This window comes from Budorcas taxicolor, chromosome 7 (assembly GCF_023091745.1).
Source record: "Budorcas taxicolor isolate Tak-1 chromosome 7, Takin1.1, whole genome shotgun sequence".
NCBI lineage: Eukaryota > Metazoa > Chordata > Mammalia > Artiodactyla > Bovidae > Budorcas > Budorcas taxicolor.
In genome coordinates this window covers 68,649,357-68,721,445 of record NC_068916.1, presented here as the reverse complement: position 1 = coordinate 68,721,445, position 72,089 = coordinate 68,649,357, and the positions used below count along the sequence as shown (strand labels likewise).

The 72,089-nt window shown below is 38.9% G+C and overlaps 1 protein-coding gene across 1 annotated transcript; it reads left to right on the top strand.

Moving 5' to 3' along the window:
* Window positions 1-19,973: 19,973 nt before the first annotated feature.
* Window positions 19,974-64,538, top strand: SOX30 (SRY-box transcription factor 30). Its single transcript, XM_052644179.1, has 5 exons — window positions 19,974-20,982; window positions 22,555-22,794; window positions 24,052-24,231; window positions 33,895-34,387; window positions 64,157-64,538. The coding sequence occupies exons 1-5, from the start codon at window positions 19,974-19,976 to the stop codon at window positions 64,536-64,538; spliced, it is 2,304 nt and encodes a 767-aa protein (XP_052500139.1).
* The last annotated feature ends 7,551 nt before the right edge of the window (window positions 64,539-72,089 follow it).

Here is a 72,089-nt window from a genome sequence, read left to right as displayed (position 1 = left end):
CTTTGTGTAGTGGGAGTGGCCCCAATCCTGGCCGGCTCTCAGGTCCTGCTTTATGAGGTGGCTACTGATTTTTTGGTGGGCAGGGTCTGGCCCCAAAGTGGTCAGCTGCGGGACCCTGGGGCACCGAGCTGGTGCTGGCCTGCTTGTGGGCAGGTAATTCCTGGTGCTAACAGACTAGCATGATGTTCCAAAATGGTGCTTTCAAGCACCAGTGTCCTTGCTGCTGCTGCTGCTGCTGCTAAGTCGCTTCAGTCGTGTCTGACTCTGTGCGACCCCAAAGACAGCAGCCCACCAGGCTCCTCTGTCCCCAGGATTCTCCAGTCAAGAACACTGGAGTGGGTTGCCATTTCCTTCTCCAATTCATGAAAGTGAAAAGTGAAAGTGAAGTCACTCAGTCGTGCCCGACTCTTAGCAACCCCATGGACTGCAGCCTACCAGGCTCCTCCGTCCATGGGATTTTCCAGGCAAGAGTACTGGAGTGGGGTGTCACTGCCTTCTCCGACCAGTGTCCTTATGGCAGAACAAATTCCCAAAATTGGTTGCCACCAGTAACTATGTCTGCAGGGGGAGTTCTAGCTGCCTCTTGTCCCTTTGCGAGATTTGCAGAGATCAGCAAGTGGGTCTGACCAAGGCTCCTTTTAAAACTGCTGTCTCTGTAATGGGATTCTGAGCATGAGAAATTTTGTGTGCACTCTTTAAGAGCTGAATATCTGTTTCCTACAGCCTCCTGGCTCTCCTGTATGCAAGCCCTTCAGTTCAGTTCAGTTCAATCACTCAGTTGTGTTCGACTCTTTGTGATCCCATGGCCGGCAGCATGCCAGGCCTCCCTGTCCATCACCAACTCCCAGAGTTTACTCAAACTTGTGTCCATTGAGCCAGTGATTCCATCCAACCATCTCATCCTCTGTCATCCCCTTCTTCTCCAGCCTTCAAACTTTCCTAGCATCAGGGTCTTTTCATTAACTCAGGTTAATGAGTCAGTTTTTTGCATCAGGTGGCCAAAATATTGGAGTTTCAGCTTCAGTATCAGTCCTTCCAATGAATATTCAGGACTGATTTCCTTTAGGATGGATTGGTTGGATCTCCTAACTGTCCAAGGGACTCTCAAGAGTCTTCTCCAACATCAGAAGCATCAATTCTTCAGCTCTCAGCTTTCTTTAGAGTCCAACTCTCACATTTTTACATGACTACTGAAAAAAACCATAGCTTTGACTAGATGGACTTTTGTTGGCAAAGTAATGTCTCTGCTTTTTAACATGCTTTAATATGCAAGCCCTACAGGCCTTCAAAGTGAGACACTCTGGCTTCTTATCTTCCTGGTGCAAAACTTCTGTGTTGGAGAGAGTGATGTGGGCCTCAGATTCCTTGCTCCTTGGGGAGAATCCTGTAATCATTGTTTCCTCCCATTTGTGGATTGCCCATCCCACGGTTATGGGTTTTCACTGTACTGTGACTCCATCCCTTCTACCCATCTCACTGTGGTTCCTTCTTCATATTTTTAGTTGTGGCAAACATTTTCTGCTAGCCTTCATGTCCTTCTCACAGATATTTGCTCTCATAGATAGCTGTAACTTTAGTGTGCCCATAGCAGAAGGCGAGCTCAGGGTCTTCCTACTTTGATATTAGCCATACACCACCCCCATGCTTAACTTTCATTACTGGTTCTGACTAGTTGGGGAACAAAAGTGGTTGAACACTAATACACATAATTTTCCCTCTAAATATTTCCAGCATAGTTTTCTTCTGGTTCTGTGAAGAAATCAACTTGGGAAGAGGATTCAAGGGATTTTAGAGACTGAACCACATCACATACTGACAATGCATGAATTTACACCATTTGAGGAAATCTTTTCTCTCTGTAATATTTTATTTTTGAAGATAATACTTGAGAACACATTTTCAGGCAGAATCTCAGAAACTACTACCTCCTTAGATTTGACTCATCATAGATGCAATCTGGTAGATATCCTCTTTAAAATACTATATACAATTCTGTGATTATAGAATTTCAGGATGAGTAACTGCAATTAAATCAGAGTCTAAACAGAGTAACTCTCTCTATATCCAACATACCTTTACTCTCTAACTATATTTAGGCTTTGTTTTACCCATGTCTGAAGATGAGCATCATCTTTTCCATTTTCACAGTGAATTTTGGCTCAACTTACCTTTATTTTCCCAGTTAACCAGGCTTAAAAATTTGGAATCATTGCTGGCTTTTTCCTATTTTTCTCTAATAATAATGGTTAACATCTTAGTATTTGTTAGCTGTGAAATTATATATTGAGCTCTTTTTTTACAGAATATTTAACATCCCCACAACAATTCTTTTAGGTATATACTGTTATTATACACATCTCATAGCTGAGGAAACAGCCTTAAAGAGATTAAGGGACTTGACCAAGGTCACATAGCTAATAAGTGGTACAGCTAGGATTGGAAGCCAGAAATGTAATACCTGACATTATGCTCTTAACCATTTTCTACACTGTCTCCTAATAACATCATCACATTGATTTACAGATTTATCCATTCATTTATTTATTATTTCTTCATTGCATACTTCTTAAGCAACCATTCTAAATCAGAAAGTATAGAAGGTGCTAGGAACTGATTAAGACAAAGTCCCTACGCTAACAGTTTAGGGTTAGCGTGTCTATCATACAGTGCCCTGCAGTTTCTGTTTCATTGCTATCAGAAGAATCAAAGTAAGTGATGGATTTTCAGTTTTGATGTTCCTAAAATAAAAAAGGAAAGGAAAAAGAAATTTTGGTGTTCCTTTAACAAAAAAGTAAAACATATTGCAAGTGTTTAATAAACATTATTTTTACTTCCATTTCTGTCAACAAGTGCATTTCCTTCACAGTATTTTCCAAATCTGCTTCATTCCTTCTTGTGACCTACGGCTTCAGCCAAATCAAAGGCAACAGTGTTCTGGTCTCCTCATTTTGGCCAACAGCAAGTATATGTGGTAGGAGGTTGAAGATAATATAAATGTAACAACCACATTTTTGCCAGCTGACTAAATGCTCTTTTGATTAAAGCAAGATAATAAAGGACATAGTAGGCACTGTAAGGGGTCTTAAATATTTGTTCCTTCCTCAGCTTCTTTCTTTTTCCATCTTTTCCATTTATTAACTATCTTACATTTTTATTTTAGGAACATTGAAACTGAAAAGCCATCACTTACTTTGATTCTGCTGATAGCAATGAAACAAAAACTGCAGGGCACTGATGATAGGGACCAAAGAGCTCTACTTACTCTTTATTCAGTATTAAAACTGTATTAGTTATTCTTTTGGAGAAGGAAATGGCAACCCACTCCAGTATTCTTGCCTAGAGACTCCTGTGGACAGAGGAGCCTGGTGGGCTGCTGTCCATAGGGTCGCATGGAGTCAGACACGACTGAAGTGACTTAGCATGCACGCATACATTGGAGAAGGAAATGGCAACCCACTCCAGTATTCTTGCCTGGAGAATCCCAGGGACAGAGGAGCCTGGTGGGCTGCCATCTATGGGGTCGCAGAGTCGGACACGACTGAAGCGACTTAGCAGCAGCAGCAGCAGTTATTCTTTGCTGTGTTACAAACTATCCAAAAACTTAATGGCCTAAAACTATAATATATATTTATTATCTCAAATAGTTTCTGTAAGTCAGGAATTCAGTAGATTTGCTGGGTTCTTTCAGCTCAGTCTTTCATGAGGTTGTAATTAAGATGTGAGCAGGATGTATAGTCATCTGAAGGATTGTTTGGGGCTAGAGGATCTACTTCAAGTATGATTTACTTACATGACTGTTGGCAAGAAGCTTTAGACCTCTCATGTCATCTCTTCATAGGGCTACTTGATACAGGGTAAAGTAGCAGAGAAAACATGAACCAATAAATGGTATCAGTATAACTAGATTACTATATGAAATTAACTTGGATACCTATTTTTATATCACATAAAATGCCATAAACATTATAGACTTAAATATAAAAGGTAAAATTATATAACTACTGGAAGAAAATATACGAGAATTTCTTTGAGAAATCTGAGCTGGAAAAGTATTTCTTAAACAAGACCTAATAGCATAAAATATAAGGTAAAAAATAATGGATGCAACTGTGTTAAGGATTTCTGTTCAACAGAGGATGTCAGAGACAAATGAACACGTGAGATGAGTCACAGATAAGAAGAAGGTATTTGCAATGTTTGAATATCTGTAATAAATAAGGGACTCCTGCAGATCAACAAGGAAAAAGTAGAAAACACAATAATAAAGTGGCAGAGGGTTTTAACTGCACATCTGTAATGGGGAAGTTGAAAGACTAAAAAGTTTATGAAGAGATGATCAACCTATCTAAAGATCAGAGAAGTGCAAATTAAAAGAACAGTTGGATGTTTCTATACACCGATAAGATGGGCAAATTTTATTGAACAAAACCAAGTGTTGGTAAGGAAGTTGTAAAAAGGAAATCCTTATGTACTGCTGTCAGGAGTCTGAAGTGGAATGAAATAGCCACCTTGGAAAGCAATAGTTAGTGAAGAGTTGTATGTGCATACCTAGAATACAGCAATGCCACTTCTGGGTATATCTGCAGAGACTCTGCTGTACAGGTTTATGGGGGCATATCCACAATGCTGCTTGTGGAGGGAGCTCAGTGGAGGCACCCTAGGAGTCCATCATTAGAGGAATGGAGAAGTAAAAAAGTGCTTGATTCACAGTATACAGAACTCAGGAGTTCAGAACCAGACCAGACTTACCTATAATGACAAGGGTAAGATCTCTTTAAAATTGTACTTCATAGGGTCAGAAAGTAGATCAGTGGTTTTTAGGGCCTGGGAAAAAGGGAATGGGGAGTAACTACTAATGGGTGTGAGGTTTACTTTTGAGATGATGAAAATATTCTGGAGTAAGACAATGGTGATTGATTTGCTGCAACAGCAATAGGAAACTAATACAAGGTCTTGCACAAACCAAAAATAATCTGCTGGATCTGTGGAAAATAATTAACTCAATTTTCTGCGTTGAATGAAAGCCTCCACCCCCAAAAGTCTATCTTCCCCCATAAACAGCACTTGGTTCATTCTCTTTGTTCTAAGAATTAGCATGTAGTGGCACCTATAATTTAAAATTTCTAAAAGATAAGTTAATCAAACTCATTTCATAATTTTTTAAGGACAAAAATACCTTGTTCCACTAATTACCATGGATATTTGATTCCTGTTTGTATTAATCTGCTTGGGCTGCGGCTAACAAAATACCACAAGCTGGGTTGCTTAAACAACAGACATTTATTTTCTCACAGTTATGGAGGCTGAAAGTCCCAGATCGAGGTCCACTAGAGTTGGTTCCTGGTGAGAGCTTTCTTCCTACCTTGCAGATGGTCATCCCACTATGTCCACATAAGATCTTTTCTCAGTGTGTTCTTGAGGTGAGTCATATAGATACTGATCCTATCAGTTTAGGACCCCACCATTATGACCTCATTAAACCTTAATTACTTCCTTAGAGATCCAACCTTAAACACAGGCACACTGTAGGGTAGGGCTTCACTAGAGAATGTAGCACATACTAGGGGGTTCAGCAAATATTTGTTCAATGAATAAATCAATTAGTGAACCGAATTTCTCCTCTAGGCCTTAATCAATGGATGTTAGCAGTAAAGAAAAGAAATAATCCCAGAACTCCCTGTTACAAATCCTCTACTAAGAAAAGAGAATATGTTAGTTTCCAAAGACTGTTGTAACAAAATATCATAAACTAAGTGGCTTAAAAACAAGATATTTATTCTTTCACAGTTGTGGAGACTAGCACTTTGAAATCAGGACTGACTCCTTCTGGAAGCTCTGAAGGAAAATCTGTTCAATACCTCTTCCTAGCTACTGATGGCTCTCAACAATCCTTGGCATTTCTTGGCTCGTAAATGCATCCCTCCAATCTCTGCCTCCATCTTTACATCATCTTCTCTGTATCCTCTCCTCTTCTTATGACACTAGTCATTGGATTTAAGGTTCACACAAATTCAGTATGATTTCGTCTCATTTCTTATGTAATTACATCTCCAAAGACAGATTGTGAAGTTCTGCACACTATAAGGAATCTGATGGAAATTACTACTGGCAGATAGATTTACATCATTAAGTAAATAAGTAAACAACACTTTCTACTATGCCTTATATAAACTGTCAAGGAACAAACTACTGAAATTAATATCTTATGTTATTTGACAATTATTGCATGAGAGATGAGAGAAGAGAACAAGAGTCTATTGGACCAATTAGCAAATCAAAAGACAATTTTCTGTGAGTAGAAACTTACTGTAAATGGGTTCAGATACTGGATTTAGCAGGAAAAACTGCAAAGAAGCTATTAAGAATATGTTCAAAGAATTAAAGAAAAATGATAACAAACAAGTAAGAAATCTTAATAAACAGAGGTTATTAAAATGTGAAATTCTAGAGTTAAAATGTATTTCAATTAAAATTAAAATTTCACTAGATAGCTCAATAGTGGAACTGAGATGTCAAAGAAAGAATCTGTGAGTTTGAAGATTAGACTGGATCAACAGAAATGATCCAATCCAAAGAATACAGATAAAACGTACTGAAGAAAAACGAACAGAGTATCAGAGACTTACAGGATAACGATAAGGGTCCCAACACGCGTTAATGGGAGTCCCCAAAGGAGACGACAAAGTGAATGGGTAGAAAAATATACATGAAGAAATAACGGCTAAAACTTTTCCAAATATGATTTAAGAGAAAACAAAACAGATGATCCAAGAATCTCAACAAATTCCAAGGAGGATAAAAATAAAGAGAAGTACATCTATGTTTATTATAGTCAAACTCCTGAAATCCAAAAACAAAGGGAAAATTGTGACAGCTACAAAAGAAAAATGACTCATTATGTAAAGAGAAAACAAAAATTTAATTACTGGCTGACTTCTCAGAAACAAAAGGGTAGTGGAATGACATACTCAAAGTGATGAAATAAAAAAGAAAAGTCAGCCATGAGTTCTACATCCAATTAAACTAGTCTTCAAAGATAAAGGTGAAATATATTTGCAGATAAACAGAAATGATAGAAGATGTTGTGAGCAGATATGTCTTCCAAAAAATACTAAAGAAGAGGATGCTTGACAATAACTTGTACCTGTGGGAAGGAAAGAAGAACATGGGAAATAGTAAATGTGTGGGTAAATATAAAATACTACATAATTTTTCTCTTCTCTTATTTTCTTTGAAAAATACAAGCTTGTTTAAGGCAATAAATATATTACTCTATCATTTGGTTTATAACATATATAGCCTTAATATATATATAGTAGTAATATCATAAAGGAAGGAGGAGATGGAGCTCTACTAGTGAAATGTGATATTTTTATCAGAATTAGGTCAGTATAGGAAGACTCTAGAAGACTGTGATAGGTTAAAGGTGAATACTGTAATCCAAAGAGCATGCATGTGTGTATGCACATATATACTCTTATAGAACACACTAAACCTCAGAGTTGTTAAAATGGTAAACTAAAAAATATTTGTATAACCAAAGAAAAGTAGTATAGGAGAAGCCAAATAACAAAAGCACATAAAAAACAAATTCCAAAATGACAAACACAACTCTAAGAATATCAATAATTAAATTGTACTGGACTAAAAACTCTAACTAATAGGCAGAACAATCAGATGGGATTAAAAAGCATATTCTGTTTAAAGGAGAAATACTTGGCTTAAAATACTTCAAATGTAATAGGATGGCAAAAGGTATACCAAGCAAACAGAAAGCTGGAGAGTTTATACTAAAATGAATTTTAATTCCAAAAATATCACTAGAGACAGAGAGGGACATTTCATAATGACAAAAGTGCCAGTTCATCAAAAAGATACAATTACAAATATACTGGAAACTAACAAGAGAGCCCCAAAATATGTGAAGCAAAATTTGACAAAATTAAAGGAGAAAAAGACTATTCAGTAACTAAAGTTGAATATTTTCAGTATTTCTCTCTCAATAATTGATAATACTAATAGGTATGACAAGAAGCAAACCAGAAAGCATATAGAATACATGAATACTATTAAACAGCTAGAATGCTCCACTTAACAACAGTAGAATATACATTCTTCTCAAGCACACATGAAACATTCTATATAATAGATCATATACAAGGTGATAGAACAAGTCACAAAATAAAGATTGAAATCATAATTTAAGGATTGAAACCATATAAAGAATGTTCTTTGACCACAGTAGAATTAATTAGAAATAAAGAGCAGAAGGAAATCTGGAACATATCCATATATTTGGAAATTAAACATTATGCTTCTAAATCAATCATAGGGAAAAGAAGAAATCATATTAGAAAATATCTTTAACTGGAAATCAGGTAGAGCAGTGCATAGAGGGAAACTTATAGCTTTAAATGCTTCTATTAAAAAGGAAGTAAGATTTTAAATAAACTACTTAAATCAATTAGCTAAGCTTTCACCTTAAGAAATTAGAAAAATAAAAGCAAATCAAACACAAAGTCAGTTGAGTGAAGTAATAGAGACTATAGCAGAAATTAAAAGAAAAAAAAACTCAGCAAAATAGAGAAAAATCAGTGAAACAGATGGTTAGTTCTTCAAAAAAATCTATAGAATTGACAAAATTTTAGTAAAATGACCAATAAAAAAGAGGAAAGATATATAGGTTATCAAAATTAGGAATGAAAAAGAAAACAACCTGAACCCTACAGAAATTTAAAATATTATAAAGAAATATTATGTCAGTGATTTGACAACTGAGCTGAAATGGACAAATTCACAGGCAGAAATTATCAAATTGACTCAAGAAAAAATATAAAATCTGAAAAGACCTAAGTCAAGAAAAGACATTAAATTATTTAATTGGGTTACTAAAATATCTTCCTACAAAGAAAAAATCCAGGCCCAAATGGCTTCACTGATGAATTCTATCAACACTTAAGGAAACGATAATACCAACCCAACACAACCTCTTTCAAAACTAGAAGTGAATGGAACACTTTCCAGCTCATTTTAATCAGATACCAAAACTTCAAAATTATCAGAAGAAAATTATGAACCAATACATTATGAATATAAATGCTAAAATTCTTAGTTCAGTTCAGTCACTCAAGTCGTGTCTGACTCTGTGCAACCCTATGGACTGTAGCATGCCAGGCCTCCCTGTCCATCACCAACTCCTGCAGTTCACTCAGACTCACATCCATCAAGTCAGTGATGCCATCCAGCCATCTCATCCTCTGTCATCCCCTTCTCCTCCCGCCTTCAATCTTTCCCAGTATCAGGGTCTTTTCAAATAAGTCAGCTCTTCGCATCAGGTGGTCAAAGTATTGGAGTTTCAGCTTCAACATCAGTCCTTCCAATGAACATCCAGGACTGATCTCCTTTAGGATGGACTGGTTGGATCTCCTTGCAGTCCAAAGGACTCTCAAGAGTCTTCTCCAACATCACAGTTTAAAAGCATCAATTGTGAAAGTGAAGTGAAGTCGCTCAGTCACGTCTGACTCTTTGCAACCTTGTGGACTGTAGCCTACCAGGCGCCTCCGTCCATGGGATTCTCCAGGCAAAAATACTGGAGTGGGTTGCCATTTCCTTCTCCAAGGGATCTTCCCGACCCAGGGATCGAACCTGGGTCTCCCACATTGCAGGCAGATGCTTTAACCTCTGAGCATCAATTCTTTGGCACTCAGCTCCCTTATGATTATACAGTAGAAGTGAGAAATAGATTTAAGGGCCTAGATCTGATAGAGTGCCTGATGAACTATGGAATGAGGTTCGTGACATTGTACAGGAGACAGGGATCAAGACAATCCCCATGGAAAAGAAATGCAAAAAAGCACAATGGCTGTCTGGGGAGGCCTTACAAATAGCTGTGAAAAGAAGAGAGGTGAAAAGCAAAGGAGAAAAGGAAAGATATAAGCATCTGAATGCAGAGTTCCAGAGACTAGCAAGAAGAGATAAGAAAGCCTTCTTCAGTGATCAATGCAAAGATATAGAGGAAAAGAACAGAATGGGAAAGACTAGAGATCTCTTCAAGAAAATTAGAGATACCAAGGGAACATTTCATGCAAAGATGGGCTCGATAAAGGACAGAAATGGCCTGGACCTAACAGAAGCAGAAGATATTAAGCAGAGGTGGTAAGAATACACAGAAGAACTGTACAAAAAAGATCTTCACGACCCAGATAATCATGATGGTATGATCACTCATCTAGAGCCAGACATACTGGAATGTGAAGTCAAGTGGGCCGTGGAAAGCATCTCTATGAACAAAGCTAGTGGAGGTGATGGAATTCCAGTTGAGCTATTTCAAATCCTGAAGGATGATGCTGTGAAAGTGCTGCACTCAATATGCCAGCAAATTTGGAAAACTCAGCAGTGGGCACAGGACTGGAAAAGGTCCGTTTTCATTCCAATTCCAAAGAAAGGCAATGCCAAACAATGCTCAAACTACTGCACAATTGCACTCATCTCACATGCTAGTAAAGTAATGCTCAAAATTCTCCAAGCCAGGCTTCAGCAATATGTGAACCTTGAACTTCCTGATGTTCAAGCTCGTTTTAGAAAAGGCAGAGGAACAGAGATCAAATTGCCAACATCTGCTGGATCATGGAAAAAGCAAGAGAGTTCCAGAAAAACATCTATTTCTGCTTTATTGACTATGCCAAAGCCTTTGACTGTGTGGATCACAATAAACTGTGGAAAATTCTGAAAGAGATGGGAATACCAGACCACCTGACCTGCTTCTTGAGAAACCTATATGCAGGTCAGGAAGCAACAGTTACAGCTGGACATGGAACAACAGACTGGTTCCAAATAGGAAAAGGAGTACGTCAAGGCTGTATATTGTCACCCTACTTATTGAACTTCTATGCAGAGTACATCATGAGAAATGCTGGACTGGAAGAAACACAAGCTGGAATCAAGATTGCTGGGAGAAATCTCAATAACCTCAGATATGCAGATGACACCACCCTTATTGCAGAAAGTGAAGAGGAGCTAAAAAGCCTCTTGATGAAAGTGAAAGAGGAGAGTGAAAAAGTTTGGCTTAAAGCTCAACATTCACAAAACGAAGATCATGGCGTCCAGTCCCATCACTTCATGGGAAATAGATGGGGAAACAGTGGAAACAGTGTCAGACTATATTTTTGGGCTCCAAAATCACTGCAGATGGTGACTGCAGCCATGAAATTAAAAGACGCTTACTCCTTGGAAGAAAAGTTATGACCAGCCTAGATAGCATATTCAAAAGTAGAGACATTACTTTGCCGACTAAGGTCCGCCTAGTCAAGGCTATGGTTTTTCCTGTGGTCATGTATGGATGTGAGAGCTGGACTGTGAAGAAGGCTGAGTGCCGAAGAACTGATGCTTTTGAACTGTGGTGTTGGAGAAGACTCTTGAGAGTCCCTTGGACTGCAAGGAGATCCAACCAGTCCATTCTGAGGGAGAAAAGCCCTGGGATTTCTTTGGAAGGAATGATGCTAAAGCTGAAACTCCAGTACTTTGGCCACCTCATGCGAAGAGTTGACTCACTGGAAAAGACTCTGATGCTGGGAGGGATTGGGGGCGGGAGGAGAAGGGGACGACAGAGGATGAGATGGCTGGATGGCATCACTGACTCGATGGACGTGAGTCTGAGTGAACTCCGGGAGATGGTGATGGACAGGGAGGCCTGGCGTGCTGCGATTCATGGGGTCACAAAGAGTCGGACACGACTGAGCGACTGAAGTGAACTGAACTGAACTTTCTTGGCACTCGGGCTTCCCTGGTGGCTCAATTGGTAAAGAATCCACTTGCAATGTGGGAGACCTGGGTTCGATTCCTGGGTCGGGAAGATCCCCTGGAGAAGGGAAAGGCAACCCACTCCAGTATTCTGGCCTGGAGAATTCCATGGACTATATGGTCCATGGGGTTGCAAAGAGTCAGACACAAGTGAGCGACTTTCACTTCACTTCAATTTCTTTATAGTCCAACTCTCACATCCTTACATGATTACTGGAAAAACCATAGCTTTGACTAGAGCGACCTTTGGCACAGTAATGAAGAATAGCAATTGTATCCAATAATGTATAAAAAAAGGTTATGCATTATGACCAAGTAAGGGTATCAGTAATGCAGGCTACTTTAACATCTGAATATCAACTAATGTAATACATATAGTAGTAACAGAATAAAGCAGAAGTCTGTATACCACAGCTCATAGACCAAATCTGGCATGGCTTTTGTTTCTGTTAATAAAGTTTTACTGGAAAACAATCATGCCCACTTATCTACACGTGGTCTATAATTGCTTTCATTCTACAACAACAGAGTTGATTGGCTGCAACAAAGATCATATTGCTCACAAAACCAAAAATATTTACTATATAGGCCTTTCTGGAAAATATTGCTGACTCTTGGATTAAAGGGGGATAGGATAATCTCAAAAGATGTGGAAAAAGCTGTTGATAAAATATTAATATTTATAACATACCAGAAGTCAAATCATTTTTAGATATGATTATAATAAGAAAAAGCATTTGATAAAATGCAGAAAATATTCATGAGAAAGCTCTCAATAAACTAGGGAGAGTAAGAAACTTCTTTAATTTGATCATAGCTACATAAAATCTACAACTAACATCATGCTTAAAGATAAAAGACACTGCTTTCCCCCTGACACTGGGTACAAAGCAAGGATGTCCACTTGTATTCCATGCTGTACCAGAGCGTCTAGCCAGTGCAATAACACAGCGAAAATACAATCAGTATATAACCAACTAGAAATGAAATTAAAACAATTACATTCATAACAGCATCAAAATTAAAGTATTTAATACTTTGACCACCTAAGCGAAGACTTGACTCATTGGAAAAGCCCCTGATGCTGGGAAATATTGAAGGTGGGAGGAGAAGGGGATGACAGAGGATGATATGGTTGGATGGCATACCGATTCAATGGACATGAGTTTGAGCAGGCTCCGGGAGTTGGTGATGGACAGAGAAGCCTGGCATGCTGCAGTCCATGGGGTCCCAAAGAGTTGGACACAACTGAGTGGCTGAACTGAACTGAACTGAAGAAGGAATTTAACAAAATAAGGGCAGAACTGTACACTGAATATTATACAACACTTGAATATTATACAACACTGTCAAGAAAAATTAAAGACTGAAACAAACGGACATATATCCCATGTCTGCAAATTGAAGACTCAATATTGCTTTGTTGTTGTTCAGTCACCAAGTCACGTCCAACTCTCTGCGACCCCATGCCAGGATTCCCTGACCTTCACTATCTCCCTATATTGCTTCAGTTCAGTTCAGTTCAGTTGCTCAGTCGTGTCCGACTCTTTGCGACCCCATGAACTGCAGCACACCAGGCCTCCCTGTCCATCACCAACTCCCGGAGTTCACTCAGACTCACGTCCATCGAGTCAGTGATGCCATCCAGCCATCTCATCCTCTGTCGTCCCCTTCTCCTCCCGCCCCCAATCCCTCCCAGCATCAGAGTCTTTTCCAATGAGTCAACTCTTGGCATGAGGTGGCCAAAGTACTGGAGTTTCAGCTTTAGCATCATTCCTTCCAAAGAAATCCCAGGGCTGATCTCCTTCAGAATGGACTGGTTGGATCTCCTTGCAGTCCAAGGGACTCTCAAGAGTCTTCTCCAACACCACAGTTCAAAAGCATCAATTCTTTGGCGCTCAGCCTTCTTCACAGTCCAACTCTCACATCCATACATGACTACTGGAAAAACCATAGCCTTGACTAGGCGGACCTTAGTCGGCAAAGTAATGTCTCTGCTTTTGAATATACTATCTAGGTGGTCATAACTTTCCGTCCAAGGAGTAAGCGTCTTTTAATTTCATGGCTGCAGTCACCATCTGCAGTGATTTTGGAGCCTAAAAATATAGTCTGACACTGTTTCCACTGTTTCCCCATCTATTTCCCATGAAGTGATGGGACCAGATGCCATGATCTTCGTTTTCTGAATGTTGAGCTTTAAGCCAAACTTTTTCACTCTCCTCTTTCACTTTCATCAAAAGGCTTTTTAGCTCCTCTTCACTTTCTGCAATAAGGGTGGTGTCATCTGCATATCTGAGGTTATTGAGATTTCTCCCAGCAATCTTGATTCCAGCTCGTGCTTCCTCCAGCCCAGCGTTTCTCATGATGTACTCTGCATAGAAGTTAAATAAGTAGGGTGACAGTATACAGCCTTGACATACTCCTTTTCCTATTTGGAACCAGTCTGTTGTTTCATGTCCCATTCTAACTGTTGCTTCCTGACCTGCATATAGATTTCTCAAGAGGCAGGTCAGGTGGTCTGGTATTCCCATCTCTTTCAGAATTTTCCACAGTCTATTGTGATCCACACAGTCAAAGGCTTTGGCATAGTCAATAAAGCAGAAATAGATATCCATTTTCCCAAAATTTATCTATAGATCTAGTGCAGGCTACATGCATCACCATGCTTGTTTTTGGTAAAAATTCATAAGCTGATTCTAAAATTTATATGAAAACCCAAAGAACAAAGACTAGCCAATATGATTTTGAAAAAGAACTGAGTTTAAGAACTTATATGACCTAATCCCCACATTTACCATAAAGATTTGTAATCAGGATAAGGTAATATTAGCCTAAAGACAGACATTGGTCAGAGGAATAAAACAGAGTTCAGAGATAAAGCCATTTATATCCTGTCAATTAAATTTCAACAAAAGTACTAAAGTAATTCAATGGGAAAAGGATAGTCTTTTCAACAAATGGTACTGAAACAACTGTATGGTGTTAGGTAAAGATCTAGATTCTTTTTCACAGAAAAATTAACTTGAAATGGATCACAGTGCTAAGTGTAAGAGCTAAAACTAAAACTCTTCTAGAGAAAATCACAAGAGAAAAATCTTTGTAACCTTAGGCTAGGCAAAGATTTCTTAAATATGAATAATGGCATATTAATAAATTGGACTGCATTAAAGGTAAAAATGTTGCTCTTGCAAAGATTACTAAGAATGAAAAGACAAGCTACAGACTGGAAGAAAATATTTGCAAAACCCATATCCAATAAAGAACTTATATTCATAATATATTAAGAATCCTTAAAAATAAAAAAGAAAACCAACACAATCTAAATAACTGGCAAAAGAAACTTTAACAGAACTAGGTAATGAAGATACATGAATAGCAACTAAGGCTATGAGGAGATGCTCAACAGTATTATTCAGTGTGGAAATACAGTTTTAAAATACAATTATTTACTATTATATTCTACTACTATAATATATTCTATATATACTAAATAGAATGGATAAAATTTAAAAGGCTTTTGATACTGATAGCTTATGGTGAGCAGTGTGGGATTCATGATCTCTGAAGAACATTCAACTTCGGGACCAGGGACTAGGCTTGATCACTCAAGAGCTTTTGTGTAGCAGAGTTGTATTAAAGTGAAAAAGGGACAGAGAAAGCTTCTGACATAGACATCAGAAGGAGGAGGGAGAGTGCGCCACCCTCTCTGCACTCCCCCCACCCCCGCTAGTTTTAGCAAGCTGTTTTATGTCTGTTAGAAAGTTATTAATCAGATAAGAGAGACACCTCAAGGCTGAGGGAAGTTTCACCAGGCCCCTCCCTCACAACATGCATTTTTGAGATAGAATGGCACGAGGTGTGTCATCCCCCAGCCATAAAGCAATTGATATGAACTATTAGCAGCCCAAGGTTTGAGAAAAGGAAAAAAGTTAGGCTTAGGTGAAACCATTTTGAAGAAAGGCAAATTCCAAAGCAAATATATAGTTTCATTAACATAGCTTAAGACAAATATTTCCATAAGAAAAATGCATTGGTTTGCTCAGTCAGTTAGTTCAGTCAGTTCAGTCGCTCAGTCGTGTCTGACTCTTTGCGACCCCATGATTCGCAGCACGCCAGGCCTCCCTGTCCATCACCAACTCCCGGAGTTCACCCAGACTCACGTCCATCGAGTCGGTGATGCCATCCAGCCATCTCATCCTCTGTCGTCCCCTTCTCCTCCTGCGCCCAATCCCTCCCATCATCAGAGTCTTTTCCAGTGAGTCAACTCTTCACATGAGGTGGCCAAAGTATTGGAGTTTCAGCTTAGGTTAGCTCAAGGTTTGAGAAAAGTTAAGTTCAGGTGGAACCAGGTGTCTTCATAGCAAAACAGAATTTTAAGAGACACTTGCAGCCTATTTCCTCCGTTTGGAGACCCCTGGCCTTCCTGCCTGTTACCCTCTCAATACCAAATTTTGAAGAAGAGGTAAAGAAACCGGGACCCTCATAGGTTATGGGTGGGAATTTAAAATGACACATTTTGCAAAGTAGTTTGGAAGTTTTGTAAAATGTTATGCATAAACTTACCACATAACCTAGCAATTCTGCTTCTGGGTGCCTACCCAAGTGAGATGCAAATCTATGTCCCCACAAATATTTGTACATGAATGAACATCATATTCATAGAAGCCAAAACCTAGAAATAATCCAAATGCTCATAAACCAGTCAATGGATAAACAAAATGAATGGGAAACATCTTAAACAAAACATCCCTGTATAATTTGGTATTTCCATACTATGGAATACCATGCTGTAATAAAGAATTATTGATACATTATATTTGGATGAACCTCAAAAACATTATGCTAAGTTAAAGAAGCCAGATGTTTATGCCTACATATTATGTAATTCCATTTATATGAAATTTCTAGAAAACGCAAAATTATAGAGACAGAAAGCATATATGTGGTTGTCTGGGGTTGAAGATGGGAGCAGATACCATTTGCACTGCTGTCACAGAGGATTGTCAGATCACTTGCTTTAAATTTACTAATTCAGACTGGAATATATGTAGTCTTGCACAAAATCTAACATGATTTATTTCTCTGCCTCTTTCATTAGCCTTTGTTTTGTCAGCGGTCCTCAAAGTGCAAAGCTGCCCTAGTGGTTCAGCTGGTTAAGAGTCTGCCTGCAATGCAGGAGATGTGGGTTCAATCCCTGGGTCAGCAAGATACCCCATCAAAGGAAATGGCAACCCACTCCAGTATTCTTGCCTGGAGAATCCCATGGACAGAGGATCTGGACAGGCAACAGTCCATGGGAACATAAAGAGCCTGACACGACTGTGCAACCAGCTTGATCAAAGTGTGGTTCAGGGACTGACTCTTTCAGAGTTCCTGCTACGTTAACACTACTTTTATAATAAGTCTTATACAATATTTGCCTTTTTTACTTCATACACTCATGAGTATATAATGAAGCTATCTAGAGCCTGTATGACCTGAATCACAACAAACTAATGCAGAAGCAGCCATGAGAATCTAACTTTTTAAAAAAACCTACGTTAGACATTAGATTCACAATTCCACTCTTCTAATTTGGGGGTAAACAGTTTTATCATGAAAATGTGTTATGTTAATATCTAATGGGTTTATTATTGATACTTGAATTGATAACTATTTTTAAGTCCTCCAGTTTTTATTTATAATATGGCAAACATTGATAAATAAAATCACATAAATAAAAGCTCTTTGGAATCTTCATTTTTGTGGATATAAAGGATTCTTGAGATAAAAGTTTGCGAACCACTGCTTTTACTTACCTTCCAGTTGTAAGAACTCCTATTTGCCACATTTGACAACATGGTATTAGAAAAAGAACTGGGTTCAGTTCTTCTTTTGAGAGCTAACTTCTCCTGGTGGCAAAATAATTATCTGCTTCAAGATTTATCTATAGCTTTTGGTCAGGACATCACTTAGAAATATAACAAATGTTAATACAAGATTTCTTTCTTTTTCTTGGTGATATTTAATGGAAACAAACACAGTTCTAGATAAAGGAGAGGCATAAGAATGCAGAGAATTTGAACCAATGCCTAGATAAAAGTAAGCCCCTAATATAGATTGTGATTATTATATTATTAGACCATGCTGCTGCTGCTAAGTCGCTTCAGTCATGTCCGACTCTGTGCGACCCCATAGACGGCAGCCCACCAGGCTCCCCCATCCCTGGGATTCTCCAGGCAAGAACACTGGAGTGGGTTGCCATTTCCTTCTCCAATGCATAAAATTGAAAAGTGAAAGTGAAGTCGCTCAGTGGTATCCAACTCTTCGGGACCCCATGGACTGCAGCCTACCAGGCTCCTCCATCCATGGGATTTTCCAGGCAAGGGTACTGGAGTGGGGTGCGATTGCCTTCTCCAATTATTAGATTATGGCAGTCCTTATTCATTCAGCAAGTATTGTGGAATGTCTACTATACACCAGGCTCCATGACTGGCGTTGGCGATTCAGAAATGAACAAAACACAGTCCGTCCTCAAGGAGAATACAAGTCCCCTACACACCAACCTTCAAGTTGCAAAATTTTAAAGATGCAAACGTGTTTTTGCATGTCCAATCACGGGAGGCACAAGTGAAACTGCAGCTTACTCTTTGTCTCCTATTGCTGACAATACTGCAGTTCTACAATTTCCCACCTTTCTTGTTTATTCCCTTGATGCCAGCCCCTGTATGCCAATCTTCACACTGTTCTACCATACTTTTCAAGGTATACTACTATAAGATTAAAAATGTTTTATTTTTGTTTTATGTACAGTTGGGTACCTAGGATACCTCTGGTGGGTACCTCTGCTGGACTTACAGACAAATTCAATTTATAAAGGTGCTCTGGGAACATTCCTATGCACGGGGCTTGCTGTAAAGCAAAGTGGGGGAGGCAGGAGAATAATGACAAAGAGATACATAATAACAAATTGTGGTAAGAGCTTTAAAAGAAGTGATAGAGATATGAGGCCATAAAGGAGATTTGACCTTATTTTCCGAGTCAGAGAACATTTCTTTGAGGAAGTGCTAGTTGAACTATTTGAAATGCCAGGAGATGTGAAGGAGACACAAGGGAAAAATATAACTGCGGGCATATGCAAACATCTCTGAAGTAGTAGAAATGATAAGAGGTAGCAGTAGCTGAAGCTAGAGCTAGAGTGATTAAGTGGGAGAACTAGAGCCCAAGCCATTTGAGGCCTTATGGATTCCGCCAAGAATAGTAAACCTTTATTGTCTGACCTGTGGAGAGTCCTGAGAAGATTTTTGGGGGTGGGGGCGGGGAAGGTTATGAGAGGATTAGATCTGTATTTTTCAGATTCTTGGCAACTGGAGTGTAGTGGTACCAAAACAAAAAGCAAGAAAACTATTTACTATATACAGCTATAGCACTGTCCAGGTGAAAAGATGTTGTAAGATCAGAACGGAGTAATGGGAAAAACCGCAAGAGGTGGAAGAATTTGGGATGTGTTTTGCAAGTACAAGTGGTGTATTTCTGCCCATAGGAGTGGTGATTAACGTAAAGTCTAGCACTAATGGTTAAGTCCAACACTCTCCCCTGCAAGATTAGGTAATAAGGTTATTGAGACGTTGCAAAATTTGCCCTTTCCCGTAGCATAAATCCAAAGTCCCCCTTGACGGTAGGGGTCCATGGGTTATTCCGGAAGTGCAAACTGCGTATACAAGGCCGGGATCTCCAGCTCTAGTAAATGACTCACGAGACTTCAGCCCCTGGAGGTTAGTGGCTTCGAACAGCTCTGTTTCCGGGCAACGCCATTGTCGGGCGCTCTGGGCGGGGGAGGGGTAACTAAGGACAACGGCTGGAAGAGAACTCCGGAAGAGAGGGATAGTCAGACAGGGAAAATAGGCAGCACGTGTCACGGCCCAGGCCATCAAGAGTGATTCGAGGGCTCCGCACGAGAGGAGCGCGGAAGTCAGGAGGGGCCGGAGAACGCCCCTGTGATTGGCGGGCTGGGGTACCAGAACGCTTGTGATTGGGCGAGGCCAAGACCAAGGACTGCTTTTTGAACCGCGTAGGGTTCTGGGTAGCAAAGACCTTGGAAGGGTCTTAACTGAAAGAGGTAGGGGGAAGGTCGCCAACAAACGGCTGAGCTCACAATCCGTCCTGGGACCAGGCCGGGGCGTCCCCCTCCCCCCATGGAGAGAGCCAGGCCGGAGCAGCCGCTTCAGCAGCGCCAACTGCCACGGGCGACCCCGCCGCGCCCGCTGCGTCCTGCTCCGCCCTCGCTGCCCGTCGAGGGCGCCTCCTTCCGGGCAGCGGCCGCGGAGCCCTCTCCGTCGCCGCCCACCCCGTGCGCGGCCGCCATTGCGACGGTCGCCTCGTCGTGTGGGGAACCCTCGGCGTTGAGCGTACAGCCAACGGCACGACGGCTGCTGCAGGTGAAGCCGGAGCAGGTGTTACTGCTGCCACCCGGGCCACCACTGCCTCAGGCCCGGGAGGAAGGCGCTGCCACCTCTCCCGCGCAGGCGCGGCTGCTGCAGCTGAGGCCCGAGCTGCTCCTGCTGCCGCCACCGCCCCCCGCATCTGAGGGCGTCCCCTGCAGGCCTGAGTTGCACCCGTTGCAGCCCCGAGCGCTGCACGTTAAGGCGGAGAAGCAGGACCCGGGACCCGGCTTGGATCTGTTGGCTGGGCCTCGGAGGGCCGTTGAGGCGTGCCCTAAAACCTCCAGGACGGTGAAGGCAGAAGGCTCTGGGCCCCTCAACAGCCGCCGGGGGGACGAGAAGAAGGGCAAGTTGGAGGCGGAGGAGATTGTGAGCTACGCAGCAAAAGGCGAAGAAGGCAAAAGCCTGGCAGCCCTCAGAGAAGGAGTCATCAAAACGGAGGCGCCTGAGAGACTTCGAGAGGACTGCAGGCTCAGTACAGAGCCCGCGTCCAATGGCCTGGCCCATGGCAGCAAGGATGTCATCCTGACCCAGCCGTCCACTGCCTTTGGGCCACATCAGCAAGACCTCAGGATCCCTTTGACTCTTCACACCGTACCCCCTGGGGCCAGGATCCAGTTTCAGGGACCACCACCTTCAGAGCTGATACGATTGACCAAGGTCCCGTTGACACCAGTGCCTATTAAAATGCAGTCCTTACTGGAGCCTTCTGTAAAAATTGAAACCAAAGATGTCCCGCTCACGGTGCTTCCCTCAGATGCAGGTATTAGACAGCAGGGGAATCAATCTGGTTTTCAGACTTCGTCTATTGCCCATAGCTGATATATCAGCTGTTGAGAAGCCTAAACTAGAAAAATAAAATCATGGATTCAGGGCAAAGTCTGCACAGGTATCACTTCTGACTTGTACATATACCAGTAAAATACACTAACACGTTCAAGATTCCCAAACATTAAAAATAACCGCTTTTTTTAAAGGCCCATTAAATGAGATTTAGGTGTGACTAATGCTTATACACAAAAATAGAAATAGTCTTTCTACGTAAATACAACATTCTCAGTTTATATTGCTGCAGATAATCAACATTTTAAAATGTATGATAGCTCAGTGTTTTTACGTGTATTAATAAAAAAAGTTTAAGAAAAGGGAAAGTTTATACTGGATTTAGAAATGATTTTTCTTTTTTAAAAATGAGTAAGCATTTTCTAGGAGAAAAGACTGCATAATTAATTGTAACAGTATTCTAAAAGCTAAGGACTTACAGAAATACAGAAAATGAAAGTAGAATAAAAGTTTTCAAATAAAAGACCATAATTATAGTAGTAACAATTAAAAGTAGGTATCTTATTTCTATCCATTATTTCCAAATACATACCTAGAAAATTCTTATTTTAAGATTTAATTCAGACAGACTATTATGCCTGTAAATGTGGAAATTCATATTAATCTTCACTTTATATTTTCATTAATTTTATATTTACTGTATTTGTTCTTATTTTCTTTATTGATTCTTCCTTCCCTCCCCACCTTCTTGCTTTTCACTTTTAGTAATTTTTAAACTTCGTTTTCATTTTCTAAAGAAGAGAAAGGGAAAGCTTTCTTTATAATACTTGTTTCATCCTTTGTGCATTTTAAAATTTTATATGTCAAGTAACCTTAAGATAGAATATGTGAAATTTGTAGACAGTGGCTTTTGATGAATTATATAAGAAATGTGACTTTAAACAACTTCCTTTATTGTAATTTCAGTTGCCCCTGTGACTTTCAAAAAGTCACCTTTATTATTTTCCTCTTTTTTCCCAGGACATGGGACTAGTGTTAATGACCCACCTTGGCAGGTGCTTCACTTTAATAATGAAATATAACTAACACTGTAATATTATAAGTATTTTTGCTTGAATGGGCACTCCAGCGGCATGTTAGTGAATTCCTTTAAATTTTTAGGGTACACCCACCTAGTGCTAGGATTATAGTCATGAATAAGTTATAGTTCTTGTTCCCCATTAATAGAATATTTTTAATGGGAAATAAGCCAAATGTTAATTGTTGTTAGAAGCATTAATATAACTCAAGGAAGTAATAAGCCAACATTTTACAGTGTCTTCAATAATAATATTCTTTCTGAGGAAAAGAACAGTCATTCTAAACCACAGTTTAGAATGCTGAGTTCAAGGGTTATGAGGAATTATGGAATACTGGCAGTTCTTTGACTATACTGAAGTGAATATTTTCTCCATATGTTTAAAAAGTAAATATAGTTGGAGGTGCACTTCACTTTAAAATTGTGTGTGTGTGTGTGGCACATTAATTTAGTCTTTTAATTTTTGTCACATAGGAATACCAGATACTCCCTTCAGTAAGGACAGAAATGGTCATGTGAAGCGACCCATGAATGCATTTATGGTTTGGGCAAGAATCCACCGGCCAGCACTAGCCAAAGCTAACCCAGCAGCCAACAATGCAGAAATCAGTGTCCAGCTCGGGTTAGAGTGGAACAAACTTAGTGAAGAACAAAAGAAACCCTATTATGATGAAGCACAAAAGATTAAAGAAAAGCACAGAGAGGAATTTCCTGGTAATCGAAATGAACAAAGCCTCTTTCTAATTTCTTTTAAATTTATTTATTTAGGTAAAGAATAGGTTAGGATGAGATTGAAAGACAAAATGTAATTTTTTTCTGGTCTGATATGTACAATAGAGAAAATTATGGTTAATATTATAGTAACGATTGAATTGACACTGGACGTAAGTTTTCTTAAACAGAACAAAGTAGAACGATATCTGGTCTCATATTTGCCAACCAGTGCAAACCTGATCTGGCCTTGTATTTGCCTACTAATGCAAACCTGGGGATATACAGTTTTACAGTGGTTTTGATTTAATATAAAAATATAAATTTAATGAAGGTGAAGCTCCAGAGTTCTATGCTATGATATTTCAAATATATTAGAAAATGAAGTGTTCGGCTCATAGCAACAGAAAAATATGCAGTGCACACTGCAGGCATTAGCACCAAGCTCCATTTTAATGTTATATGGTTATCAGAATTTAGTCCTGCCTCCTGCCTGATAAATTTATCCTCATCATGATATAGTTTGAAATAAATTCTGACTTTCTCCCCAGCAGTGAGGACATTGTTATTAAGCTTGGTAAAAGCTTAATATATGTTGGTATGACCAACACATTGTGCATGGAAAGAATTTTTTTCCTTAAGTAATAGAGAGATTCAGGCTGGCCATGGTCAGAGTAGTGGTTACAGGGAACCAGTGATTCTTTTGGTTGTACAGTGGCAACAACTGCCATAACTCCATTTTTCTGAGTTTAGAAGGAAATTGGGTGGTTTGTGGATGTGGAGTCTGCCAAGTCTAAAAGGGTGACTTTTCCCAAAGAAGGCATAAAAATAGTGACTGGTCATTAATAACCACTTCATGGTAAGACATAGATAATTGTATCTTACAGAAAGTAAAAAAAACGGGAGGAGACAAATAGCATCTTACTGGGGCATTTTTTTTTTAATAGGTAGAGGAAAAACTTTGGAATTCAGACTCAGTGCCTTTAATGTTGATTTTACTGTAAATTCATCATGTGTCTTTGGAGAAAAGACATTTGCTCTTGGTCTTCCTTTGAATTATTAGTTACAACATTGACCACTAGCTAGGAGCCATATGGATAGATATGCTGAAATGCTCAAAAATAGTATCACAGAAGTGGAAAAGATACTTTAGACAACTAAGACTTAGAAGCATTTTGGACTTTTAATGTGAAAAGAACTATTTAAAGGCTAAATAGGATTTGTAGGTTCAAATTAAAAATGGTTAATCTTCTTCTCTAGGTTGGGTTTATCAACCTCGTCCAGGGAAGCGAAAACGCTTCCCTCTAAGCGTTTCCAATGTATTTTCTGGTACCACACAGAATATCATCTCTACAAATCCAACAACAATTTATCCTTATCGCTCACCTACCTACTCTGTGGTAATTCCCAGCCTACAGAACACCATCACTCATCCAGTTGGTGAGTTGGTTTTGTAGATTATAATTTTATAATGGCTTATGTGGTAATTTTGCCTCTCAACTTGAAATTTTGCTTCTGATAGCTTAAGAGTTTAAACAACAATATTAAGAAAAAAATCAAAAGTGAGAAAGTGAAAACATTAAATCAGAGAAGGAAAATTTTCAGTAGACATCAAAGTCCTTGGTTTGCCAGACTAGTAAATATTCCATGTCAGACCTTTTAAGCGAATCAGGATGAGTCCATAGATTATGCAGATAATGCATGAAATGACTTGAGGTAATTCAATAGGAAATAGGAATGTGTTTTTAGTGTTAGCATGCCTTGCTGATGAGGTATGAGGCATCCTGTCCTGGAATTTAATAATGGTGACTGACCTGTTAAGACCTTTTTTTTTTTGCTGCTCTAGAAAAGCAATGGAAGTAATCTATCTTCTACCAGATATTTGGTTCATTATATTGTCTTTCCCTAAAATTTCTCCTCTATTATCAGTTCTTTACTTCATTCCTGTCTTTTTCTTTTAAGAACCCCAAATTGAGAATTTAATATCTTAAGAACTTTTATAGGGCTATCCATCATTAGTTTGTTCTTCCAGAGCCTATTTTAGTCATCTCTGAGGCAGAGCTTTGTACATTCCCTGCTTACTATCACTTGTCCTAAAACTGCTGTTCTCTCCAGTTTTAAAATTGACTTATTACGAACTTAGGCATTTTCGTTTTTTTTCCCTGTGTATTATTATAGTCATAAATACCAACAAGGCCACATCAAGGGTATCCAGACTCAAGGCAAAGAAAGCTGATCCTATCACCCTGTTCCTCTCTCAGTACCTTTGCTATTTTGTAGTATCTCTTTTAATTCTATATTCAAACTGTGTTTAATTATGCTTTTTTAAAAAAAAAAACTTACCTTGTGTAATCTGTTATGTTATTTATGATTTATGCTTTTATCATCTATATTTCTTCTTTTTACACCTTTTTCTAAAGCTTTTCTTCCATGTCATTCTATCCACAGTTAAATAAATGCTGTATGTTTTCTTTTTTTCAGAAACATATTTATCAGTGTTCTTGCTTGAGGCAGCTGACATTTTAATAGAATATATTAACTTTATGCAGTTCTGAGCAAAGGTTTGGGGAAATTGAAAGTGGTAGAGCTCTTACATTCATGATGTTTTATATAAGTATGAAAAACAAAATTATAGGAAGTTTTTTAGAACCATATATAATCAAATCTAGGTATTTTTTTTGTTGGCTTTTTTATTTTTAAATTTCTCTTATTTCTTCTTAGGTAGTTATCAGTAAAGATTTGTTTCTTGGACCTCAAGTTATTAAAAGATCATTATCTTTTAAATATAAAATTTTGAAATTCTTTCCCCAGGTATATATATAGTTATATGTATAATAGTTACATATATATAATTGTTATTCAATAGTTATGATGAGACTTACTGGCTGTTCTGCTGCCCAATCATACAGCTTTTGAAATATGTTCTTTTAGTTTTACTCATCAGCTTGGTGTATAGTACTTTGAGGAGTTGGTATCAGTTGCACGTTTGGAAATGTCACTGTATATTTTACATTGTAAATCATTTATAAAACTCTTAAATAAGAAAAAATTATAGTACAAATCCCTCAGAAAATCTGCTTTTAAAGTCTACCTTTAAATGCTCATTATCTACAGATACAAATGTTTATACCTCCTTTTTTTTTGTTTGATCAACTAATTTTATATTCTAAATATGAAATCATGGTAATTGTGTTCTTTCAAACTTGTTTATTTCCATGGAAGAAAGATACCAAATTAGTGAGGTATAATTTATCTCAACAGAAACAATTTGTTCTTTTTCTAGAAAGGTTTGTATACAAATATATTGTATAGATTTCACTAGTGTAGAAAATCGACTCACCAAACTATGGCTCTAAAGTAAACTTACTACTTCCAAACACAAGTTCACTACTTCTGATAACCTGGTGTTATGTTGACTTTCCAAAAATGCTCTTGATTGACATTTTTGGCAGAGAGACCATTTGTATCCACTTCATCCAATATTTTCTCAGTTCTAACTTTTGAGTTTCTTTAAAGCTCTTAGGTTAATGCCACCTGAGATCTCATATATTCATTTTATCAATTTGGATTAGAACATTCTGTGAACTTGCCATTATACTGCATTTGATGTAATATTTTTAAACTGTCTGCTGTGAAAATGAAGTAGGTTCAGATATCTTCTTAAGGTCTGTAGTAGGAAGTGGATTTTGAGTCTCTCCATTCTTTCAGTTGACTTTTATACCGTAATGATTATCCCATTGATTCCATTGAGTCTCTTCTTTCTGTAAAAGTATTTAAAAAGGCACTTACTATTGATTTTAAGGTCCTATAGATGTAATTTCTTCAATTTTCTTTTAAACTGTCTAATTTTTACTTGCATCACACTTACACACTCTGGCTTCTCTTTTACACATTTGGACGAGCTCTTCATTTTAAAGACATCTTTCCTTTTTGTGGGTACTCTTTAATTTGGTCAAGCTTCCCTGGTGGCTCAGATGGTAAAGAGTCTGCCTGCAGTATGAGAGACCTGGATTCAAACCCTGGGTCAGAAAGATCCCCTGGAGAAGGAAATGGCAAATCACTCCAGTATTCTTGCATGGAAAATCCCATGGACGAGGAGCCTGGCAGGCTACCACCCATGGGGCCACAAAGAGTCAGACGCTACTGAACGACTTCACTTTTACTTTGATTTGGTCAGTTAGCCACAACAACTTTTTGATTTTTAAGGCACATTTTTTTCCTTTTGGGTTTTTAGCATTATCATATAAAATAACCTTCATTGTTCTGTAAACTTTTTATTTTAGTTATCCCTATCAGCCTTATTTTCCTAGCCCATATTTGTAGTTCCAAAAATCTAATTTGTCTCTCACGTTTAATCCCCCATATTGAGCTTATCTCCTGTTTCCAGTTTCTGAAAGTACTTACAACTTAATAGTCCAGAATAGTTTTTTGGACACTTCCCTTTATCAAATGTCTTTGATGGCAGTTATGCCAGCATTTTAATTTTATATTAAATTCAGTTTGGTTCAGTCACTCAGTCGTGTCCCACTCTTTGTGACTCCATGGATTGCAGCATGCCAGTCTTCCCTGCCTATCACCAACTCCTGGAGCTTGCTCAAACTCATGTCCATCGAGTCAGTGATGCCATCCAGCCATCTCATCCTCTGTTGTCCCCTTCTCCTCCCGCCTTCAATCTTTCCCAGCATCAGCATCTTTTGAAATGAGTCAGCTCTTCACATCAGGTGGCCAAAGTATTGGAGCTTCAGCTTCAGCATCAGTCCTTCAAATCAATGTTCAGGACTGATTTCCTTTCAGATTGACTGGTTTGATCTCTTTGCAGTCCAAGGGAGTCTCAGGAATCTTCTCCAACACCATGTTCAAAATCATCTGTTCTTCAGTGCTCAGCTTTCTTTATGGTCCAACTTGCATATCCATAACATGACTACTAGAAAAACCATACCTTAGATGGACCTTTGTTGGCAAAGTGTCTCTGCTTTTGAATATGCTGTCTAGGTTGGTCATCGGTGCTCAGCTTTCTTTATGGTCCAACTTGCATATCCGTAACATGACTACTAGAAAAACCATACCATAGATGGACCTTTGTTGGCAAAGTGTCTCTGCTTTTGAATATGCTGTCTAGGTTGGTCATAACTTTTCTTCCAAGGAGCAAGCATCTTTTAATTTCATGGCTGCAGTCACCATCTGCAGTGATTATGGAGCCCAAGAAAATAAAGCCTCTCACTGTTTTTATAGTTTCCCCATCTATTTGCCATGAAGTGATGGGATCAGATGGCTTGATTTTAGTTTTTTGAATGTTGAGTTTTAAGCCAATTTTTTCACTCCTCTTTCACTTTCATCAAGAGACTTTTTTTAGTTCCTCTTCACTTTCTGCCATAAGGGTGGTGTCATCTGCATATATGAGGTTAATGCTATTTCTCCCAGCAGTCTTGATTCCAGCTTGTGCTTCATCCAGCCTGGCATTTTGTGTGATGTTCTCTGCATATAAGTTAAATAATTAAGGTGATAATATACAGCTGTTACATATTTCTTTCCCAATTTGGAACCAATCCATTGTTCCAGGTCTGGTTCTGACTGTTCCTTCTTGACCTGCATACAGGTTTTGCAGGAGGCAGGTAAGGTGGTCTGGTATTCCCATCACTTTAAGAATTTTCCAGTTTGTTGTGATCCATAGTCGAAGGCTTTGGCGTAGTCATTAAAGCAGAAGTAAACATTTTTCTGGAACTCTCTTGCTTTTTTTATAATCCAATGGCTGTTGGCAATTTTATCTCTGGTTCCTTACCTTTTCTAAATCCAGCTTGAACATCTTGAAGTTCTTGGCTCATGTACTGTTGAAGCCTGGCTTGGGGAATTTTGAGCATTGCTTTACTAGCGTGTGATATGAGTGCATTTGTCTGGTAGCTTGAACATTCTTTGATATTGCCTTTCTTTGGGATTAGATTGAAAACTGATCTTTTCCAGTCCTGTGGCCACTGCTGAGCTTTCCAGATTTGCTGGCATGTTGAGCGTAGCACTTTCACAGCATCATCTTTTAGGATTTGAAATATCTCAACTGGAATTCTATCACCTCCACTAGCTTTGTTTGTAGTGGTGCTTCCTGAGGCCCACTTGACTTTGTATTCCAGGATGTCTGGCTCTAGGTGAGTGATCACACCATCATGGTTATCTGGGTCAGTAAGATCTTTCTTGTATAATTCTTCTGTTAAATTGATCACATTTATTTTTTTAAAGGTTTCTAAAAATCTGGTAGAAGCAATATTTATTTTAGCCTGGCTTTCAGATGTCAGTTTTATATGTTTATGAATTTTCTGGTGAGATTATTTCATTCTTTACATTTTATTACTGAAACCTGAAATGAATTTTCCTTATTACATCTAAACTCAATTGATATCTTTTACTCTTCTGAATTCATACATTTTTTCTAAATTTTGACTTTAAAAATGTTTACTACTATTTTAATTTTTTGGTTGTAGACATATAATATCATTTTGGTTTATCCATCTCTTTTTTTTTTTAACAGAAATAACACAGAAAACCTCAAATATTCTAATATTTTTGTAATCCAAAAACAATCTTATCTTGTCCTTGTCTAAAGATCAGTTCTTGTGAAGTTTTATGTTCAGAAGAAACAAAGATATGGCTTGAAAATTCCTTGAAAAGTAATGTAGCTCATTGTGGGTTTTCTTGTGGAGCAAAGGAGGAGGAATCGTATGGCTCAAACTATATTAAGTCTTCTTAGGACTCCTCTTTACCATTTCTCTCCCCAAAGCCCCACCATCCTTAGCAGTTATCTAACTGTTCTTCCCAAGCCTCCATTTTCCATCTGTCTCTATGCCTCCGACTCTTACCCTATTTCTCTCTCTCTCCTCTCCTCCTTTTTCTGCCTCTGTTTCTCTCTTCTTAGCCATATGCTGGTCTTCCTATCCTTCTTTCTCCTTCTTTACAGCTTTTTCTTGCATAGAAATTTGGTCTGTCCTCAGTTTCTGCCATTCTCTACTCCTTTCTGTTCATCCCAGTCACACAACAAAAGCCTGGTTACATCCTTCATCCTTTCAGCACAGGTAGTGGAGTCTTCTTCTTTAGGAATGGGTGAGAGGAATTTGTCAAAACTATGGACAGCTATTAATAACTATAATGTTTTCCTTTCCTTATCATAGTGTCCTATAGATCTAAAATTCTGCTCTTTACCTCATGTTACAATTAGATAATGCTAGCTGCTTCAACAGTCTCCTGAACATAATAGTTTAAATAGAATCATGGTTTACATTTTCACCGATGTAAAGTCCAAAATAAATATCTCTGGCTTTCTTCCAAGGGATTCATAGACACAGGTTTCTTCTACCCTATGGCTCTTCCATCTCTGATATGTATTAGCCAAGTGTGCATGAACTTGCAGAAGGGAAAAGAGCATGGAGGATTGTACATGAGAGTTTTTTTATGGTCCAGTCTCAGAAGTGGTATACAACACTTACTTCATCGGTTGTATTGAACCATATGACCGCTCCTAACTGCAAGGCAGGCTGGAAAGTGTAACCTAGCTGTGTGCTAGTAAGAGAGAAACCAAGTGACTAGATAGTCTTTTCCATACCTTGATGCCGGGAGCCAGCGTGAGGAATCCCACCTGTGACAAGGTCATGTGGCAGAGATCTGATGGGCAAGGCGAATCAGATCTCAGGGTGTCCCCCTGGTATTTCCTGAGTATGTACCCCAAAAACCAAAAATCTGCCAGCCTTTGTACTCTGCTTTTCCACTCTTCTGACACACTCTGGAAAAAGTCAACTCAGGGCTTTAGTCTCCTGCATTTGAAAGGGATGTTTCAGTTAAACCCCCTCTGATAACTCTCTAGCTTGCCTAACAGGTTCCCCCGGACCTTACAGCTTGGGAATTGCTTACAGCCCCACAACCGCGAGAGGCACTAAGCTTAAAGCATCTTAGGATACAGAGCCTTTTCTAAAGAGCTAAAAAATCATATTGGTGGTGAGATTTCACTGTTGACTCAATGATTGCTGCCAGGCCTCCATATTCTTTATCTTTTAGGCACCTGGGAGGATGTTAATCAATGTAAATGGGATATGGAAAAGGACATATAATAGTTTTGATGTTAGCAACACTAGACTTTTGAGTTAATTACTTTTCTTTTGTTATAAATCACTGTACTCCTTTTGCTTGTTATAAATTGCTGTATCTTTGCTATGTAAGAATGTAACTTTATTTAGTGCTTTCTGAGAGTGGCACCAGACTTTGGGAAGATCAACACAAATAAGTCTTCTGGTTGACAAACCCTTATCAGAAAAAAGGCTGTAAAATGTTAATTGGCCCTTTTGGCCGGAAGATGATGTAAATCACGTAAGACTTGTGTATACAACTAGGTATGCAGAGAGAAGAGCCTGGTTTTGATAAGAGTCTGGGCTGCTAATGCTGCATAATTTTGTATTACCCATTGATCTCTATGTACAATCAAAGAGGTATAAAAGGCCTTTCTAGACAATAGAGGCCGGGCAAGTCACTGGACTGGTTTCCCCCGTGTCTCCTCTTTACTCTATTTTCTGGCTGAATTCCCATCTGGGGCGTGGAGGCTCGCCATGTATACTTACTTGCCCCGCTTCTAAGATCCACAGAGGGGGAGCCCAAGGTGGGGCACCCCCCGCTATTCAAGAGGACACCGGTGGCCTAACATAGATGGTGCAAGCTCCTTGTCTGGAACTTTATTGGCTTTCCACATAAATCAAGTTATTCAGCCTCTTTTTCTCCACTTAATTTTCCTACTACACTATTTCTTCCTAATCTAATCTTATCTTAATAAATAAATAAGTTTTTTCCTCACCAATGCCGTCTCCGCTTCAAATTCCCTGGATCCACCGGGTCTGGACCCCGGCACCTTATCTACAGTGCGATATTTTAGATCTCTGCCCTTTCCACAAGTCTTCCCTATTCACTGAGTTTATCAGTGATGATTAGGTGTTGGACACATTAACCTCTTGGTATAGCAACCTGAATTTTGACATTTAGGACATCTTTATTATACTTCCATATAACTCTCTATGCATCTGATTTTTTACCTCAGGTCAAAATGTTAGTTGCTTGGTAAATGTTTGTTTAAGTAAATGAGTGCATGGTTTTATCACCTCTTGCTTCACCGGTTCCCCTTATTTTATTAAAAAAATCTTTGGTAGAAAAGAACATTTGCTATCAGCTAAAAGATTGAGTCCCTTTCTTCTTCAGTAACTGAAGTAACTACAGCTCCTATAATTTTTTGTTTCCTTTGCCTAAAAAGAGCATATTTCTTTTTTGAGGACTAACAGCCTAGAGGATTGTGCATGAGAGATTTTTATGGACCAGTCTCAGAAGTGGTACACAACACTTCTTCTTACTAAACTTCATAATGCACAGGAAAAGAAAATCTGCCTCAGAGGTAGATTTTAGGAGCAGATGTTTTGAGTGCAGTGATAATTCAGTGAATAAAACTGAGAGATTTTACAAGTCAGCCTGGTGTAATATGTATTTAGAGGAGGAGATTTTTTTCGTACAAGATCAGAGATAGAGATTCTGTCAGCTGTAAGCTTGTTTGTTTTTTCTTTCCATCTAGTCATACATACCTTTCTTAACTGTTATTAACCAGGTTCTGTGCCAGATAATGGGGCTACTACTATGAATTAAACTGTTCCTGCTCTTGAGCTCCCAGTTTTGTGATTGTGGTAAGGATAGCAGACCTGCAAATTTACACTATTTTTATAATATGTGATAGATTTATAGTTTCTGAAGGAACATGAAAAGGGAGATTACTTTATGCTTGATTAATCAGAAAGGCTTAAAGCCTGTGCCTCACATATGGGAGGGCTAGTCCATTTAACCCCATTAACTGAGACTCATGATAGCTTCATCTGTACACTGCTCTGTGTTGCCTCTATTTCACTGGGCCAGAGGCCATCTTGAAGCAGATGGATATCTCCATTCCCTACTTCCAGGTTTAAGGGTGGTAGTTATTTGACTTACCTGGAGAGAAGGAAGGAGAGGGATGTGTTACCTGGCCAAGACTGAGAGAAGATTGACAGTCCTTTTGACCTCTGGCAGAAACATTCCTAACCACAGAGTCTGCTCTTGGACTGCGTCTTCTATACTAACAGAGATGTAACTGCACTGAAATAAACTCGATCATGAATCTCTTACTTTGGCTTCTCTCTGTATTTCTTCCGAGAAGTTTAGTTAAATTTAGGCTAAATGTGTCTTTTGAGTAACTTAGTAACTCAGTCAGCAGTCCTTCTTCTTCAAGATCAAAAAGATAAAAGACATGATTATTTTAGTTGCCTCTAAAAATTCTGCTATCTCCATCTTGCCATGCTGCAATAATATTCTTTCCTATCTCACAAATTGCTGACTGATGGCAAGTCATGGTCTCTTTTGGCAATTTCCTTATGTATTCACATTGGAGGCAATAAAGCAAAATAATTTTACTGATGGTTTCTTTAGTTTTTTTCAATTAAAAAATGTCATTCATAATTTAGTTTATCATAGAGTATACAAAATAAAAAAAATGACCCATACTGTTATGATGAAACCTCTATTAATACATAAAATTGATATATTTAGAGAATAGAAAATTCAGATAGTCCCAATAGGTATAAAATGAAAGTCTGGCTTCCCATGGCCCTGTCTCCTCTTCCAGATGACCATCTTTTAAAAGGAACCACTATCAATAGTTTCATATTGTTTCTTTTAGAAATATTTATATATATATTCCAGCATTTGTATTTGTCATTCACTCAGACATTTTATTCATTTATTTATTCATCCAAAAAATATTTGTTTAAGGACCTATTCTGTGTCAGGCAGAATTTTGAACCCTGGGGATATAGTAATGAACAAAACAGAAAAGGTCTCTCTTCTTAGGGCATTTAGAATCTAGGTGGGAAAGAGAGACAAGAATGTAAAATAAATGAACAAGATGGCTTCAGTTTGTCAGGATGCTATGAAGGAAATAGAATGGTGATGTTCTTAGGTAAGGAGGTTAATGGAGGCTTCTGGTTATCCAGTTCATTAAGTTCTGCTGAAAAAAGAAAAAATAGTGACTCAATTCATGCCTGACCTATGCTGTTTTTATTTCTGAAGGTGAATCTCCACCGACCATCCAGCTGCCCACACCTGCAGTCCAGCGTCCAAGTCCCATCACACTTTTCCAGCCCAGCGTCTCCAGTACTGCCCAGGTGCCTGTCCAAGCTCCAAGTCTGCCCCTCCGTCCAGCACTCCCACCCCAGCGCTTTGCTGGGCCCTCCCAAGCGGACACTCATCGGCTGCATTCTGGAGTCAATAGCTCTGTGAAGAGACCCACTCCTGTTTCTCTGGAGAGCACCAACAGGATTCCGACTAGTGCAAGTCCTGCCCATTCCAGATTTTCAACCTCAACCATCCAACCTCCCAAGGAGTATCCCAGCGTTTCCACTTGTCCCAGAAGTACTCCAATTTCCCAGGCTCCTCCTATTCCACACTCACATGTCTACCAGCCCTCTCCCCTTGGCCATCCAGCTGCATTGTTTGGGACACCACCAAGATTCTCTTTTCATCACCCTTACTTCCTACCTGGACCTCACTACTTCCCATCAAGGTAAATGAATAGTTTATTTCCTTTCACCTGAAAGTGCTTTCACCTTTCACCTAAAACTATTCATTCATAGTTAATGAATTTTAACCCCTGAAAGCCTCTCTTATTTACTGAAAAAGGAACTTCCTCAATCCTGTTTGGTATCTAATTTAGTTTAGTGGCCAGATAGGGGCCAACCAGTTGACATGAGTACATGGAAGGGCTGAATAGGACTTGGGGAGCCAAGGAGAGTGCATGCCCCATCTTATGGGGCAGTTGCTACTGAGTTCCAGCCTACTGTTGCCACATGAGAATATAGGCTCCAATGTTGTCAGATCTGATTTCTCTCTTGAAAAAAATCATCAGTTGTAAGTGATCTTAAGATCATTTAGGTCAACCCCCTTACTGAATAGTAAGTGTGGTTCTAAAACTTCTGTATGTATATAAATCACATGTGATCTTAATAAAATGCAGATTCTGAGTCAGTAGGTCTGGGTTACAGTAGGTTCCTATACAGGGTTACAGTAAGCCAGATATTCTGCATTTCTAACAAGCTCCCAAGTGATGTCAATTCTGTGGTTTGTGGAATACTTTGAATAGCAACAATATAGAACACACTGGCCTAAGAGGTTAAATGACTTGTCCAAAGTTATTTACCCTCTCAGGACTCTTGTTAATAAACCAAAAAGTTTATTAGGTAAATTACCAGTAAAAGAAATTATTTTCACAGGTATGTGTCTAAGGAAAACAAATTTGTAACTTTTCATTTTGGAGTGATAGAATTTAACTTTGAAAGCATTTTGATAGAGTGGCACTAACCTCTACTTTTCAGTTGCTCTTAAAGGTATAAACAGAGATGGTTTCTGTTCAGAATGTTTAATACCCATCTTTTATATTTAGAAAGTAAAACTACTCCCTACTTGGGTGTATCAAAGCCTCAAAGAAGTTTTGCAGTAAATATTATGTTGCTTCAATTCATAGTGGAATTGCTGGCTTTCAAGTCTTTAGTACAGAACTAAAAGAAAGTGAAAATAGAAGATCAGATTAGGAGAAAGGGAGATACTGCTGTTGTGGTTTGTTTTGTTTTTCCAATGGGCTCTTCTTTAACAGCTTTCAGAAGTCTTTTAGTTCAAGAAATCAAACTTTAACAGACTCCTAAGGCTAGGATCTCTTCTTATTGCTGTTAGGGCCTGAGATTTTATAGGAATTTTAGAGAATTTTACAGTGTTTTTTTTTTTTTTTTTTTTAACATATGAGAAGAGTGCTAAGGACATAGCTGGAATTTAATAAATGAGTAGGTTTGAAAAGATCAGCCTTAGTTAGAACCTTGAGGTTCACAAACTTAAAATTGGTGAAATTTTATCTTTGTTACATAATTCATTTTGTAGTACAAGAAAGACTTGAACAGTACTTATATTAAAGGAGAGGAAGAGGCATCTAGAATAGGTGTATAGCACAATCTTACTCCAGTTGTTGTTTTTTTCTTTTTAACATTTTGAGAGCTTGGTATTTTTATCTAAAATTCTCACAGTAATCCTTTGTTTTTGGCATAATTATCCCTTTACTTTTTCAGATAAAGAAACTGATCAGCTGTTAGATAAATAGTTTTGTTAAGGTCACTTTTCACTTTCATGCGTTGGAGAAGGAAATGGCAACCCACTTCAGTATTCTTGCCTGGAGAATCCCAGGGATGGGGGAGCCTGGTGGGCTGCTGTCTGTGGGGTCTCACAGAGTCGGACATGACTGAAGTGAGTTAGCAGCAGCAGCAAAGTCACACAGCTGGTAAACAGCAGAGCCAGTAGTCAAACTTAGATTTAATGTCTGATTTTTAATTCTGTGGTTTTTTTTTTTTTTTTCTCACTGTATCACTAAGGCTTCTCGATATAATGGCTTCTCTTGCTTGGTAGCTGTTAGTTGCTAGAAGAGAATCACATGTAAAATGCATCCTGTATTTTTGAATGGAAAAGTAGTGTAGTCAAGTAGACTTTTGGGCAGGAAGTTTTTTTTTATACAATAAATAAATAAAATCATAGGAAATTTATCTTCCTTACTCATGACAAGACTTACAGGAATTGGCTGTTAATTTACAAACCATTGATGGCTTAAAGAACATTTTGAAAAGAAACTCGGGAAAATATGTCATTAGAAGACAGAAAATATATCTCCATCTTGAATGGTATTATTGCTAATTAAACAGTTAGAACTGGACATGGAACAACAGACTGGTTCCAAATAGGAAAAGGAGTACGTCAAGGCTGTATATTGTCACCCTGCTTATTTAACTTCTATGCAGAGTACATCATGAGAAACGCTGGACTGGAAGAAGCACAAGCTGGAATCAAGATTGCCGGGAGAAATATCAATAACCTCAGATATGCAGATGATGCCACCCTTATGGCAGAAAGTGAAGAGGAACTAAAAAGCCTCTTGATGAAAGTGAGAGAGGAGAGTGAAAAGTTGGCTTAAAGTTCAACATTCAGAAAACGAAGACCATGGCATCCAGTCCCATCACTTCATGGGAAATAGATGGGGAAACAGTGGAAACAGTGTCAGACTTTATTTTTGGGCTCCAAAATTACTGTAGATGGTGACTACAGCCATGAAATTAAAAGATGCTTACTCCTTGGAAGGAAAGTTATGACCAATCTAGATAGCATATTGAAAAGCAGAGACATTACTTTGCCAACAAAGGTCCGTCTAGTCAAGGCTATGGTTTTTCCAGTAGCCATGTATGGATGTGAGAGTTGGACTGTGAAGAAAGCTGAGCGCCGAAGAATTGATGCTTTTGAACTGTGGTGTTGGAGAAGACTCTTGAGAGTCCCTTGGACTGCAAGGAGATCCAACCAGTCCATTCTGAAGGAGATCAGCCCTGGGATTTCTTTGGAAGGAATGATGCTAAAGCTGAAACTCCAGTACTTTGACCACCTCATGCGAAGAGTTGACTCATTGGAAAACACTCTGATGCTGGGAGGGATCAGGGGCAGGAGGAGAAGGGGACGACAGAGGATGAGATGGCTGGATGGCATCACTGACGCGATGGACGTGAGTCTGAGTAAACTCTGGTAGTTAGTGATGGACAGGGAGGCCTGGCGTGCTGTGATTCATGGGGTCGCAAAGAGTCAGACACGACTGAGCAACTGAACTGAACTGAACTGAATAATGCTATTAGATGAACTAAATGAAGTGAGTCAGCAGTATTATACTGAATTTTATTTCATGTAAGAATGTCAAAGAAGTATGTCAGCTATAAACATTAAGCCAAATACAGTTTTCCAAAATAAGACTGGCCTTATAAATTATAGTATTGTCTAATTTCCTTTATAACTTCTACCTGTTATGTGTGTGATAATAACTTCCCCAAGGATATGGGTAATCTTATTTATGTTTGTTTAGATAATATACTTTAGTAAAATCCAGTCTGGCTAAATAACAGATTTGATTGATTTTTTCTCAATTTTCAACTGGCTCTTCTCCCAACTAATAACAGAATCTTCTATAAAGATACTTCTTCCCTAATGAAATTACATATGCAATTGTTCAGCCATTCCAATACCATAATTATAATGACATTTGATATATATATTTGGAAAATATATCCCAAACAAACATATTTGATATTTTTCCATGTTTATCTAGAGTAGAAACCATGGAGCTTAGGCAGTTTAATCAAGGAATCATTTTATGAAACAGAGAGACACTTAGAAATACTGATCCCTAGGTCTGGGGCTAAATCCTCCTGCCCTTATATAGTAACCATCTTCATACTATGCTTATTAAGACTCTTTCTGTACTATGTTCAGTTCAGTTCAGTCACTTAGTTGTGTCTGACTCTTTGCAGCCCCATGAATCACAGCACGCCAGGCCTCCCTGTCCATCACTAACTCCCGGAGTTCACTCAAACTCACGTCCATCGAGTCAGTGATGCCATTCAGCCATCTCATCCTCTGTCATCCCCTTCTCCTCCTACCCTCAATCTCTCCCAACGTCAGAGTCTTTTCCAATGAGTCAACTATTTGCATGAGGTGGCAAAGTACTGGAGTTTCAGCTTTAGCATCATTCCTTCCAAAGAACACCCAGGACTGATCTCCTTTAGAATGGACTGGTTGGATCTCCTTGCAGTCCAAGGGATTCTCAAGAGTCTTCTCCAACACCACAGTTCAAAAGCATCAATTCTTCGGCGCTCAGCTTTCTTCACAGTCCAACTCTCACATCCATACACGGCTACTGGAAAAACCATAGCCTTGATTAGACGGACCTTTGTTGGAAAAGTAACATCTCTGCTTTTGAATATACTATCTAGGTTGGTCATAACTTTCCTTCCAAGGAGCAAGCATCTTTTAATTTCATGGCTGCAATCACCATCTACGGTGATTTTGGAGCCCCCAAAAATGAAGTCTGACACTGTTTCCACTGTTTCCCCATCTATTTCCCATGAAGTGATGGGACCAGATGCCATGGTCTTCGTTTTCTGAATGTTGAACTTTAAGCCAACTTTTTCACTCTCCTCTTTCACTTTCATCAAGAGGCTTTTTAGTTCCTCTTCACTTTCTGCCATAAGGGTGGTGTCATCTGCATATCTGAGGTTATTGATATTTCTCCCGGCAATCTTGATTCCAGCTTGTGTTTCTTCCAGCCCAGCGTTTCTCATGATGTACTCTGCATAGAAGTTAAATAAGCAGGGTGACAATATACAGCCTTGATGTACTCCTTTTCCTATTTGGAACCAGTCTGTTGTTCCATGTCCAGTTCTAACTGTTGCTTCCTGACCTGCATATAGGTTTCTCAAGAGGCAGGTCAGGTGGTCTGGTATTCCCATCTCTTCCAGAATTTTCCACAGTTTCTTGTGATCCACACAGTCAAAGGCTTTGGCATAGTCAATAAAGCAGAAATAGATGTTTTTCTGGAACTCTCTTGCTTTTTCCATGATCCAGCAGATGTTGGCAATTTGATCTCTGGTTCCTCTGCCTTTTCTAAAACCAGCTTGAACATCAGGGAGTTCATGGTTCACATATTGCTGAAGCCTGGCTTGGAGAATTTTGAGCATTACTCTACTTGCGTGAGGGATGAGTGCAATTGTGTGGTAGTTTGAGCATTCTTTGACATTGCCTGTCTTTGGCATTGGAATGAAAACTCACTTTTTCCAGTCCTGTGGCCACTGCTGAGTTTTCCAAATTTGCTGGCATATTGAGTGCAGCACTTTCACAGCATCATCTTCCAGGATTTGAAATAGCTCAACTGGAATTCCATCACCTCCACTAGCTTTGTTTCTAGTGATGCTTTCTGAGGCCCACTTGACTTCACATTCCAGGATGTCTGGCTCTAGGTGAGTGATTAGACCATTGTGATTATCTTGGTTGTGAAGATCTTTTTTGTACAGTTCTTCTGTGTATTCTTGCCGCCTCTTCTTAATATCTTCTGCTTCTGTTAGGTCCAGGCCATTTCTGTCCTTTATCGAGCCCATCTTTGCATGAAATGTTCCCTTGGTATCTCTAGTTTTCTTGAAGAGATCTCTAGTCTTTCCCATTCTGTTGTTTTCCTCTATTTCTTTGCATTGATCACTGAGGAAGGCTTGCTTATCTCTTCTTGCTATTCTTTGGAACTCTGCATTCAGATGCTTATATCTTTCCTTTTCTCCTTTGCTTTTCGCTTCTCTTCTTTTCACAGCTATTTGTAAGGCCTCCCCAGACAGCCATTGTGCTTTTTTGCATTTCTTTTCCATGGGGATGGTCTTGATCCCTGTCTCCTGTACAGTGTCACGAATCTCCATCCATAGTTCATTTGGCACTCTATCTATCAGATCTAGTCCCTTAAATCTATTTCTCACTTCCACTGTATAATCATAAGGGATTTGATTTAGGTCACACCTGAGTGGTCTAGTGGTTTTCCCTACTTTCTTCAATTTAAGTCTGAATTTGGTAATAAGGAGTTCGTGATCTGAGCCACAGTCAGCTCCCGGTCTTGTTTTTGCTGACTGTATAGAGCTTCTCCATCTTTGGCTGCAAAGAATATAATCAATCCATTACTTTCTTAGTTATCCTTTTTACCCCCACCTTTTCTTCTATTCTTCCTTCTTTTTGCAGTATTTATACTTTCACATACAATGAAGATATCTAGAATCTTCATTCTGTTGGCCATTGAGTAAATAAATGTGTTCAAAAGTGTATTGTGATTAGGGTTATAGAATGGATATGAATGATAAATTGATATTATTAGCTTGAAATATATAAAACTATAATCAAACATATCTGTATATCTCTTAGGGAAGTTAAGTCAAAAAATTCTACATTGTGGTAATATATAGCATCTTAATTGTAAGATTTTGGACAAACAGATCAAATGTTACAAAGCAGTTATCCTTAATCCTTGTTTGGCTTATAGATCTATGAAAGAATTTGATTGAGGTTTTCGATCTATTTCCTATTATAATGTACATCTACATACATATACAATATTTTGCCTAATTCTTATGGAGGATAGAATTTATAGTTCCAAAACAAGATAGATTCAGCTAACATGGAATGCTGCTGCTGCTAAGTTGCTTCAGTTGTGTCCGATTCTGTGCAACCCCGTAGACGGCAGCCCACCAGGCTCCGCCGTCCCTTGGATTCTCCAAGCAAGAACACTGGCGTGGGTTGCCATTTCCTTCTCCAATGCATGAAAGTGAAAAGTGAAAGTGAAGTCACTGAGTCGTGTCCAACTCTCAGTGACCCCATGGACTGCAGCCTACCAGGCTCCTCCGTCCATGGGATTTTCCAGGCAAGAGTACTGGAGTGGGGTGCCATTGCCTTCTCCGTAATATGGAATACCTTCTGCTATAACTATTATAAATGTTGAATTTGAAATATGAACAATTTAATACCTAGCTGAAATCACAAGAAAGGAAAATAAATCCTCCTTTGTCAAAAGACCAATAAGCTGAAAACTTGTACCGTGGTCTTGGGGATAGTTTGCAGATTCAGAAATAGTCTCAGCATTTATAAACTTGGGTTTTAATGCCTACATAAGGAGAGGTCTTGACTCTCTTCAAGGTGAGGAGGTGAAACTAAAACCTCTTCATAAAGCTTCTGTTGCTGCTGCTTTGTCACTTCAGTCATATCTGACTCTGTGTGACCCTATGGACTGTAGCCCACCAGGTTCCTCTGTCCATGGGGACTCTCCAGGCAAGAATACTGGAGTGGGTTGTCATGGCCTCATCCAGGGGATCTTCCCAAACTGGGGATAGAACCCAGGTCTCCCACGTTGCACATGGATTCTTTATCCTCTGAACCACCAGGGAAGCCCCTTCATAAAGCTAAGACCTTAGAAAGGCCTCTCAACTTTGATAAAGGAATAGAAGATTTTTTTATCACTGATCCAGACAAAGCACAAAGGAAACTTGTTTTTATCCAGGGCTATATATGGAAAAAGGCCTTCTGTTAGATATAAAAACTCCAGATTACACTGCACACTGATTGAGAATCTGAAATCACCCTATCCACTTGATAAACTAACACACAAATTAGTTCTGGGATGACTTACCTGGGACAACTATTCTAAAGGGGATACCTCAACCATTCAAGCCACTTACGAATTTCCAAAGGGAGAGAATTATTATTAAAGGTGAGCTTTAGCATATAGAACACAAGGACAGGATTCATTAAGAGCAAGAGTCAATACATGCTACAAATAGTAAGAATAATACCCAAGAATGTGAAATAACTGAATTTCAGTTCAGTTCAATCGCTCAGTCGTGTCCACCTCTTGAGAGACCCCATGAACTGCAGCATGCCAGGCCTCCCTGTCCATCACCAACTCCCAGAGTCCACTGAAACCCATATCCATTGAGTCAGTGATGCCATCCAACCATCTTATCCTCTGTCCTCCCCTTCTCCTCCTGTCCTCAATCTTCCCCAGCATCAGGGTCTTTTCAAATGAGTCAGCTCTTCGCATCAGGTAGCCAAAGTATTGGAGTTTCAGCTTCAACATCAGTCCTTCCAATGAACACCCAGGACTGATCTCCTTTAGGATGGACTGGTTGGATCTCCTTGCAGTCCAAGGGACTCTCAAGAGTCTTCTGCAACACCACAGTTCAAAAGTATCAATTCTTTGGTGCTCAGCTTTCTTTATAGTCCAACTCTCATATCCATACATGACCACTGGAAAAACTATAGCCTTGACTAGATGGGCCTTTGTTGGCAAAGTAATGTCTCTGCTTTTTAATATGCTGTCTAGGTTGGTTGCAACTTTGCTTCCAAGGAGTAAGCGTCTTTTAATTTCATGGCTGCAATCACCATCTGCAGTGATTTTGGAGCCCAGAAAAATAAAGTCAACCACTGTTTTCCCATCTATTTGCCATGAAGTGATGGGACTGGATGCCGTGATCTTCGTTTTCTGAATGTTTCGCTTTAAGCCAACGCTTTCACTGCCCTCTTTCACTTTCATCAAGAGGCTTTTTAGTTTCTCTTTGCTTTCTGCCATAAGGGTGGTGTCATCTGCATATCTGAGGTTATTGATATTTCTCCTGGCAATCTTGATTCCAGCTTATGCTTCTTCAGCCCAGCGTTTCTCATGATGTACTCTGCATAGAAGTTAAATAAGTAGGATGACAATATACAGCCTTGACGTACTCCTTTTCCTATTTGGAACCAGTCTGTTCCGTGTCCAGTTCTAACTGTTGCATACAGGTTTCTCAAGAGGCAGGACTTGTGGTCTGGTATTCTCATCTCTTTCAGAATTTCAGAACTGATTTCAGATTTCAGAACTGAATATCAGGAAGAGACTAAAAACCATATTTCAAATAATTAAAGAGGACTTCTGTACCAGCCAAGATTAGGGCTGAATCTACCCTCATCTGAAATGATTTTTTAAAAAAGGCAAAATATATGATTTTCAGGACACTGTTTATCAGCAATGATATGAAGATCCTTGAGAGAGAGAAAACAAATGAGGTAAACCTTGAAATCTCCCTTGCTTACTGGCCTGGAAGCCATGGAAGGAGACATGGAAACAGGAAGGAGCAACACATGGAAACCATGGAAACAGGAAGGAGAAACACAAGGAGATCCTTGTAGACTCGCCAAGTTGAGCAGATAGAACCGAGAGTCCAGTGAAACCAAGTCAGCTAGAATTCTTGGGATAGAGTGCTTGAGAGAAGAAGGTTGCACAGTGCAAGAATTCTGAATCTCTGCATAGGTTCCTTTTTGAATATTCAGCTGAATGCTGATCAGCTGATGCATGTGAGGAATATTACCCAAGATTGGTGAAAAAACTGTCCAACAAATCAGAGACAGCATTGCCCAGCACTCACACCAGGCTGGGAATATTTCTTTTTCTCACCAAACAGATTAGAAAACCTTGATGGGATATTGACTACTTGGAGAGTCTTGTTTTAGGTAGATCTAGACTAAATGTTGCTATGGTTTTATCTAAAAATTCTTAAAATCAAGACCTGAAGTGATCAAAGTTACTGTTTTCTAGTAACTAACTGTATCTAAAACAAAGCTTAAGGATATTAATAGAAATAGTATGATTATAAGGATAAGAGAGAGGGAGTTTCATTTCTGAAGTGGCAGCACGAGGAGTTCTGTGAATCTACTACTCCCAAGCAAACAACCATAACTGGTAAAAACTATTTTTAAAGACCAACTACTTAAATTCTCTGGGAAGTGTCCTAAGGGCATACAGCAGATAAGGAAACATGTATTCAAGAATACACCTTAAAACTTCGTAAGAAGAGCAAGAGTCTATGACACTTGGGCCATGAAAAATACTCCCTTACTGAAGGCAGTGGCAACCCACTCTAGTACTCTTGCCTGGAAAATCCCATGGATGGAGGAGCCTGGTAGGCTGCAGCCCATGGGGTCACTGGGAGTCAGACACGACTGAGTGACTTCACTTTCACTTTTCACTTTCATGCATTAGAGAAGGAAATGGCAACCCACTCCAGTGTTCTTGCCTGGAGAATCCCAGGGATGGGGGAGCCTGGTGGGCTGCCGTCTATGGGGTCTCACAGAGTTGGACACGACTGAAGTGACTTAGCAGCAGCAGGAGCAGCAGCAGCACCCTCAGTTAACTTGATGGAATCCAACTCTGAGTGGCCAAGAAAATAGCTTTCTTTCCCCTCAGCTCCTAATCAAGGGATACAATATCTTACAGAGAGATGTAGCATTTTTCATCCTCTCCAGCTCTTAGTAAAGAGGTTAAATTCATGGTGAGTGTGACCAAGAGGTTGGGGGTTCCTTTCTTTTGTTCAGCACCTGCTAACAGGATAAGTGTTCAACTCTTAAGGATGACAAACAGAGAGTACTGTGACCCTGAGCATCCTTGATCCAGGTCACTTTTAGAAGAGATGTTCTATGCTGGCAGAAGAAAACCAGAAATTTTTCCATAAGAATAGAGAGCTCAGAAACTCTCTCCAAAGGAATTTGACTTCTCTGAAACAGTGTGGGGAAGTTCATACATAAGGATATTCTTGAAAACAAGGAGATTCTGGTGGTAGGCAAATAAAAGAGGCATCACTTAATCAAAACTAAGAAGCTAGGGACTTCCCTGATGGTCCACTGGTTAAGATTCTGGTCTTCCACTGCAGGTGGTAAGGGTTTGATTCCTGATCTGAGAACTAAGACTAAGAATCTAACTGTATGCCAACTAGTACACAAAAATCTAGGGAAAGAAACACTAAGAACCCTCCTGCGGTCAGAACAAACCTCAGAGACTTCTCAAAATTGACCCCTGTCTGAATTTAATTGGATCACACTGTGGAACAGTCTCTGCCCCAAGACATTTTGAAACCTTGGAGCAATCAGCCAGCAATGAGTATAATCCTCAAGCTGTATGTAATGGCAAATGAATCAAGAACTTGACACAAAAATCAAAGAAAGAGATAGAGTCCTGCTAAAACCATTATCATCCTAGGGTGACTGTATTCATGTCCAAATCTGTGCCCTCTAAGAAGTGACACTCAGGGTTTACACTACAGAGAAAATACACTTCACTAAAATTTAAGTCAAAAAAACAAGCAAAAAAAAAAAACACTAGACCTGGAAAAGTTAAAGAGAGTTATTGTCCCAAATTCCTGAAAGTTATTGCTCCTGAGTTACTGAAAATGTCCTGTTTTCAACCAAAAATTATGACATGCAAAGAAAAGGAAAGCGCCATTCATACATGGAGGAGAAAAATAAGCAACAGAAGCTACCTGTGGTAGGGCTCTTATCTCAGATTTAACATAGGCTTCCAAGACGTTATAACTATATTCAAGCAATTAAAGGAAACCATTTTTAAAGAAGTAAAAGAAGTTGTGATGATGATGTCTTTTCACAAATACTACCATTAAAGGCATAGAAATTATAAAAAGAACCAAATGGAAATTCTGGAATTGAAAAGCACAATAACCAAAATGAAAACTTCACTAGAGGGGCTCAAAAGTAAACTTGAACTGACATGAGAATGAATCAGAAACCTTGAAAGTAGACTGGTAGCGATTACATAACCTGAAGAATAAAGAGAAAAAAGAATGAAGAAAAATGAACAGAGCATCAGAACTGTCATCATTAAGTGCACCAATGTATATGTAAAAGTATCGGAAGGGAGGAGAGGAAAAGCAAAAAGTATTTAAAGATTTAATAGCTGAAGACTTCTCATATTTTATGAAAAATATTATACATTTAAGAAAGCCAGGAGATCCACAGAGGGCCACATCATAGTAAAATACTGAAATCTGAACCGAAAGAGAAAGTGAGAGAGTCAGGCAGATAGACACTCATATCATGTACAGGGAAACCCCAATAAAATTAACACCTGACTTTCCATCAGAAGCAATGGACGCTAGAATATATATGTGAAGTACTGAAGAAAAACCCCAGTCAGCTAAGAATTTTATATTCGGTGAAGCCATTTTTAAAAAATTAAGCCAAGGTAAAGACATTTCTGAGATAATCCAAAACTGAGATTGCTAGCACATTTGCATTACGAGAAATACCAAGGGAGTTCTTCAGGCTGAAAGTAAATGATCCCAAATGGTAGTTGGGATAAAAAAACACAAAATGCCGAAGAGCCCCAGGAAAGGTAAAAATACAGTTACAAAAGATAGTATAGGAAACCCAAAATGGAGTATATATATATATATACATACATATATATGTATATAACTTTCCTATATAGCAGAAACTAGCTATAATTTACAAACAACTTTGTAAATCAACTATATTCTAATAAAAGTTAACAAAAAATACTATAAGACAACATAAAGGCTGTATGAATCTTCTTTTGACTGGTTTTGAAAGCAATTATCCCAAAGAAAGGCGATGCCAAAGAATGCTCAAACTACCACGCAATTGCACTCATCTCACATGCTAGTAAATAATGCTCAATATTCTCCAAGCCAGGCTTCAGCAATCCCTGAACCGTGAACTTCCAGACGTTCAAGCTGGTTTTAGAAAAGGCAGAGGAACCAGAGATCAAATTGCCAACATCTGCTGGATCATGGAAAAAGCAAGAGAGTTCCAGAAAAACATCTATTTCTGCTTTATTAACTATAACAAAGCCTTTGACTGTGTGGATCACAATAAACTGTGGAAAATTCTGGAAGAGATGGGAATACCAGACCACCTGACCTGCCTCTTGAGAAACCTATATGGAGGTCAGGAAGCAAAGTTAGAACTGGACGTGGAAGAACAGACTGGTTCCAAACAGGAAAAGGAGTACGTCAAGGCTGTATATTGTCACCCTACTTATTTAACTTCTATGCAGAGTACATCATGAGAAACGCTGGGCTGGAAGAAGCACAAGCTGGAATCAAGATTGCCGGGAGAAATTATCAATAACCTCAGATATGCAGATGACACCACCCTTATGGCAGAAAGTGAAGAGGAACTAAAAAGCCTCTTGATGAAAGTGAAAGAGGAGAGTGAAAAAGTTGGCTTAAAGCTCAACATTCAGAAAACGAAGACCATGGCATCTGGTCCCATCACTTCATGGGAAATAGATGGGGAAACAGTGGAAACAGTGTCAGACTTTATTTTTTGGGGCTCCAAAATCACTGTAGATGGTGATTGCAGCCATGAAATTAAAAGACGCCTACTCCTTGGAAGAAAGGTTATGACCAACCTAGATAGTATATTCGAAAGCAGAGACATTACTTTGCCAACAAAGGTCTATCTAGTCAAGGCTATGGTTTTTCCTGTGGTCGTGTATGGATGTGAGAGTTGGACTGTGAAGAAAGCTGAGCGCCGAAGAATTGATGCTTTTGAACTGTGGTGTTGGAGAAGACTCTTGAGAGTCCCTTGGCCTGCAAGGAAATCGGTCCTGGGTATACTCTGGAAGGACTGATGCTGAAGCTGAAACTCCAGTACTTTGGCCACCTCATGCGAAGAGTTGACTCATTGGAAAAGACTCTGATGCTGGGAGGGATTGGGGGCAGGAGGAGAAGGGAACGACAGAGGATGAGATGGCTGAATGACATCACCGACAGGATAGATGTGAGTTTGAGTGAAGTCTGGGAGTTGGTGATGGACCGGGAGGCCTGGCGTGCTGCAATTCATGGGGTCGCAAAGAGTCGGACACGACTTGAGTGACTGAACTGAACTGAACTGAACTGAACTGAAAAGCGATTATATAAAACAATATGCAAATAATAATTTTGGGGACCATAATATATAGAAATATATTTGATAATAAAAGCAGAAGGAGTTGGAGGCAAAGTTGTTTTGGATAAGGAAATGATAGCAGATGGTCACTTGAATCCACAGGAACAAATTAAGAGAACCGTCAGTAATCCATGAGGTGGTGACTATAACAAACTTCAGGGACTTCCCTGACAATCCGGTGGTCCATACTTCTACTGCAGGAGGCTTGGGTTCCATTCTTCATCAGAGAACTAAGATCCTGCATGCTGTGAGGTGCAGCCAAAACTTAAGAAAATAAGTAAAAATGATAAAAAAAGAAACTTCAGAATATATATGTGCTTTCCTTTCTCTAAGTTTATTTAATAGGCATAAAATTATGTAATAATCATACCAATATATTGCTGGTTTTAGAACACATATAGGCTTAATTTATATAACAATAATAGTACAAAAAGGAAGAAGAAGGAATAGCTATATACAAGCAACATTCTGTATTTCTTGGAATTTAGTTAGTAAAAATCTGAAGTTGATTTTGATAAGGTAAGATGTATATGATTAATGCTAGAGCAACCACTAAGGAAATAGTGGAGAAGTTATTAAAGGAACTAAAAAGTTACAATGGGGAATATTTACTTTGTGCAGTAAAGAAGGAATAGAAGGCAAAAAGGGAAATATGAGACATACAAAGCAAAAACTAAAGTGGCAGACATAAATCACATTAAATGTTGATGATTAAGTACTCAAGGCATATATTGTATAATTGGATCAAAATCAAGATCTTAATATATGTTATCTACAGTTAACACTTTATAGACAAACTCTTTCAAAAAATAGAAGGGACTAATTCCATGAGGTCAGCATTGCTTTGATAGCAAAAATCAGAGAAAGACAAACACAATAAAGAAAAACTACAGTTCAGTATCTCTTTGAGAGACAAAAACGATCAACAAAATACTAGCAAACTGAATTCAGCAGGCTAACAAGAGGATTATACACCATAAACAACTTAGATTTATTCCAGGATTGTGAGTTGTTTGAAAATCAAGACATTTGGAAATTGATTAATGTAATATACCATATGAATTAAAATCAGGAACAAAACTACACTATCTTTTCAGAAAGATTTTTTTCCAGAAAAAAGCATTTGACATGAATGAACAACACTTCATGTTGAATGTGAAATATTCCAGCAAGCTAGGAATATAGGGAAACTTCCTCAACTAGTTAAAAACTACCAAAAAACACCTAGTTCACTTCAGTTGCTCAGTTATGTCTGACTCTTTGCACCCCCATGGACTGCGGCACACCAGACTTCCCTGTCCATCACCCAACTTCCAGAGTTTACTCAAACTCATGTCCATTGAGTCGGTGATGCGATCCAACCATCTCATCCTCTGTTGCACCTTTCTCCTCCCACCTCCAATCTTTCCCAGTCTTTTCCAAGGAGTCAGTTCTTTGTATCAGGCAGCCAAAGTATTGGGGCTTCAGCATCTGTCCTTCCGGTGAATATTCAGGGCTGATTTCCTTTAGGATGGGCTGGTTGAATCTCCTTGCTGTCCAAGGCACTCTCAAGAGTCTTCGCCAACACCACAGTTCAAAAACATCAAATCTTTGGTGCTCAGCTTTCTTTATAGTCCAACTGTCACATCTGTACAAGACTACTGGAAAAACCATAGCTTTGACTAGAGGGACCTTTGTTGGCAAAGTAATGTCTCTACTTTTTAATATGCTGTCTAGGTTGGTAATGGAGAAGGCAATGGTAACCCACTCCAGTACTCTTGCCTGGAAAATCCCATGGATGGAGGAGCCTAGTAGGTTGCAGTCCATGGGGTTGCGAAGAGTCAGACACGACTGAGCGACTTCACTTTCACTTTTCACTTCCATGCATTGGAGAAGGACATGGCAACCCACTCCAGTGTTCTTGCCTGGAGAATCCCAGGGACAGCGGAGCCTGGTGGGCTGCTGTCTGTGGGGTCGCACAGAGTCGGATACAACTCAAGGAACTTAGCAGGAGTAGCAGCAGCAGGTCGGTTATAGCTTTTCTTCCACAGAGCAAGCAAGAAATTAGAAATTTCTTCTAATTTCCTGGCTGCAGTCACCATCTGCAGTGATTATGGAGCCCAAGAAAAAAAGTCTGTCACTGTTTCCACTGTTTCCCCATCTATTTGCCATGAAGTGATGGACTTGATGCCATGATCTTAGTTTTCTGAATGTTGAGTTTTAAGCCAGTTTTTTCACTCTCCTCTTTCACTTTGATCAAGAGGCTCTTTAGTCTTCGCTTTCTGCCATAAGGGTGGTGTCATCTGTGTATCTGAGGTTATTGATATTTCTCCTGGCAATCTTGATTCCAGCTTGTGCTTCATGCAGCCCAGCGTTTCTCAAGATGTACTCTGCATATAAGCAGAAGTGACATAAGCAGGGTGACAGTATACAGCCCGACGTACTCCTTTTCCTATTTGGAACCAGTCTGTTGTTCATGTCCAGTTCTAACTGTTGCTTCCTGACCTGCACACAGAGTTCTCAAGAGGCAGGTAAGATGGTCTGGTATTCCTATAGCTTTAAGAATTTTCCACAGTTTGCTGTGATCCACACAGTCAAAGGCTTGGTCACAGTCTTAGAGGAGAGTCAAAGGTGTAGTCAATAAAGCAGAAGCAGATGTTTTTCTGGAACTCTCTTGCTTTTTCGATGATCTAACTGATGTTGGCAATTAGATCTCTGGTTCCTCTACGTTTTCTAAATCCAGCTCAAATATCTGGAAGTTCACGGATCACATACTGTTGAAGCTTGGCTTGGAGAATTTTGAGCATTACTTTACTAGTGTGTGAGATGAGTGCAATTGTGTGGTAGTTAGAGCATTCTTTGGCATTGCCTCTCTTTGGGATTGGAATAAAAACTGACCTTTTCCAGTTCTGTGGCCACTGCTCCATTTTCCAAATTTGCTGGCATATTGAGTGTAGCACTTTCACGGCATCATCTTAGGATTTGAAATAGCTCGACTGGAATTCCGTCACCTCCACTAGGTTCATTAGTAGTGATGCTTCCTAAGGCCCACTTGACTTCACATTCCAGGATGTCTGGCTCTAGGTGAGTGATCACACCATTGTGATTATCTGGGTCATGAAGATCTTTTTTGTATAGTTCTTCTGTGTATTTTTGCCACTTCTTAATGTCTTCTGCTTCTGTTAGGTCCATACCATTTCTGTCCTTTATTCTGCCCATCTTTTATGCAAAGTTCCCTTGGTATCTCTAGTTTTCTTGAAGAGATCTCTAGTCTTTCCCATTCTGTTGTTTTGCTCTATTTCTTTGCACTGATCACTGAGGAAGGGTTTCTTATCTCTCCTTGCTATTCTTTGGAACTCTGCATTCAAATGGGTATATCTTTCCTTTACTCCTTTGGCTTTCCCTTCTCTTCTTTCCTCAGCTATTTGTAAGGCCTCGTCAGATAACCATTTAGCCTTTTTGCCTTTCTTTTTCTTGGGCATGGTCTTAACCCTGTCTTTTGTACAATGTCAAGAACCTCTGTCCATAGTTCTGCAGTCTGTCTATTAGATCCAATCCTTTGAATCTGTTTCTCACTTCCACTGTATAATTGTAAGGGATTTGATTTAGGTCATACCTGAATGGTCTAGTGGTTTTCCCTACTTTCTTCAGTTTAAGTCTGAATTTGGCAATAAGGAGTTCATGATCTGAGGCACAGTCAGCGTCTAGACTTGTTTTTGCTGACTGTATAGAGCTTCTCCATCTTTGCCTGCAAAGAATATAATCAATCTGATTTCAGTTTTGACCATCTGGTGATGTCCATGTGTAGAGTCTTCTTTTTTGTTGTTCGAAGAGGGTGTTTGCTATGACCAGTGTGTTCTCTTGGCAAAACTCTATTAGCCTTTGTCCTGCTTCATTCTGTACTCCAAGGCCAAATTTGCCTGCTACTCCAGGTATTGACTTCCTACTTTTGGATTCCAGTCCTCTAGAATTAAAAGGACATCTTTTTCTGGTGTTAGTTCTAGAAGGTCTTGTAGGTCTTCATAGAACCATTCAACTTCACCTTCTTCAGCATTACTGGTCAAGGCATAGCCTTGGATTACTGTGATATTGTATGGATATTTGCCTTACAAATAGCTGAGAAAAGAAGAGAAGGGAAAGCCCATCCTAAAGGAAATCAGTCCTGAATATTCACTGGAAGGACTGATGCTGAAGCTCCAATACTTTGGCCACCTGATGCGAAGAACTGACTCCCTGGAAAAGATCCTGATGCTTGGAAAGATTGAAGATGGGAGGAGAAGGAGACAACAGAGGATGAGGTGGTTGGATGGCATCACCAGCTCAATGGAATGAGTCTGAGCAAACTCTGGGAGTTGGTGATGGACAGGAACGCCTGGCATCACAAAGAGTTGGACACAACTGAGCGACTGAACTGAACTGATTCTTGCCTGAGAACCCAATGAATAGCATGAAACTCCAAAAAGGTAGGACACTGAAAGATGAACTCCTCACGTCGGCAGGTGCCCAATTTGCTACAGGAGATCAGTGAGAAATAACTCCAGAAAGAATGAAGAGACAGAGCCAAAGCAAAAACAGCACCTGGTTGTGGATGTGACTGGTGATGGAAGTAAAGTCTAATGCTGTGAAAAGCAATATTGCCTAAGAACCTGGAATTCATTGGCTCATGAATCAAGACAAATTGGAAGTGATCAAACAGGAGGTAGCAAGAGTGAACATTGATATTTTAGGAAGCAGTGAACTAAAATGGACTGGAATGGGTGAGTTTAACTCAAATGATCATTATATCTACTATTGTGGGCAAGAATGCCTTAGAAGAGATGGAGTAACCCTCACAGTCAACAAAAAACACCTAACGTTATACTTAATGTCAGAGACTGGAGATCAGCAAGATCCAATTAATATCAAGAATAAGACAGGTGTACATTTTTGTCACTTCTATTCAGTATTTTTTTGGAGGTTTAGTCTAGGACAATTTGGCTTCCCCTGTGGCTCAGATGGTAAAGAATCTGCCTGCAATTCAGGAGACCTGTGTTCGATCCCTGAGTTGGGAAGGTCCCTTGGTGAAGGGAAAGGCTACCCACTCCAGTATTCTGGCCTGGAGAATTCCATGGAGTGTATAGTCCATGGGTTCGCAAAGAGTCAGACACAACTGACTTTCACTCTCACTAATCCTAAGTCACTTCAGTCATGTCCGACTCTGTGTGACCCCATAGACGGCAGCCCACCAGGCTCCCCCGTCCCTGGGATTCTCCAGGCAAGAACACTGGAGTGGGTTGCCATTTCCTTCTCCAATGCATGGAAGTGAAAAGTGAAAGTGAAGTCGCTCAGTTGTGTCTGACTCTTCGCAACCCCATGGACCACAGCCTACCAGGCTCCTCTGTCCATGGGATTTTCCAGGCAAGAGTACTGGAGTGGGGTGCCATTGCCTTCTCCGTCACTCTCACTAGTATAGGACAATTAGACATGAAAAATAAAAGGTATAAAAGGTAATGGCACCCCACTCCAGTACTCTTGCCTGGAAAATCCCATGGATGGAGGAGCCTGGTAGGCTGCAGTCTATGGGGTCGCACAGAGTCAGACATGACTGAGTGACTTCACTTTCACTTTTCACTTTCATGCATTGGAGAAGGAAATGGCAACCCACTCCAGTATTCTTGCCTGGAGAATCCCAGGGACGGGGGAGCCTGGTGGGCTGCCGTCTATGGGGTCGCACAGAGTTGGACACGACTGAAGTGACTTAGCAGCAAAAGGTATCTAGAACGTATCTAGATTGTAAAAGAAGAAGTAAAATTGTATTTATGTGTCACACAATGTTATATACAGGAAGTCTTGAGGAATCCATAGAAAAGCTATTACAAGTAACACAAGAATTCAACAAGTTTTCAGGATATAAGACCTATGTAAATATATAAAAGAATTGTATTGCTATATAGTAGCAATGAGTAAACAGAAAATGAAATTGAGAAAACAATCCCATTTACAATAAAATGAAGAGTTGAAAAACCTTTGGAATAAATTTAACAACATAATCTCAAAACTTTGAAAAACATGAAATACTGTTGAGGTAGAATGTCACAAAGAGTTGCACAATGGGGATCTCTAAGAATATACCTCTCCACTGAAGCAATAATTATGTTGGCAAAAACAGTGTCAGAATCATCTGAAGAGGTGTTTAATGAAGAAAGAAGCTGCTAAATTTTGATAAGATAGCATTGTGAAATTTTTGCCACAACTATCCCTGGTTATCTTGTTCAGTGATGGGCAAGGAAATGGTGACTCATGTTCCTCGTGTGACTTGTTGCTATTAGAGGAGGCAACACAGACCTTGTTCTTAAAGAGAGTGTTATGATTGTGCTTTTTGACCTGTCTGGTGACTTCCTGAGGAGTTGGCTCAGGGGGAACCTTAATTTGACTCTCCTAAGAACTCCCTTAGGGGTGGGGTGGCCTCCCAGCTTGTGTTTGTGGAAAATATTTAAAGATGTAATACTATCCACAGCTGCCTGGGTTAAGGGACAACAGACAGGACAAACAGCAGACCGACTGAAAAAGCCTAGAAGAAATTGGGGGAAAAAAATCTTATCTGTAAGAAACTCACTTTATTAAATAAACATGGTAGTGCTCGCTTTGGCAGCACATACACTAAATAAACATAGTATTCACTGAGCAGATTTTAACTTTTTTTGTTTTTGGCTACATCATGTGGCATGTGGAATCTTAGTTCCCTGACCAGAGATTGAGCCTGTGCACCCTGGAGTGAATGTGCAGAATCCTAACCACTGGACCACCAAGGAATTCCCACAAGAGACTCACTTTAGATCCAATGACACAAATAGGTTGAAAGTGAAAAAGAAACAGATATTCCACGCAAATAGTAACCAAAAGAGACCTGAGATGGCTACGATAATATTAAACAAAATAAACTTTATGTTAAAAATTGTTACAAGAGACAAAGTCATTACATATTTTGTTTATCTCTCTCTATTTTGGCTATGCAAGGTCTCAATTCCTTGACCAGGGATTGAACCCAGGCTGCAGCAGTGAAAACCTGGAAACCTTAATCGCTAGGCCACCAGGGAACTCCCATATATTTACTTTAAAACATTAAAAAGATACAGCAATTATAATTACATACATCTATGATAACTACTCTGTATGAAGCAAAAATTGACAGGATTGAAGGGAAAAATCCTCAGTTATGTAATAATTGTTGAAGACTTTCTACTTTATTTTTTATTGAGATATAATTGACATTAGTTTCAGGTGTACAACGTAAATTTTTTTTTTCTTGTGATGAGAATTTTAAGATTTAATCAGTTAGAAACTTTCAAAAATACAATTCAGTATTAACTGTAGTCACTGTGCTCTACATAACATCCTGAGGGCTTACTTATTTTTTAAATAAAAAGTTTGCGTATTGGGACCACGTTTATCCATTTTGCTCACCTCTCACTCCCAATCTCTGGCAACCACCCCACTGTTCTGTATCTATGAGATGGGTTTTTTTGTTTGGTTGGTTTTTGTTTTTAGATTCCTCTTATAAGTGAGACCAAATGGTTTTTGTCTTTCTCTGACTTACTTCACTTAGCATAATGTCCTCAAGGTCCATCCATTTTGTGGCAAATGGCAGCATTTCCTGATAGCATTGTGGTGTTAATTTGTATTTCCCTGATAATAGTGATATTGAGCACCTTTTCTTGGACCTGTTGGATACCTGTATGACTTTGTGGAAAAAAAAAAATTGTCTATTTAGATCCTCTGTCCATTTTTAAATGAGGTTTGTTTGGTTTTTTTTTGCTGTTGAGTTATATGAATTCTTCATAAATTTGGATATTAATTCTGTATCAGATGTTTTGTATGGTTTGCAAATGTTTTCTCTCATTTGGTAGGTTGTCTTTTCATTTTGTTGATGGGCTTCCTTTTAGTACAGAAGCTTTTTAGTTTGATGTAGCCCACTTGTTAATTTTTGCTTTTGTTGCCTTTGCTGTTAAATCCAAAAAAAATCACCAATTCAGATGTCAGGAGCTTACTGCCTATGTTTTCTTCGAGGAGTTTTAAGGCTCCAGGCCTTATGTTAAAGTCTTTAATCCATTTTGACTTGAGTTTTATGTATGATATGTGCATTTAGCTATCTTAATTTTTCTAACACCATTTATTGAAGTTACTGTCTTTTCCCCATTATCTATTTTTGTTAATAGCTATGAATTAATTAACCACATAGGCATGGGTTTATTTATAGCTGTCTTTTCTGTTCCACTGAGCTTATGCATTATTTTTATACCAATACATATTGTTTTGCTTACTATAGTTTGAAATCAGAGATTGTAATGCTTCTAGCTTTATTCTTCTTTCTCAAGATTGTTTTGACTATTCACTGTCTTTTGTGTTTCCACAAAAAAATTGGGATGATATGTTGTTTCTGTGAAAAATGCCACTGGATTTTAATAGGTTATTTCATTGAATCTGTAGATTGCTTTGGATAATACAGACATTTTAACAATATTATTTTTTCTAATTCGTGAACACAGAATAATTTTTCATTTATTTGTGCTTTCTTCAATTTTTTTCATCAGTGTCTTACAGTTTTCAGTGTATCCATCTTCACACCCTTGGTTAAATTTATTTCTAGGTATTTTATTCTTTTGGTTGCAGTTGTAAATGGGCTTGATTTTCTTAATTTCTTTTTCTGGCAGTTTGTTGTTAGTGTATAGGAATGCAGCTGATTTTTGCATATTGATTTTGTATCGTGCAGCTTTACTGAGTTCACTGATTTTAACAGGGTTTTTTTTTTGGTTGACTTTTTAGGGTTTTCTAGATATATTATTGGGGTTTCCCTGGTGGCTCAGATGGTAAAGCATCTGCCTGCAATGCAGGAGACCCGGGTTTGATCCCTGGGTCGGGAAGATCCCCTGGAGAAGGAAATGGCAACCCACTCCAGTACTCTGGCCTGGAGAATTCCATGGATGGAGGAGCCTGGTAGGCTACACTCCATGGGGTCGCAAACAGTCAGACACGACTGAGCGACTTCACTCACTCACTCAGATATATTATTATGCCATTTGTAGATAGAGACAATCTTACTTCCTTGTTTCCAATATGAATTCTTTGTATTTCTTTTACTTACCTAACTGCCCTGGCCAGGGCTTTTGGTACTGTGTTGAATAAAAGCAAGAGTAGGCATCCTTGTTTTGTTCCTGATTTTAGAGGGAAAACTTTATGAACTATTAACCATTGAGTATGATGTCAGCTATGAATACTTTATATAATAATGGAAGATCATTCGTCTAAAAATGGATGAAGGGCCAAAAGGAAATAGAAGACTCTATGAATCAACTAGATCTAACAGATATATATGGTCTGAACCCAACAACAGGCAATACATTCTTAACAAGTGAAAATGGTATATTCTGTAGAATATGCCATATGTTAGACCACAAAACGAGTCTCAGAAATTTTTAAAAGTTTGAAACCATACAGAGTTTCTTTTCCAGCTATGATGGAATGAAACTAGTCATCAATAACAGAAAGAAAAACTGGAAAATTCACAAATATTGGAAATTAAACAACACACTCTTAAGCAACCAATTAGTCATATAAGACATCATAAGTAAAATTAGGAAATAGAGATGAATGAAAACACAACATACCCAAACTTAAGGAATTATATAACAGAAGCAGTGCTGATAGAGGATTTCATAGCTGCCCTAGCCTACATTTAAAAAGATCTCAAATTAACAAGCTAATTTTATGCCTTAAGGAACTAGAAACAAAAGAGCAAATAAAACCCAAAGCTAGTAATGGAGTAAAGAGTAGAAAAACAATAGCTTAATGAAATAGAGAAAAAAAAGTAAAAAAAATTACCTTTTTGAAATGATAACAATACTGACAAACTTTTATAGCTAAGCTAAGAAAAAAAGACATAAATTACTAAATCTGTAGTAATGAAATCTATAGAAATGAAGTCAAGTAATTATCCTGATCTCACAGAAATAAAAATGATTATAGGATAATAATTATAGAATAATTGTACACCAAGTTAGAAGACCTAGATGAAATGGACAAACACATGAATTACCAAAACTGGCAATGGCACCCCACTCCAGTACTCTTGCCTGGAAAATCCCATGGACAGATGAGCCTGCTAGGCTGCAGTACATGGGGTCCCGAAGAGTCGGACACAACTGAGCAACTTCACTTTCACTTTTCACTTTCATGCATTGGAGAAGGAAATGGCAACCCACTCCAGTGTTCTTGCCTGGAGAATCCCAGGGACGGGTAAGCCTTGGGGGCTGCTGTCTATGGGGTTGCACAGAGTCGGACAGGACTGAAGTGACTTAGCAGCAGCAGCAACAGTAGCAGCAGCAGCCTCCAGAAGAAATAGAAAATCTGAACCAGACTTATCAAGAAATAAGTCTTGATTAAATATATCAAGAGATTGAATCAGTAATTAAAAACCTCCCAACAAAGAAAAACCCTGGACTTCTTCACTGGTGAATTCTACTAAAGTTTTAAAGAAGAATTAACACTAATCCTGCTCATATTCTTCCAAAATATATAAAAGGGAATGATTCTAAGGCCAGCATTATTCTGTTACCCAAGCCAGAAAAAGACATCACAAAAAAGAATATTGCAGGTCAAAATGCCTTTTGAATAGAAACATATGACCGACAAAATACTAGTAAGCTGAATCCAGCAGTGTATTAAAAGGATTATATGCCATGACCAAGTGGGATTTCCCTCAAGAATTCTAAGTGTGATGTAACATCAGAAAATCAATCAGTGTCATATTCAATACACTTCATTAGAACAATGAATGAGCAAAACCATTTGATCATCTCAACTGGTGCTGAAAAAGCATCTGATAAAATCCAGCACCTTTTCATGATAAAAATTAATTCCTGATTTCAAAACTTACTCAGCAAAATAGGAATAGAAGTTCTTTTATATGATAAAAGACATTTATCAAAAACCGACAATTAACATTATACTCAATGATGAAGGCCCAAAAGCTTTCCTTCTATAATTTGGGGAACAAGATAAGGATGTCTGCTTTCACCACTGCTATTCAACATGGCACTGGAAGTTCTAGCCTGAGCAATTAGGCAAGAAAAAAAGGCATTCAAATTAAAGACATTAATTCAAAATTACCTCTTTCACACATGATCCTATATATGGATAATCTTATAAATAGAAAGTCCTAAAAAATCCACAAAAATTTATTAGAGCGAATGAGTGAATTTGGCAAAGTTGCAGGGGATAAGATCAATTTACAAAATTCAGTTGTATTTTTGTACACTAGCAGTAAGCAAACCAAAAAGGAAATTGAGAATGCAATTACTTTTTATAGTAGCATTAAAAAGAGTAAAATATAGAGAAATAAATCTCACCAAGGAAGTACAAAACTTGTAAACTGAAATCCATAAAACACTGCTGAAATAAATTAGACTGAAGTAAATGGGAAGGTGTTCCTGTATATGCATTGACAGACTTATTATTAAGATGACAATACTTCCCAAAAGGATTTGCAAAATCAATACAATCCTTTTGAAAATCCCAGTGACTTTTTTCCAGAAATGGAAAAGCTGATTCTAAAATTTATATGGAATTGTAAGTGATCTGGAATAGTAAAAAGAAAATCTTAAAAAAGGAAAACAAAGATGGAGGACTCACATTCTTTGCTTCAAATTCCACAATGCTATTAATATTTAGTGTCAAGAAGTGTGTTATCAAGAGGATGAGGGGACAAGCCACAGATTAGGAGAAAATATTTCTGAAAGATGTATCTGATAAAGGACTGTGACCTAAATATACAAAGAACTCTGAAAACTCAATAATAAGAAAATGAACAACCCAATTAAAAATGGACAGAAGACCTCATCAGGTACCTCAGCAGAGAACATAAAAATGACAAGCATAGATAAGATGCTCCACATCATGTATCATTAGGGAATTGCAAATTTAAACAACACTGAGGTATCACTATGGTAGTGCTTTTCCCACTACACCGCGGTGCTTCTACAGTTATTCATTTTCATCTGTGTAACCTTTTAGGATGATTCTTGTCTTTGTTCTCCAGAAATAATACTAACTTGTTTTACCACACCAATATAGCCATGTGATGTTTGCATTACAGCACACTTCAGCACATATCAAGTATATACTACTTGGATTTTAGATTTTTTTAAATTAAATTGTCCACTAAATCTTGTGATTTGGTGTCTTGACTATACTGAGTCCTGAAAGACTAGTTAGTAGGTGAATTGTTTCTAGCTAAAGAGAAGACTTTGTGGAGGAAGTTGATTTGAGTCCCCCATTGTAATATTTGTTAGTTGTTCAGCTGTGTCTAATTCTTTGAGACACCCATAGACTGTAGCCTGTCTGGCTCCTCTGTCCATGGAATTCTCCAGGCAAGGAAACTGGAGTGGGTTTCCATTTCCTTCTCCAGGGGATCTTCCTGACCCAGGGATTGAACCTGGGTATCCTACATTGTGGACAGATTCTTTACTGTCTGCGCAACCAGGGAAGCCTGGAGGTTTGTGACATGTGCTGCTGCTGCTGCTAAGTCACTTCAGTCGTGTCCAACTCTATGTGACCCCATAGATGGCCGCCCACCAGGCTCCCCTGTCCCTGGGGTTCTCCAGGCAAGAACACTGGAGTGGGTTGCCGTTTCCTTCTCCAGTGTATGAAAGTGAAAAGTTAAAGTGAAGTCGCTCAGTCGTGTCCGACCCTTAGCGACCCCATGGACTGCAGCCCACCAGGCTCCTCCATCCATGGGATTTTCCAGGCAAGAGTACTGGAGTGGGGTGCCATTGCCTTCCCCGTGTGACATGTGCAGGAGGCAGTTATCAAGACCATCCCTAAGAAAAAGAAATGCAAAAAGGCAAAACGGTTGTCTGAGGAGGCCTTACAAATAGCTATGAAAAGAAGTGAAAAGCAAAGGAGAAAAGGAAAGATATACCCATTTGAATGCAGAGTTCCAAAGAATAGCAAGGAGAGATAAGAAAGCCTTCCTCAGTGATCAGTGCAAAGAAATAGAGGAAAACGATAGAATGGGAAAGACTGGAGATCTCTTCAAGAAAATTAGAGATACCAAAGGAACTTTTCATGCAAAGATGGGCACAGTAAAGGACAGAAATGGTATGGACCTAACAAGCAAAAAATGTTAAGAATAGGTGGCAAGAATACACAGAACTATACAAAAAAGATCTTCATAATCCAGATAATCACAATGCTGTGATCACTCACTCACCTGAAATTTGAAGTCAAGTGGGCCTTAGGAAGCATCACTACAAACAAAGCTAGTGGAGGTGATGAAATTCCAGTTGAGCTATTTAAAATCTTAAAAGATGATGCTGTGAAAGTGCCATACTCAATATACCAGCAAATTTGGAAAACTCAGCAGAGGCCACAGGACTGAAAAAGGTCAGTTTTCATTCCAATCCCAAAGAAAGGCAATGCCAAAGAATGCTCAAACTACCACACGGTTGCAAGCATCTCACACGCTAGCTAAGTAATGCTCGAAATTCTCCAAACCAGACTTCTCAGTTCGTGAGCTGTGAACTTCCAGATATTGAAGTTGGATTTAGAAAAGGCAGAGGAACCAGAGATCAAATTGTCAACATCGGTTGGATCATCGAAAAAGCAAGAAAGTTCCAGAAAATCATCTACTTCTGCTTTATTGACTACACCAAAGCCTTTAACGGTGTGAATCACGACAAACTGGGAAATTCTGAAAGAGATGGGAATACCAGACCACCTGACCTGCCTCTTGAGAAATCTGTATTCAGGTCAAGAAGCAACAGTTAGAACTGGACATGGATCAACAAACTGGTTCCAAATAGAGAAAGGAGTACGTATAGTCCAAGTCTCACATACATACATGACCACTGGAAAAACCATAGGTTTGACTAGACGGACCTTCGTTGACACCCTGTATATTGTCACCCTGCTCATTTAACTTATATGCAGAGTACATCATGAGAAATGCTGGACTGGATGAAGCACAAGCTGGAATCAAGATTGCTGGGAGAAATATCAATAACCTCAAATATGCAGATACCACCGTTATGGCAGAAAGCAAAGAAGAACTAAAGAGGAAAGGGAAAGGGAAAGAGAAGAGTGAAAAAATTGGCTTAAAACTCAGCATTCAGAAAACTAAGATCATGGCATCCAGTCCCATCACTTCATAGCAAATAGATGGGGAAACAGTGAAAACAGTGACAGACTTTATTTCCTTGGGCTCCAGAATCACTGCAGATGGTTACTGCAGCCATCAAATTAAGAGACGCTTACTTGGAAGAAAAGTTTTAGACAGCATATTAAAAAGCAGAGCGATTACTTTGTCAACGAAGGTCTGTCTAGTCAAACCTATGGTTTTTCCAGTGGTCATGTATGTATGTGAGACTCGGACTATTAAAAAAAAGCTGAGCGTCAGAGAATTGATGCTTTTGAACTGTGATTTTGGAGAAGACTCTTGAGAGTCTCTTGGACTGCAAGGAGATCCAACCAGTCCATCCTAAAGGAAATCAGTCCTGAATATTCATTGGAAGGACTGATGCTGAAGCTGAAACTCCAGTACTTTGGCCACCTCATGCGAAGAACTGACTCGTTTGAAGACTCTGATGCTGAGAAAGAATGAAGGCAGGAGGAGAAGGGGACAACAAAGGATGAGATGGTTGGATGGCATCACCGTCTGGATGGACATGAGTTTGAGTAAGCTCCGGGAGTTAATGATAGACAGGGAGGCCTGGTGTGCCGCCGTCCACGGGGTCGCACAGAATCAGACACGACTGAGGGACTGAACTTTGTGAAATATTTGTGGAATATGAAGCATGTGGAATCCAACAGGTGGAGAGACATAAAGGTGGAAGAGCCCCGGAGCCAAGTCATCAGCTTCCAGTACTATGTGTTCAGCACATATAGATAAATTAAAATGCCTGAGTGAGGCTGTGGCAATAGCAATGGAAATCTGGAACGTTTCAGAAGCCATGCTCCATATTTCTAATATTGAACCTGGGTCAAGTCTCTAGCATTGAAGATATGGGTTAGATCACCACCACCGAAGAAACCCTCCATTTCCAAAGAAATTGAGATTGGAGTCTGTTAGTTGCACTTACATTTTTAAAGGGAAGGAAACAAAGTTAACCTTTAGAAGAGAAGTGGGAGCATGAAATGAAACACCCAGCTTGTCTTGGGTTTTGTTAATGAGCATGGTAATTATATTATCTGTCCCTCCTGGAGGAGGAAATGGCAGCCCACTCCAGTATCCTTGATTGGAGAATTCATGGAGAGAGGAGCCTGGTGGGATATATATATATATATATATAGTTATGATGTCACAGAGTCAGACACTACTGCGCGACTAATGCTTATCTGTCACTAGATGGAGTCCGTGAGTCCAGGCAAATTTTGGATAGACTTTTCTGTATATGTCTTCCTATGATTCCTGTTTTGTGCCTTTGACATGGAGAGTAATACTTTATTTAAAAAAAATTGACAAGTAAGCTTGAATGGCAGAATTTTAGATTTGCCTTAAAAGAATAACCGTTGGTTTTAAAACAGCAAAATAATCTTTTCAATTCTTCATATCTCCATTCTCCAAATTTTTTTCTTTTTTGAGAAACAGTCTGAAAAATTACAGCTGAATATCAGTTCTAAGTCATTCTAGTATTGAGTGTTTTTAATATAATTCATTACTGAATGTGAATTTAAAAGTTAAATTGTTATCCTCTGAGTGCCCTCCCTCCACCCCAAGAATTCTTGGTTTCAACCAGTTTCACATTTCCCCCACCATAAGGTTTGTTTCATTAGTAGTAAGAACAATTGTTACACTGCTTACCAAGTGTCAGTTTTTAAGCAAGCACAACAGGTGTCTGCATTTCTAAAACCTTACATGGCATAAAGTGTTGTGAGAAAAAGGAACAGATAACTGTTAATAATTTTTATTTTATTGAGGCTACCAAAAGATACGAAGTCTGAGACTGATGAGAGATAATAGTTACAAGCTTACTTTGCCAATTATTTCATGTTAGGACTAGGCAACATGTGGATGAATACATGAAGTGGTTGCAAAAAGTTATCTTAGGAGCTCTGTAGGCTCCAGAGATGGTGTAGTTAAACTTGCTCAATTAATCTGCACACAAGACAACATGTGGGCAATGTATGATGTAATTCCTTTTTTGTCTTTCTGCTACAGCACGTGCCCTTATAGTCGGCCTCCCTTTGGCTATGGAAATTTTCCAAGTTCAATGCCAGAATGCCTTGGTTATTATGAAGACAGGTACCAAAAACATGAGGCTATGTTTTCAGCTTTAAATAGAGACTATCCTTTTAGAGACTACCCAGATGAACGCGCTCACAAAGAAGATTCTCGAAGTTGTGAGAACATGGATGGGACTTCTTACTATAATAGTCATAGCCACAGTGGGGAAGAATACTTAAATCCCATGCCTCAGCTGGACATTGGAGCCTTGGAGAATGTCTTCACAGCCCCGACATCAACTCCCTCTAGTATCCAGCAAGTCAATGTCACTGACAGTGATGAGGAGGAAGAAGAAAAAGTGCTCAGGAATTTATAATTTTAAAACAAATATGCACAGAAAATAAACATTTCTTAAATATATTCTGGGTCACTTGGTGTGAGAAAAAAAAGCCTAGAATGCTTTGCTGAGAGTTTTCAGCCATGATTTGAGTAGTCAAAACCAAATGCAATTTATGCCTTCATAAAGTTTTGATTAGTGAAACTGGAGTCTGATGTTTCATCATAAGAATATTTAAGATATGAAGTAGTTTATTTTTATGGCTGAAATTTGCATCAGCATATATTATCATTACTTTATCTTGGAATGTGCAAAATACTGAATCCTCACAATTATATGTGAGAGGAAAGGGAGTGTATAATTTGTCTTAAGTGTGATTTGTATTTTATCTCAGGATGCATTTATTTTTCTTTATATGATTTTTTGGTTTGGTGTTTATGTAATACTTAAAATATTTCAGTTTTTATGTAACATTTTGAAAATATTTTGATAACTTTTAGTAGTAAATTGGGACTCAGTTACTAAATTTAATTTACACTAATAGCCAATTATAAGTTGCAAATATGTTTTAATGGAACCTGAGTAATTCCTTCAGCTAAATTAGCCATTTCTGTTCCTAAACATTTTTATCATCTTTTTTGGATATATTTCCATTTGGTATGCATTGTTCTACCTTTGTTATAATTAAATAAACATAGAGAAAATTGTTCTTGTTGGATGTTTTCTTATTAAGGGATAGAAGTAAGCCAAACAAATATTTTTCAAATGAGAATGGTGCCCATACCACATGCAGATATTTGTTTTTACTTAATAGTCTGTAGAATTGTACAGGTCCTATTAGCTTACTTGAAGCTGTATCAATGAAGATGGTGTGCACATATTCTGGTGCCATTTCCAAACTCTTTACAAATTGTACCTATGACTTAAGCACTCTCCTCAGTGGAAGAGCTCTTCCAAGTTTGGTTCAGGCAGTTGTCTTTAAAACCATAGAGTTTATTTAAGAGCACGTGGCATTTGTTTAATTCACAATGAGCAAAAGAATTCTGTTTGCAGTGTGACCTCTTGGTAAATACCCACTTATGAATAGAGAGAACCATATTAGAACTGGATGGGAACCACCAGAGCTGGGATCAGGGTAGAAAAGATCTATTAATACAAGACACAAAGTGAATTGATGATTAGACGTAACCACAAACCAATATACCTTTCCCTCAATGATCTATATAATTTATGCAAATTGAGATTTTTTTTTTTTAACTTAAAACTGCTTGGAAGTTGTGTAGGGATACCTGTTTTAAGCTTCCAACTTCTTCCTTTACTAAACCTGTATTTGTCCCTTAAGCAAAGGCTGTTAATGTAATATATTTCATCAACCATAGACTTATTATATGTAGCATTTCCTTTTCCCAATAAAATTTTTATTTTCATATTTTATATTTATTATTACTCTGTGCAGTGTTATATGAATGTGGTTAAGGATCAAAACTTGAATTTCTTGGTAGAGAATGAACATGTAACTTCATGTTGGAACTACAGCACATTTAATGTCTACACCTGACAGATGTCTACACCATTGTATGTGAGTTTGAGCCATTTTATCCCATCTCATTTTAATAACACCTTAGTGACTAAACTGGGTTTAGAGTAACTTACTCTCTTTTACTGAAGTATAGCTTATTTACAATATTATACTAATTAGTATTAGATGTACAACATAGTGATTCAGTGTTTTTATAGGTTATACTCTATTTAAAGTTATTATAAAATACTGGGTATATTTGTTCTGTACACTATATCCAGTAGCTTATTTTATACGTGGTAGTTTGTACCTCTTAACCCCCATCCCTATTTTGCCCCTCTGCCAATTCTTCTCCTCACAAACTAATTCTCAATATCTGTGAATCTGTTTCTGTTTTGCTATATTCATTTGTTTTATATTTTAGATTTCTCACGTAAGTGAAAACATACAGTATTTGTCTTTCTCTATTTGACTAATTTCATTAAGCATAATAAGAAATTACCTGACAGTCCAGTAGTTAGGACTGTGGGCTTCCACTACAGGGGGCATGAATTTGATCCCTGATCAGAGAACTAAGATCCTGCATGCTACATGGCACAGCCAAAAAAAAGCATAATACTCTCCAACTCCATCCATGTTGCAGCAAATTGGCTAAATTTCATTTTTTTTCTTATGACTGAGTAATATTCCATTTTGTGTGTGTATGTGTGTGCTTGTGTATCCTTATCCATTCATGTATTGACACTTAGGTTGCATCCGTATCTTGGCTTTCGTAAATAATGTTGCTGTGAACATTGGGTACATGTTTCTTTTCAAATTAATGTTTTCATTCTCTTTGGGTACCTACCCAGGAGTGGAATTGCTGGGTCATATGGTGCCTCTATATTTAGTTTTTTGAGGAATCTTCATGCTGTTTTCCACAGTGGCTTTACCAGTTTACATTTCTACCAGTAGTGTAGTATGTGCTAAGTTGCTTTCAGTCATGTCTGACTCTTTGTGACCCCATGGATTGTAGCCCACCAGGCTTCTCTGTCCATGGCATTCTCCAGGCAAGAATACTGGAGTGGGTTGCCATTTCCTTCTCCAGGGGATCTCCCTGACCCAGGGATTGAACCCGCATTTCTTATGTCTCTTGCATTGGTAGGCGGGTTCTTTACCACTAGCGCCACCTGACTGGGGTTTCCTTTTCTGCACATCTGTGCTAACATTTGTTGTTTGTAGACTTTTTGGTGATAGCCATTCTGAGAGGTGTGGGACAGTATTTCCAACAGAACTTGTTCTTACAAATTGGTTGGGGGAATGCCTTTGTAAGGCAGTGGAATAATATAGAGCATGGTTCAGTATTTCCAAACTATCTGTCTTTAGGCTAGTCCTGCACTGCAAATTCTAACCCCTCCATCTTCATTTTAATGACTGTTGAGTCAGGGCAACCCGTTTTTAATATTCTCCCTCCTCTTCCTTAATGCTGGGAACAGAAGTCAGTTTGATGGTTTATAGATCTACAGTATAATTTCAGCTGGAAAATATGGGTATCTCTTAGGTGAAACAATATCCAGTAGCAGTTAAGCTCATTTATAGCTCTTCAAAGCGTTGTTAGCTCTGACTAGAGACCCTATAGACTAAACAGAGTGCTGCCCTAGGAATGAATTCATTTGCCTCTCCAAGTTGTCAGAGTGAAATTTTCCAAGCTGGAAACCACAAGTGCATTCTAATAGGTTTCGATGCCTTGTTCATTCCTATTATAAATTGGAGGCGCTTCTCTGGTGTTCGAGTGGTTAAGAATCCAGCTTGCAATGCAAGGGTCACTGGTTCGATCCTGGTGCAGGAGGATCCCACATGCCATGGAGCAACCAAGCCCATGCACCAAACTACTGAAGCCCACACACCTAGAGCTCATTCTCTGCCACTGAGAAGCCACTGCAGTGAGAAGCCCATGCATCACAACTAGAGAGTAGCCCCTGCTTGCTTCTCAAAAATCTTGCCGTGAAGAACTATGTTGACCCCAGTTTATCTTGTGCTTTTCTACCTTAGCTTGAGTATAATTTTTTCTATTCATTTGTTTTAACATAATGTCTACTAACAGAATCCACTCTGAAAAATGCTACTTATAGTTGGTTGCTTCAGTTTTCAATTGCTGGCATCCAATTTGGTTTTCTGCATTAACTGGAAAAATCCTCAAATCCTTTACTGAAAGAAGGTGGTGGCTCATTAAACTGTTTTCTCCATTAAGTATCTGATGGTCTTAAACGATTGAAGAGCTCAAACTTAGAGTTGTTATAAATTTCGATTGTCCACTAAACTGACTTTTTAATGAAAGTTGATACTGCATCCAAAGCTTCAAGTGGACAAATGTATTAAATTCCCATATAAGTATATTTTTTCACAGTGAAAACCAGCTGTCAGATGGATTATTTCTGAGCCAAAAATACAAGTACTTTTGAAAGTACTCGTTTGGAATTTTTATCATTTGATGTCAAAATAAAGTTCTGGGGATTCAATGCACAACTTGCAGTATCTTAAAGAGATATAATTTTGAGGTGAACAGTGTTAGTCTGAAAAAATCTAGCCTATGTGTTAGGATAGATTCTACTGAGGAACATCCTTTTCCAGCGTTCTGAATCATCTTAACTTTTTAGGATTTTAAAGAGATTCCAAGGGCTTCAAGTATAAAACTACTTTTCTGTAAGCAAGTTACTTTCTAGTTCTACTTGATAAGAAGTTCCACATCCTCTAGACAGATTTACCCTTTATCTCTACCTTCTTCCTTCTAACTGCCTGACCTAACCCTACATGTCTTCTTTCTGATGCGTAACACATAGGAATCTTAGTTAACTTTTCACTAAATGATGAATGCTCGCAGGAAAAGTGGGGAGATGGAGATGTAGGAGGAGAACTGTTTGGTATACTTTTATACCTCCAGCTTCTCTGAAACCACTTCAGGAAATGTTTTGTTTCTAAAAAATAATGAACAGCATTTTATATGTATTATTTTTTCAAAGGAAGAACTTCCAAAAGCTATGTTTTCGCCTGTAATATGTTGGACATGGTCTGTGGAGGCTGATAAGCCCTCCCGGAAAGGATCTTTTCTTTTAAGCTGTGCATAATCACTTGGGTCACAGTAGTGGAAATGTATAGGATGACCAATGGTCCTGGTTTGCTCAAACTGAGGGGCAAGGTTGAGGGGGAGGGGAGGATCTAGGACCAGTGCTAAAACCAGGAAATTCCTGGGCAAATTGAGATAAGCTGATCATTCTAATGATTAAACTGAATATTGGATCATCTGGATCTATGTAGATCTACACTTATGCATGTTGTGCTATGCAGTTGTAGAGTTTGAAATCACTGAATTTCACTCACAAAAGCAGATTATAGCTGAACTTGCGTCAGGCCTATTCGAAAGGCATGGGATAAGTGCCAGGATACATAGACCCTGTAAGAGAACTGGAGACACATAGCTATTAGTACCTGGGGTGCTTTTATCAGACAGCTTCAACCTTACTTGGAAAACAAAAATGATCAAAGCTGTACCTTTCAGTGATATTTCACTTTATAAACCAGAGAGTGAAAGCATTGTTTTGAATATGGAGTCTTTGTTTTAAACTTTTTTACCATTTCCCCAAGAATGATAGTGGAATATTGGCCAGAGTCTTTTGTTGTTGTTCAGTTGCTCAGTTGGGTACAACTCTTCGTGATCCCATGGGCTGCAGCACGCCGGGCTTCCCTGTCCTTCACCATCTCCTGGAGCTTGCTCAAACTCATGTCCATTGAGTCAGTGATGCCATCCAACCATCTCATCCTCTGTTGTTCCCTTCTCCTCCTGCCTTCAATCTTTCCTAACATAAGGGCCTTTTGCTCCTCTGTCCATGAAATTCTCCAGATAAGAATACTGGAGTGAGTAGCCATTCCCTTCTCCAGGGGATCTTCCTGACCCAGGGGTTGAAGCCGCGTCTCCTGAATAGCATGCATATTCTTTACCACCTAAGCCACCAGGGAAGCACCCACCAGATTCTTTAGTACAATGCAAATCTGGGCTGTTTGGGCAAACCTAATATTCTAACTCTATAGTTTTTTGAGGTATCTCTGAGATACTAGCTATGATGGTGTTTTACAGATGTGGTCAGTACACTGCTTCCAACAAAATAATGTGGGATCCTTGTTAAAAATGCAGCCATTCCCTATATCTATAGAATCAGAATTTCTCTGACTAGAACCTGGGAATATTCATTTTTAATAAGCTCTTCAAGTTATTCTTAAGCACTCTTATCATTTACACCGTGTAAAGTTTGCAAGGCATTTAAAATTTTGCCATGAAAACAATGCAACTGTGCTAAAGGGAATTTTCAGAGAAGAAAACATCTGTGATCCATCCAATAATTGTTTTTATTTTATGATGGTCTTTCTATATTTGCCCATATACACACATTTTCACACAATTGTAATCACAACACATACACAATTTTGCATTTCCTCAATATTTTATCATGAGCTGTTTCTCATACTGTATAGGTTCATAAATGATGACCTTTCATGTTTGCATAATATTGCTTCAGACAGATATGCCATAATCACATGAAAGGGTTAGGATTACAGTTTCTTCCAAATTGGTTTCAGTAATTTGTCCTAGTAAGATTCAATGATAAGATTTCAGAGTGAGCACTTTTACAGACTAGGGGAACGGATACTCTGAGCAGCCATAATAATTTCAGTAATATGTTGGGTTTTTATGTCATTTTAGAGGTCATTTTACACCAGAGGACTGAATGGCTAAAGCAAGCAGTCTCGTTCCTAGATTGGACTTTGGGTCACAATGCAAAGGATGTTGAACAGAGGACATGGAAAGAAAAGTGCCGCACGGTGACCCTTCCTGCAAAGGAAACGCACCGGTACCTCTTTCTGGACAATTTTTGTAGCCTCCCGTTTTAATTGCTAATCATTCTTCATATCTCAGTTTAGATATCTGTCAATTTTCTCCTAATGACTGCTTTTTTTTTTCTTTTAAAGTAATAGAACCCTGTAGTTTTAGCTATGTTTCATCTCTTAAAGCCAGATGTGGTGTCAAGTACCTAAGGTTCTTGACTATCAGATGTCAATGGAACTTTCATGTGCAACTTCCATGAAATACCCTCAAAGAGAGAGGTTAGCCCTTTCTTTGTCCCTTTTTCCTTTCTGCTGGCAGGAATATGCAAGTGATGGCTGGAATCTGAGTAGCCATTTTGGACCATAGAGACCTCGTGTTGAGGTTGGTAGAAAAACAGGAGAGAAGTAAAAACACCATACCAGCACTGAATTACTTTCCTCAAGGCTTTTATGTGAGGTAAAAGTAAATTTTAACTAGTTTAATCCACGGCAATTTTGTATTTTATATCACATGCTGCTGGACCAAATTCTAGCTCATTCAGAATACTTCCACTCCAGAAAGTTTTCTCTAATCCTCAGAGACTTAATTGTTCCTGCTTTATACAACGCCTTTATTTACATCTCCCACTATTCAGAAAACGAAGATCATGGCATCCAGTCCCATCACTTCATGGGAAATAGATGGGGAAACAGTGGAAACAGTGTCAGACTTTATTTTTTTGGGCTCCAAAATCACTGCAGATGGTGACTGCAGCCATGAAATTAAAAGATGCTTACTCCTTGGAAGAAAAGTTATGACCAACCTAGATAGCATATTCAAAAGCAGAGACATTGCTTTGCCTACTAAGGTTCGTCTAGTCAAGGCTATGGTTTTTCCTGTGGTCATGTATGGATGTGAGAGTTGGACTGTGAAGAAGGCTGAGCGCCGAAAAATTGATGCTTTCGAACTGTGGTGTTGGAGAAGACTCTTGAGAGTCCCTTGGACTGCAAGGAGATCCAACCAGGCCATTCTGAAGGAGATCAGCCCTGGGATTTCTTTGGAAGGAATGATGCTAAAGCTGAAACTCCAGTACTTTGGCCACCTCATGCGAAGAGTTGACTCATTGGAAAAGACTCTGATGCTGGGAGGGATTGGGGGCAGGAGGAGAAGGGGATGACCGAGGATGAGATGGCTGGTTGGCATCACGGACTCGGACATGAATCTGAGTGAACTC

Coding starts and splice junctions, on each gene's coding strand:
- SOX30 (XM_052644179.1), top strand. CDS start 19,974: ATGGAGAGAGCCAGGCCGGAGCAGCCGCTTCAGCAGCGCCAACTGCCA. Junction 20,983..22,554: donor GGTGCTTCCCTCAGATGCAG/GTATTAGACAGC, acceptor TTTGTCACATAG/GAATACCAGATACTCCCTTC. Junction 24,232..33,894: donor CACCATCACTCATCCAGTTG/GTGAGTTGGTTT, acceptor TTATTTCTGAAG/GTGAATCTCCACCGACCATC.